At 39.0% G+C, this 72,089-nt stretch overlaps 4 protein-coding genes and 1 long non-coding RNA gene across 9 annotated transcripts in view; 3 read left to right on the top strand and 2 right to left on the bottom strand.

Moving 5' to 3' along the window:
- LOC121375602 (cholinesterase-like) overlaps positions 1 to 5,912 on the top strand; it is a 102,389-nt gene extending 96,477 nt beyond the window's left edge. For both annotated transcript variants that reach the window (XM_041503144.1, XM_041503142.1), the window contains 3 exons: positions 347 to 467; positions 1,072 to 1,207; positions 1,859 to 5,912. In XM_041503144.1, the coding sequence (XP_041359078.1) occupies positions 347 to 467; positions 1,072 to 1,207; positions 1,859 to 2,252 (651 nt within the window). In that variant the 3' untranslated portion in view covers positions 2,253 to 5,912. The remainder of the gene's footprint in view (positions 1 to 346; positions 468 to 1,071; positions 1,208 to 1,858) is intronic.
- Positions 5,913 to 14,021: 8,109 nt separating this feature from the next.
- LOC121375028 (putative RNA polymerase II subunit B1 CTD phosphatase RPAP2) lies at positions 14,022 to 39,060 on the bottom strand. Of its 3 annotated transcripts, XM_041502234.1 has the most exons (10): positions 38,993 to 39,060; positions 35,698 to 35,849; positions 34,990 to 35,088; positions 33,979 to 34,044; positions 31,609 to 31,736; positions 29,550 to 30,888; positions 28,274 to 28,392; positions 27,116 to 27,196; positions 23,160 to 23,228; positions 14,022 to 14,219 (listed from the first exon to the last, which is right to left on the bottom strand). In XM_041502234.1, exons 2-10 carry the CDS (start codon positions 35,821 to 35,823, stop codon positions 14,042 to 14,044), a joined length of 2,205 nt encoding a protein of 734 aa, XP_041358168.1. In that variant the 5' UTR covers positions 35,824 to 35,849; positions 38,993 to 39,060; the 3' UTR covers positions 14,022 to 14,041. The 3 variants fall into 3 exon arrangements, with proteins under 3 accessions (XP_041358168.1, XP_041358169.1, XP_041358171.1); XM_041502235.1 differs by lacking the exon at positions 38,993 to 39,060 and having other exon boundaries at positions 28,274 to 28,389; XM_041502237.1 differs by lacking the exon at positions 38,993 to 39,060 and having other exon boundaries at positions 34,992 to 35,088; positions 35,698 to 35,835.
- On the top strand, positions 18,448 to 23,130 carry LOC121375027. The gene is made up of 2 exons (XM_041502233.1): positions 18,448 to 20,421; positions 20,546 to 23,130. The coding sequence occupies exons 1-2, from the start codon at positions 20,246 to 20,248 to the stop codon at positions 22,689 to 22,691; spliced, it is 2,322 nt and encodes a 773-aa protein (XP_041358167.1). The 5' UTR covers positions 18,448 to 20,245; the 3' UTR covers positions 22,692 to 23,130.
- Positions 39,061 to 39,631: 571 nt separating the features above from the next.
- LOC121375837 lies at positions 39,632 to 56,574 on the top strand. Of its 2 annotated transcripts, XR_005958360.1 has the most exons (8): positions 39,632 to 39,711; positions 40,631 to 40,692; positions 43,675 to 43,765; positions 44,605 to 44,674; positions 46,894 to 49,389; positions 50,588 to 50,735; positions 53,066 to 53,162; positions 56,277 to 56,574. XR_005958360.1 is itself a non-coding variant. In XM_041503506.1 (4 exons), exons 2-4 carry the CDS (start codon positions 50,648 to 50,650, stop codon positions 56,449 to 56,451), a joined length of 360 nt encoding a protein of 119 aa, XP_041359440.1. In that variant the 5' UTR covers positions 48,758 to 49,389; positions 50,588 to 50,647; the 3' UTR covers positions 56,452 to 56,574. The 2 variants fall into 2 exon arrangements, 1 of the variants encoding a protein (XP_041359440.1); XM_041503506.1 differs by lacking the exons at positions 39,632 to 39,711; positions 40,631 to 40,692; positions 43,675 to 43,765; positions 44,605 to 44,674 and having other exon boundaries at positions 48,758 to 49,389.
- Positions 56,575 to 63,076: 6,502 nt separating this feature from the next.
- Positions 63,077 to 64,917, bottom strand: LOC121375177. Its single transcript, XR_005958281.1, has 3 exons — positions 64,730 to 64,917; positions 63,567 to 63,672; positions 63,077 to 63,167 (listed from the first exon to the last, which is right to left on the bottom strand). It is a non-coding gene; the product is annotated as an uncharacterized LOC121375177 (long non-coding RNA).
- Between the last annotated feature and the right edge of the window lie 7,172 nt (positions 64,918 to 72,089).

Below are 72,089 nucleotides of genomic sequence, written 5' to 3'. Positions count from 1 at the left end.
TGAATGGTGGTTGAAGAAAATAGGTGTGATTTGTGGGCGGGAGGAGGGGGTGGGTTTCAGAAAAAATGGGTATATGTGTTTGTTTTAATTCCTAACCTTTATGCTCATCCATTTCTATGTTATTATATTATGTCTGTTATTTTAACTGATTTCAGTAGTCGATGGTCCACCGTTATAAAATCATGGCTACGCCAAATGCATTCTTACAACAATCTCTGAGTAGATTTGTATTATTTAACTGATTAAAATGCTAGTAGATCATCCACGTCAGGTTTCTTCCAGTGACAAACACTGGTGTTTATTAATCCTATATAAAAGTGTGAACATTCCATTGACTGTATTGCAGATCGTGGGAGACTACTTCATAGTGGCGCCCATCCACAAGTCGGCCAACGTGCTGTCCCGACACAACCTGACGGTCTTCATCTACAACTACGAATACAAGTCAAAGTTCGATGAATGGCGAGGTTCGTACATAATGTTAATCAAACTGGGGAGAACAAAATACTTACATGACACGGTAACTCAGCAGTGTTTGGATGGAGATCCTGATTACATTTAAATGGAATGAATGAATGAATGAATGTTTTAACGACACCCCAGCACGAAAAAAATACATAGGCTATTGGGTGTCAAACTATGTTAAATGTAAAAGGTAAATGATGAACCACATCAATATAAAAATTGAACGTCTAAACATATACATACATGCATACAATGTAACTTTTAGCAGTGTATGGAAGTGTTGGCACACGTCAGAACCTGTGCCCAAGATAGGTTTCAAGCGTGTGCTATAACAGCTTCAGTTGGCTTGGACTAAGCAAGTTAAACCAATAATTCACTGACTGATTGACGACACACTGACACAGTGAAACGTTGTACATACTTGCACTGCATTATTATTCTTGTAATATTGTTAAGGAATACAATTCGGACAAAGCTAATAGTTCTGTCGTTTTTGTTTTGCAATGTACCCATATTCTATTGTTAAGAAATAGGAATATTTTGGCCTGCCTACATTATAAAAGGTGTACGTGATACCTATCATGTTTGTTATTCTGCGTTGTTCAGGTGTGATCCATGGAGCCGAGCTATCCTACCTGTCCGGCTTCCCGATCATTTCGCACCGGAACTTCCGCTACACCGAGGAAGATAAAAACATGGCCCGGATGTTGCTGATGTTATGGGCTAACTTCATCAAGAATGGGTAAACACACAATATAATCCATAAGCTATACAAATTATACATGTATTAAACCGCTCAGTCAAAGGATAATCAGTGGTTGTTTTGGTACAGGAATTGTGTTACTTTTTTCAAAAAGGAAACTTCTGTCCCAATATAGACTGTCCTGGTATGCAAGAAAGGCAGGGCCGTACTAAGGTAAACCAACCAGGGGTCTATAAACACGTCACCAAGACACAGTAATAACGTATTCTACAGCTACACAAAAGATAAGACTTTTTAACTAAAAAGGTTGGTTTTAATTTACCAATAGTTACGTCCCAGAAAGGATATTTTATGTGCACTCCCGAGACAATAGCACCTATGACAACTTTTGATACACTGGACAACGTTTAATAACCCAGTCGCTCGCCAAATTGGTTACGTTGCCTAAATTTAAATAAAAGACGATGGTAGGTCCTACCAGTCGCATTTGTTCGTGAATGCTCGGTCTTCTAAACACGTCAGTGGATTTCCGGTGTAACTTGCATGAAGTGTTAAAATAGATCCTTCTGAATTTCCCTAATGATTAACTTATAGTTTTGATTAGAGTATTGCTAATTGTTTATTGTATATTATATTTACGGTTTAATTTCGTTTCGTTTAATTCATTTTGAAATTGCATTATTTTTGCAGGTTGCCATCATTAGTACCACTGAAAGAGTTCCACATGGCTCGATTCACAGAGCAGAGACCTCTGTACACCAGACTCTTTTCTCACGACGACGACCCGGCTGTTGCTATAGCAACGCACTTCAAAGCGCAGAAGATGAATTTTTGGAACAAGAAGGTCCCCGAGATGTACAGAAAGCAATTTCGAGACAGTTATATGTACGGATTCGAAGAAAACGTGACCGCTAGAGGTCGCTACGTCATAACGTACAGCTCCAACAGTTGGATTCTGATAGCGGCGTGCATCGGTCTGTCCGTGTTGACGGTACTACTTTCTGTGTGTTATTGTCAGATGAGGAGACAAGTAAGCATATTAATACGCCAGAACAGCGTGTCCAGTGGAGAGAGTATGCTATGACGTAGTGGCGGATAAAACTAAAAAATAGTCTGCTGGGTTGTGATCGAGTTGTGATTGGGTAGTGATATATAACTAACGACTGTGATGTGTTACCATTATCATTCCTGGAGATATGGTGATGTGGACTCAGTGCTGCCAACAACAGTGTTACTGGAAATAACAAACAAGTTAACCTTTAAAGACGTATTGTTTTCTCATGTTTATGGATGTCAGAATGCCAAATGATGTCATATTGGGATGATTTTGCACTCATGTGTATCGATTTCTTTGTGTATGAACAATACCAAAACCTTGCTAGAATGCCAAAATGAGTCATATTGTGATGATTCAAGCACTCTTTTATGTGGAGTTGGTGTGGTATGACGGCTTCAAAACTGATGTTAAAAAGGCAGTATGGTCTTGTACTGGAGATGTGACTGATATGCATTTCTGTGGAAATGTTGAAATATGGCAACAACAAACAAATGGGCAATCTGCAGAGAATGAATGGGGCCTGAGGTACACTGTCGTTACAAGGTGTCTAAAACACGAAAAGTTACATATATTGATGGGCAGTCAGTTATGATGAGTTATTTTCTTGTATTTTCTTTGATCAGAAACACCGGTATCCAGATTTAAAATTAGAATACAGTATCTATACTTGAAGGAGAACAGAGGTGTGTGTTCCTCGAGTAATGCTTGTACTGATTGGGGGTGTTTGGGTGCAATACATGTGTGTTTTGGTTGAAAATAGTCCTGCATATATATTCCCTTGTCCTGGATAGCTCTTTTATCCCAATTTCCCTGGACATTCGTTTTACAGACACCTTTGATAAAATTGTCTCTGGATGAAAATCGTGGGTTTTTTCCCTTGCCTGTAGAATCGTAAACCGCCAGGTGGAGTAATAAGCGATGCAGATTAACTCAGACTGACATGGTTATACCCATATATTCTTGTACATTTTATACCTTTGCGTTTTTATTTACCGTAATTCTTCCAAAATATCGGCCGCACTTTTACTGAAGTAAAGTTTGGTTAAATTTTTAATCGAAAATGTGTCGTTCACCAAGTCACTAACTTTGACGAATAAGAACTGAAAAAGTTCTTAATCACTGACCCTGGTTTCCGGTACTATTTTTGGTCCGCATAAAATTAACAGCGGCGTATCCAATTTGTTCTCCAGAAATGAGCAAACTTTTAAAAACAAATATTCTTCTTACTCAGTTCCTTACTGTTTATGCTCTATTTTAACACGAACAAAACCAAAAAAAAATGATGTATTTTTGACCAACAAAAAAATCATAACGGTGTCAATTACAAAATATATTTCGAATCGGATATACGGATACGAAAATATTTAGTTTAACTCAACGCATCATTTCAATCGTGGGTCGGGGGGGGGCGGTGTTTTATTTTATTTTATTTTAAAATTCATTTCAAATATTGAAAACAGGTAGAAAAACAAACCAGATAGAAGAAATTAAACTGAAGAAAAAATTTAGTTTGGATGATTTGAATGTTTTTAAAGGAAATAATATTTTAAAAGGCGGCCCGGGAGATGCATTATGTTTGTACCATTCTTTGGCGGTTTCAAGGAAAATTTAAGGGCGATAGTGCTTATTATCGTGTTCCAAAATGTACACGAGACGCACAGATGTCGTTTATCTCCCTGGATCCGCCCCTGTTGTTGTACTACACTGCGACATTAAGAAATGGCATACCTATTTTTTTTAAATAATACTAAAAATGAGATTGGGGTATATTGTTTTGAAATATAAATTAATATGTGGTTTTATGGGAGAACGGAGGTACCAAAAATGTCAAAAGACGAAGACTGATTACTTTATGGGGAAAAAAATATATAATTGTGAAAATAGCTTCGGATTTTTGTATGTGTTAAAGTACAAGGCCCGTAGCTATTGTAGATTGTTGAGAGGAGGGGGTCAGTGATGAACAAAAAAGTACACTATTGATTGACCGCGGGCGCCGTAAACGCGAAATCTTAAGCGGAAGTTGTGGCCGACTTATTCCAGAACATTTTGCAAAATATTTTGCCTTCAGGAGCCAATCTTTTGTATTTTCTGGTCTTTGTTTGTGCTGAAATGTCCACAGCTAACACGATACTGGGTCAATAACAAACTTCTCACCAGAAGGTGTTTAATTTGCTCTGGTCATGTGAGACTTTATAAGATACCACAAACAATATTATTACAGAATAAAAATGTGATCCTAGCATTCGAATATTACAATAATTTAAAATTGTATATATTATTTCCGGTATTTTTAGGGCGATTTTCACCCCAAAAAATTATTTTAGAATGGGTGTGTCTAAAAGGGTGACTGCGGGCGTTTTTTCCCTTCCCACCACGCTAATTACGGCACTGCGTGATAAATATTTAAATCTCACCCGACTCTATTACAATTACTATAATGTGCCATTTTGTTCTGTCGTACAATACAGTAAATATACACTGAACAACAAAAGAAACGTGGATATATATATATATATATATATATATATATATATATATATCATAATACAATTAATTCGGTAAAAAGACTTTTAAAATGGGAATAATATGTTCCCAAGACATCGAACATTTCAAAAACTAAATGGATTCAAAGTGAATAATTTTAAATAAATTTAGTAAAAAAACCAACTAAATTAACATTTTGCGTTTCTTTTGTTATTCAGTATACATCATAATTTACCTCATCGTTTGACACGAGTGTATATACTTTGTTTTTTAATTTGACACGACTGTATATACTTTCTAAGGTGTGCATTCCATATCAGTGACTGGCTGGCTGACTGAATAATATATTTTTACATACAGAGATAGGTGGTGAGTGCATGTGTAAATATACTACCGACGGCATTCGTGAATTCTCGGGTGTGCTCGGAAACACTCGCGTCATTTCGGACGCGTTTTGGGGAGGTTTTTCTGATTTATTATATACACTGGCGTAGAATGTTTAGATATATTAAGCTGTAAAATTAATGTTTACAAATAACATGAAAAAGTCATATTTCACTCAAGAAAGGCGTGGAGTGTTAGAAACAGTTTTCAGATTACTGGGTTCAGGATTTACTTTAATTTTTTATTATTACAAACACCTTAGTAGCAGGTTGATCTACGTTTAATCGAAAATCATGTCTAGCCATTATCCACAGCAACTGTGCAAGAAACTTATTTAAAGGAAATGTAGGCCTATGTAAGATAATATTTCGTGTTATTTTCTCACATTTTACTTTTGGGTCAACTTTTAGGTGTTTGATAAATTCGAAAATCTTTTACCAATTTTTCAGATCAATACGCCGGATGAATACGATTATAAAAGTTAAAAAGCCTTACGGTGTTTGGGTGGGGATTTTTGTTTTTGTTTTTTTCAAACTGAAAGTGAAACAATAACTTTCCATTTAGGTTAATTGTCGGAAGTCAGTTTCACACATCGACTCCCAAATACTTCGATGATCATTTGACGATTGTTTACTTTATACGGAGCGGATACTTATATAGACTTCGTTTAAAAGTATAACAATTGCATTGTTAACTAGATACACATTTCATTTCAACTTATTTTCGTGCTTATACCCAATGAAGGTTCAAGTACGCTGTTTGTACACCTACCCATTGAGCCCTTAACAACTCGCTCTGGGTTGGAGCCGGTACCGGGCTGCGAACCCTGTACCTACCAGCCTGTAGTACGATGTTTGTACACCTACCCATTGAGCCCTTAACAACTCGCTCTGGGTTGGAGCCGGTACCGGGCTGCGAACCCTGTACCTACCAGCCTGTAGTCCGATGGCTTAACCACTGCGCCACCGAGGTATACAAACACATGTCGAAACGAGTCTGGATGTACCGAGCTTCATGGTGTTACCGACTGACATTCGACCGGGGTGATGATTTCAGAAATCGGTCAATAATTTTCAAAACGAGGTTCCAGACATACCCGAGTGTTCCTGAATATAACCCGTGTATACTGTTGACGATGCCGTTTTCTCGAGGTGTCCATAAAGAGGGCTTTCACGATTTATTTGATTGTCATGTCGTCTTGGAAACGAGATGTCATCGCATAATAGGGTTATACATTTTTTTTATCACAGTTCCGAGTGAGTCGTTGTAACATCATAAGATAATATTATTGTCCACAGTACTGTTTGCATAATTATTGTACATGTATTTATTCAAAGAGGTGTGCAAATAGACGGTCGCGACCCTCTCCCCCCCCCCCCCCCCCCCCCCAAGGGTGCCATTTCACTCGTAATTATCACTGAGGTACGATACGCCAAATTCCTTAACACTAACCATTAATCAACCCATTGTCCTGAACAGACAGACCAGATAGCTGAGATTTGTTCTCGGAATATTCGTCTGATATAACCAAGCAATTAAATTAATACTAGTGACTGATGCTGATCTTAGTAAAGTACCCAAAACATGTGCTCTTATTTCCCGGCTAGGAGTACTTTTAATTGAACTTCTTGGGAGTTGGAGGTGGATACGAGCGGCGTGGGGTCACAGGCACGTGTACAAGCATTTATACGGCAGGGCGTCTAGTCGTGCTCCGCCGGAGAATATATTGAAAAAAATGTTTGAGCATGGGGGGTCACCCGAAACACTTTCCCCCTCCCCCCGCACACGTGCCTGAATTAGCATATTAGAAAGGGGTCCCGACGTCAAAGATTTGCACTCCTCTGTTATTAGGACTCGACTGTACAGCTTGTACTATATTATGTAGTTTCTTTAAAAGTACTGTAATGTAACAATCGCTGTATTTGTTATAGTGTGTTCAGTGGCAAGTAATAATTTGTTGATATGTTTTTACCAAACTCTCTAATATACTAAGTGCAAATTAGTAGACGAAGCCTACCATCTCCCCTTCCGACAATGTAGCGAAACTCACACTTTCTTAAAAACTTATCAGCTGGATGTTCCTTATTCTTCTACTACTGAACTAATAAGATCTCTTTTTAACACAAATTATAATATACATGTAAATATATTTAATATGCTTCGATAGGGGAGATGAGGGTTTTCGTAAGGGGATATGTGTGGATAAGTGGTTATAAAATGTTTTTTTTATATGGGTACAGAACTGTTTGCAGATTGTACATTTTTGATGATGGTTTTGTTTTTGTTGTTGTTTACTTGTTATCATTGAATATCCCGCGCCTCTTTTATACCGTCATTTGTACTTTTATATCGGATTGGTGGTCATACAGTGTTTGTTGTGTTGTGTTAACATCACGTTATGCTTTCAGTGAAAAATCATTCATGTTCGGTTAGTATTGGTTTTTTGTTTTGCTTTTTTATCTTCTTTTTTATTTTTTTTGAGAGGGAGTTTTATTATTATTATTATTATTATTATTATTATTATTATTGTTTTATTATTATTATTATTATTATTATTGGGGGGGGGGTCTTGTTAAAACGGTAACCTCTATTTTGCAGGGTATAGCTGGTATCACATATCTTTCATTTAAATAAATTAATTATTACTTACAAAGTTCCTCTGTTGAATAGACAGTATTTTCGGTAGTCTATGGCTATGGCTACAGTTTCTTGCTTGGAATATATATTTCTAGACACCTGATGCGATTTCTGTCATTCTACTATTTGTAGGAGCACAAAAATGAGGTGTAGGTTTTTTTTCTTTTTTGTTTACATGAATATAATCGTATTAGTATTATATTTTGCTTCAAAAACATTGTTGTTTTTATTTAAAAGTGCACGCAAAAAATTGCACTTAGTTATAAATCATCTATATAGACATACAAATTGAACTAAATACAAAAGTTCAATCAATTCAGCCGTTTTCTACTTAAAATCGCATATCAGTTAGCTGACAACAAATTGATAACTTATTCAAAATGGCTGCAATGTGGGTTGCCGGATTCTTGAAACATGAAGTCCAAAACACACCGAAGCTGTGTCTGGGTTTGGCTAGTATGGTACCACTCACGAGCATACGAAGGTGCCAAAAATTAGGGGGGGGGGGGGCGGGGGGGGGGGTACACTTTTACACTATTATAAAGCAAATATAAAGCAAAATATCTGAAAAGAAACTCACTGACTGGAAACAGACGACATAAAACTTGCACTATTTTTTCACACTGGCAGCTGCACAATGTTTGAAACTTACTTTTTCGTTTTTCTTGAAAACCACAGGAAAGGTATACATTAATCAATGTGGAATTTTCATAATTATTGTTGATGTTTATATTTAAAAAAAATATAGCTAAAGATATAAAAGCTGTTAATATAATTATATTGATAACATGTTTACAGTTATTAAATACATCAGACATGACGACTTTACCACTCTCACTAGACCTAGACCAAGCTTTGGTGTGTTTGGGGCCCAATGTAGTGTTTAGGAGGCCGAGAGGTCGCAAACAATTGACTGGTACCATCGTCTAATTAACCTTTTCTGTCATATCACATCCATCTAACATTAGGCGACAAAACCAGTCTAGCAAGCGACCACGATCGCTCGCCATCCTTAACATTCCTCAGTTACGATATTTAATATTGTAATATGTGATACGATATGATATCACTTAATATGATATGTTCTTAATAATTTAGGGGATTACGTAAACGGTAACCGTTACTGTTACGAATGGTTCTATCTCCTCTGATCTGATGCATAGTAATGTTAGTGAATTATGTTGCGTTAGTGTGTAACAAATCAGCTCGTATCGATTACAATTATGCACCTTTATATTTATGCGTTTTAGTTTACTAATTGTGCGGTTTTGAGGGATTTCATTTCAGTTGTTTTTTATGTTTGCTAATTCTGTGTTAAAGCACACTGTCAATAAATGTTGAATGTGTCAAAAGTGTTTTTGTTAGCCTAATAATAGTATTTTTTTCCTTTAGGGAATTTTTTTATGAGATAATTTTTCTTTGGAAAAAAAATACATTTCTTCAACGATACCCCTAGCACACAAGTTAGGCTATGCCTATCGGATGGGGGGGGGGGGGGGGGGGCTGAATAATTAACATTGGAAACAGAATACTGCGGGTAACATGAGGACGAGAGTTCGTTTGAAATTAAATTTCTTTTTCTGTTCAGTCTTTGAATGGAAATTGAATGCATCCTGGACCATTCACAGCTTGCCTTTTTATATTCTAAAAAACAAAAAAAACTATGTGCAACTGACAGAGATATGACACCCACTTAAAAATAAAACCGTAAATGAAACCTCCATACCACACCTAAATAAAGTAGGTGCGTGGATAGAGGGAGTTGGGGGCTCAAAACCCACATCCAGATGAAGTATGACTCGACCCCCATAAACTAGACCCCCACCTTTAAAGGCCAGTTTTCAGCACCTCAAATCCAATTCAATCTACTTCGTGTAAATCATTTTACACACACACAAAAGCTGTAAGATCACATCCGTGAACTGAAGGTTCAGGCACGTCTATCCTGGGCACAACATCTGACTTCGCCAGTAACTATCTCGGACAAAAGGGTGGAGAAAGTGATTCGGAAATGGGCAGAATTTGTAATATCGGTCAGACCATGTAAGTTGCAACTGAAAACATGCCGAACAATATTGCTGAACAGGAATCCACGCTGGTAGTGCTGGCTGTCGTGACAAAAGCGTCTTGGCATTCAATCGGTACGAAAAGTGCCCGTTCTGTCCACCAGGCGATGACCGTAGGTCTCACTACACTGTTCACTTCCGGGCGAGATTTCATTCACTACAGTTGCTAATTGTGACACGCGTTGTGGATCACATATTCACTTCTAATAACTGGGGAAGAATTAAAATGATTTCCGGGGTTTCCTTTAATGCTAAGCCCGTAGGTTGGATTTTGCAATATTAACATTTTGGAAAGTGGGTTTAAGCAGAACGTGTGACCGGTGTGAATCGATTCCCGCACCCGCCCCCCCCCCCCCCCCCCCCACAAAAAAAGAAGAAAACACACCAAAAAAACAACAACAAACAAACAAACACTAAACATACAAAAACAAACAAAACAAATGATAAACCTGCTGAATAAGGATTTGTATTTTAACGAAAGTATTGGATCTGTAACTCTGTTCATTTTAGACCCAAATATTGTAAAGTAGCAACAGATTAAAAATTGTAAGTAAAAACCAATGCCAGCTCATTGCCCTCCTGTCTGGCGTCGCATTTTTCACTGAAGGTCGCAAATATCCATATAGTAATGAGTAACAAATATAAAAGTTAAGCCTTCATCCTGTTTAATAATTCCATATTCAGTAGAGTTATCTTTTATCTCGGGACACCCGATATATATGTAATTAATGTCATCGAGAACCATTTCTCTTAACAATTTTAATTTTAAGTCGGGTAAATTGACATGGATTTACATCTGTGTAATGAGACCTCATATCGCTTTGTTCGTAATCCTTTTCATCCCCTCTCCAAATAATTACTTTAGGCTTGGTACGGCCCTGTTCACTGAAATATATAGAATGAAGTATACCAACACAGAAGTGGAATAAACAAGAACATATGACAGAGTTAAATAAAACACTTTTAACGAAAATCAATAGGACGGCGTGGCATCAAATTCAAAGACACGTTCAGTACCACTTTGTTTCAATACGGAAGCATTGACTCGAGAGTTTTAATGGCCAGTGATATCAGAAGACACCAAGACACCGCTTACAGTTAGTGTCAGGTTGCCCCAAGTGCCAGTCAAGACTGGCTGGAAGGAACTTTCAAATATGTAACAGAAAATGGCAACAGAATGCTTACACAACACGCCTTGGTGTCATGTTCACTGTTTTATCAGATATATCGATAGCATTCATGATTCATTTGAGTGCAAACTGTAATGGGGCATATATGTTCAGAGAAACTTAAAGGGACATTCCTGAGTTTGCTGCAATTTTTAGGAAATTATCGACTGACAGAGACTTTTTAACGATTGTAATTACATATCAAATATATTTTTCTGCATAAAATATTAGTGGCTGTATATTAAACGTGTTTCTGATTGTTCTAATATTTGTACTAGATTAAATTTCATTTTATTTTTTAAAAAAAAAAAAAATTTGCACGAAATTATTTGAAGACAAAATCCAGTTTGGGCTTTTTACAAATATTAAGACGACCAGGAACACATTGAATATACAGACACTGATATTCTAAACAAGAAAATATATTTAATATGTTAGTTTAATCGCAGAAATATTGTATTAGTCGGAAACATATTACAATGCAGCAAACTCAGGAATGTTCCTTTAAAAGTTCCCCTATCATTTAAAAATGCTCTATTTCATTCTTTTATATATGACTAATACAAAAACACAAGATTATGTAACAATGGTTTTGGAAACTAGCATCAATTGGGATTCATTGAAACTAATGCGCAAAACAGTAAAAAATACTTTATGACCGTTAAGATAAGCATTTATGTTACAACGAGTTGTTTCAAAACGTATCCAATGAGGGCAAGTTTTTATATTCCTTAAATATCTTCAAAAACCAGGTTTAACAAAAAAATAAACGTCTTTTTTTCTTCTTTTTTATTTATGGCCTTTTCGTTTCCCGTTAACTTGTGCGTCACAGAGTAGCCAGTTTTAAGTAACTTATATGCAACAGAGTAATCAAATAAAGTTTGTTTTGTTTAACAACACCACTAGAGCACATTGATTTATTAATCACTGGCTATTGCAAGTCAAACATTTGGTAATTCTAACATAGAAAAAAAAACCTGCTACATTTTTCCCATTAGTAGCAAAGGATCTTTTATATGAACCATCCCATATACACGACAGCACATACCACGGCGTCTGATATACCAGTCGTGATGCAATGGCTGGAATGAAAAATAGCCCAATGGGTCAACAACTAGGATCGATCCTAGGCCGACCGCGCATCAAGCGAACGCTTTACCAGTGGGCTACGTCGCGCCCCAGAGTTATCAATTTTTATCGTGCTTTTTTCATTGAGGCGGCCAGGTCATTACCTAGGAGCAACCAATCGTATGTCTTTAAATGTCGATATCGCACGTATATGTATCATTGGTGTGTGTTATCATAAATAATTAATGATGGTCTCATTAACGGGTGTGTAAGAAATAGCAGGAGTTGTAGGACGCAAAGGTCGGTGGATATACACATGATCGCCGGTGGTAGTACGTATATGTTACAAGCCAAACCATCACAAGGGTGGACCTAGGATATTTTAAAGGGAGGTCACAAAATTCTAAAAATGCCAATTTGTGTTTGTCAAAGGCGAGATCTGTGAGGGGTTCGAGGGGCATGATCCCCAGAAATGTTCAAAATAAAGATGCTCAGAAACACATTTTCTGAGGAATTTAGTGTTGTATATTGTGGATGATGAATTTAAAACAAGCAAACAAACATGTCAATTAAAATGTCACTTAAAAAGGACGAAAGGGTTGTCATTAAATTTTGTCTTTTCAGTGATAGACTATCAAAATGAGGGTAGTATTCCTTATTCAAACTTGGTAAATACTAACGAACAGACATTTGGCATCAAGCAGAATATTAAAACAATATCTAGAAAACATGCACGTGACAAATGACATTAATTTTTCTAAAATGTCATCATTGTTAACCAATTTAATGCCTATTGTTTATCATTTGAAACAATAAGAAAATTCCTGTTGGTTTCAGTTTGTAAGTTACAGGAATAGACATTTGGTATCATGCAGAGTATCAACATTTGACGTATTGTAAATGGGGACATAACCAATATAAATGTGAATGACAAAACCGCAATACACGACCAGGGTCGTATCTCTTCATAATACAGAGTGGAATGGTTATTTGGCAAAATAGTGGTTTGATTCCATCAATCTCTATCTTGTGCCTCATCTATAGGACAGCCAATCCCGATGAGATCCTTTACTGGAGATTTCATCCCGCTTGCACTGCCACAAAGAGGACTGCCACTCCCAGACAAGTTTACTAAATCAAAACTAGCATTGGACAGAGCTTATTGGAATAAGAATTTTTTTTTTCCCCAGAATAAACACCACGAACACTTACAGCCATGAATTTAAGTGGGGTCTCAGGGATTAGATTTCAAGAATCCATCTAGTCCTAGAGATCGGATTTAAGACCCCTATCCGAGGCAACATATTACGATTAAAAAAAAGAAGATGGAATATGGCACATAGGCACTATATTACTACATATAATCAGACCGAAATAATTACTAAGTTAATCTATGAACTTACCATTAACATTGACGAGTTTTCCAAATCAATACAATAGTAAATGTCACAGCATTCTGTATAACATTTCTTAAATATGCAACTGCGACACCCTTGTCAACAGGCCTGGATTCACCACCTTGCTCATCACTGATCATATTCATTCATTCTTTCATTCATTCATTTAAGGATAGATACCAAACTGACAATACTATTGATTAACTATCATATCAAGTTGTAACATCCATCCACGCTTCCGTCCATCCATCCACCCTTCCGTCCATCCATTAAAGGAGGTACCAAACGGCCTGTCTTTGATATAACTACATGTCCAACTGTTGCTTCACTATCACATCAAGTGGTGACATTAAATAATCATTAGGTAGCGGGACACAGCCCAGTGGTAAAGTGCTCACCTGAAGAACAGTCGATCTGGGATCGATCCACATTGGTGGTGTTATTAAACAAAACAAACTTTAAATAATCATTATTTCATTCATCCACTGTTTCAACTGACTTCATTTATTTTTGAGGCAGGATGGAACTTGCTTTCTCCAGTCTTATAACAAACCATAAACAATGTTAGGTTGTAATTAAAACAACTATTTCTCTTCTTTTACTCATTTATTTCAGGTTGTCAGTGTGTGCAATGTATCCAAACTGTCATAGTCTTTGTCAACCAGCTGATCTACTATCGAATCAATATCCTCTTTAGTATGTCCAATTCCTTCCAACAAGACGCCACAAAAGTGCACAAAAGAAGGCCGTTTGAAAGCTTCTTCGACATGTCTCAGTTTTACAGATAACCTGAAAAAGAAGCAAATTATTTTTTAAATTAGTTTTTGTGCAACTCAGCTGTTATCTGAGCTGCCTGTTCAGAAAAAGGTTTATTAATAAAGCTTGTTTTGTTTAACAACACCACTAGAGCATATTGAGTTATTAATCATCAGCTATTGGATGTTAAGCATTTGGTAATTCTGACTTATAGTCTTAGAGAGGAAACCCGCTACATTTCTTCCATTAGTAGCAAGGGATCTTTTATATACATCATACCACAGACAGGATAGCTTATACCACAGCCTTTAATATACCAGTTGTGGGGCACTGGCTGTAATGAGAAATAACTCAATGGGCCCACCGATGGGTATCGAGCCTAGACCGACCACGCATAAGGCAGGTTTATTAATAATGATCAGTCATTAGTGAGTGACCTACCCACTAAGCCCTTAAAACCTCACTCTGGGTGGGAGCCAATGTTAAGTTTATGACGTAACCACTACGCCATAAAAAAACAAAGGCTTTAAATATGGAAAAGATGTAGCTTAAAGTAGAATGACACTTGTATATCTAAGTATTAATTTTAATAGTTTCTTGTCTTAATATGGTTCACAGCTGTCTGAAGTTAAAGCTTGTTTTCTTTAATGACATCACTATCTAGAGCATATGGATCAATTAACATCAGCTATTGGATGTCAAACTTTTGGTAAATCTTCAAAGAAAACCATTTTTCCATTAGTACGAAGGGATCTTTTACATGCACTTTCCTACAGACAGGACAGAATATACCACAGCCTTTGATATACTAGTCAAGAGATACTGGTTGGAACTCAAGGGGGGGGGGGGGGGAGAGATACTGGTTGGAACTCAGGGGGGGGGGGGGGGAGAATGGATCAGCCACCAAGGTTCGATCCTACGACCCAAGCACCTCAGCCAAGTGCTCTACCGACTGAGCTAGATTTCGATCCTTCATTATTTATTTTATTTCAACTTATTTCTGTGCTTATATCCAATTAAGGTTCAAACACACCTTGGCACACACCTCATCTATCTGGGCTGTCTATCCAGGACAGTGGGTTAGTTGTTAGTTGTTAGTGGTTAGTGAGAGAGAAGAGGGTGTAGTGGCCTTACACCTACCCATTGAACCCTTAGGAACTCACTCTGGGTTGGAGCCATTACCGGGCTGCAAACCCTGTACATACCAGCCTGTAGTCCGATGGCTTAACCACTACACCACCGAGGCCGGTCCCGCCCCTTCAGCTACCTGGTGTGTGTCCAGGACTGATGTTAAAGGTTAATGATTCATACGGTGAAAGTTAGTGTGGTGGTCTTACACCTCCCCCTATCTCAGTTGGTACAGCGCTCTTATGAGGTGCCTGTTAGTGTGGTGGTCTTACACCTCCCCCTACCTCAGTTGGTACATTATGAGGTGCTTGTTAGTGTGGTGGTCTTACACCTCCCCCTATCTCAGTTGGTACATTATGAGGTGCTTGTTAGTGTGGTGGTCTTACACCTCCCCCTATCTCAGTTGGTACATTATGAGGTGCTTGTTAGTGTGGTGGTCTTACACCTCCCCCTACCTCAGTTGGTACATTATGAGGTGCTTGTTAGTGTGGTGGTCTTACACCTCCCCCTACCTCAGTTGGTACATTATGAGGTGCCTGTTAGTGTGGTGGTCTTACACCTCCCCCTACCTCAGTTGGTACATTATGAGGTGCTTGTTAGTGTGGTGGTCTTACACCTCCCCCTACCTCAGTCGGTACAGCGCTCTTATGAGGTGCTTGTTAGTGTGGTGGTCTTACACCTCCCCCTACCTCAGTTGGTACATTATGAGGTGCTTGTTAGTGTGGTGGTCTTACACCTCCCCCTACCTCAGTTGGTACATTATGAGGTGCTTGTTAGTGTGGTGGTCTTACACCTCCCCCTATCTCAGTTGGTACAGCACTCTTATGAGGTGCCTGTTAGTGTGGTCATCTTACACCTCCCCCTACCTCAGTTGGTACATTATGAGGTGCTTGTTAGTGTGGTGGTCTTACACCTCCCCCTACCTCAGTTGGTACATTATGAGGTGCCTGTTAGTGTGGTGGTCTTACACCTCCTCCTACCTCAGTTGGTACAGCGCTCTTATGAGGTGCCTGTTAGTGTGGTGGTCTGACACCTCCCCCTACCTCAGTTGGTACATTATGAGGTGCCTGTTAGTGTGGTGGTCTTACACCTCCCCCTACCTCAGTTGGTACATTATGAGGTGCCTGTTAGTGTGGTGGTCTTACACCTCCCCCTACCTCAGTTGGTACAGCGCTCTTATGAGGTGCTTGTTAGTGTGGTGGTCTTACACCTCCCCCTACCTCAGTTGGTACATTATGAGGTGCCTGTTAGTGTGGTGGTCTTACACCTCCCCCTACCTCAGTTGGTACATTATGAGGTGCCTGTTAGTGTGGTGGTCTTACACCTCCCCCTACCTCAGTTGGTACATTATGAGGTGCCTGTTAGTGTGGTGGTCTTACACCTCCCCCTACCTCAGTTGGTACATTATGAGGTGCCTGTTAGTGTGGTGGTCTTACACCTCCCCCTACCTCAGTTGGTACATTATGAGGTGCTTGTTAGTGTGGTGGTCTTACACCTCCCCCTACCTCAGTTGGTACAGCGCTCTTATGAGGTGCTTGTTAGTGTGGTGGTCTTACACCTCCCCCTACCTCAGTTGGTACATTATGAGGTGCTTGTTAGTGTGGTGGTCTTACACCTCCCCCTACCTCAGTTGGTACATTATGAGGTGCCTGTTAGTGTGGTGGTCTTACACCTCCCCCTACCTCAGTTGGTACATTATGAGGTGCCTGTTAGTGTGGTGGTCTTACACCTCCCCCTACCTCAGTTGGTACATTATGAGGTGCCTGTTAGTGTGGTGGTCTTACACCTCCCCCTACCTCAGTTGGTACATTATGAGGTGCCTGTTAGTGTGGTGGTCTTACACCTCCCCCTACCTCAGTTGGTACATTATGAGGTGCTTGTTAGTGTGGTGGTCTTACACCTCCCCCTACCTCAGTCGGTACAGCGCTCTTATGAGGTCCTTGTTAGTGTGGTGGTCTTACACCTCCCCCTACCTCAGTTGGTACATTATGAGGTGCCTGTTAGTGTGGTGGTCTTACACCTCCCCCTACCTCAGTTGGTACATTATGAGGTGCCTGTTAGTGTGGTGGTCTTACACCTCCCCCTACCTCAGTTGGTACATTATGAGGTGCCTGTTAGTGTGGTGTGGTCTTACACCTCCCCCTACCTCAGTTGGTACAGCGCTCTTATGAGGTGCTTGTTAGTGTGGTGGTCTTACACCTCCCCCTACCTCAGTTGGTACATTATGAGGTGCTTGTTAGTGTGGTGGTCTTACACCTCCCCCTACCTCAGTTGGTACATTATGAGGTGCTTGTTAGTGTGGTGGTCTTACACCTCCCCCTACCTCAGTTGGTACAGCGCTCTTATGAGGTGCTTGTTAGTGTGGTGGTCTTACACCTCCCCCTACCTCAGTTGGTACATTATGAGGTGCTTGTTAGTGTGGTGGTCTTACACCTCCCCCTACCTCAGTTGGTACATTATGAGGTGCTTGTTAGTGTGGTGGTCTTACACCTCCCCCTACCTCAGTTGGTACATTATGAGGTGCTTGTTAGTGTGGTGGTCTTACACCTCCCCCTACCTCAGTTGGTACATTATGAGGTGCTTGTTAGTGTGGTGGTCTTACACCTCCCCCTACCTCAGTTGGTACATTATGAGGTGCTTGTTAGTGTGGTGGTCTTACACCTCCCCCTACCTCAGTTGGTACAGCTCTCTTATGAGGTGCTTGTTAGTGTGGTGGTCTTACACCTCCCCCTACCTCAGTTGGTACAGCGCTCTTATGAGGTGCTTGTTAGTGTGGTGGTCTTACACCTCCCCCTACCTCAGTCGGTACAGAGCTCTTATGAGGTGCTTGTTAGTGTGGTGGTCTTACACCTCCCCCTACCTCAGTTGGTACAGCGCTCTTATGGGGTGCTTGTTAGTGTGGTGGTCTTACACCTCCCCCTACCTCAGTTGGTACATTATGAGGTGCTTGTTAGTGTGGTGGTCTTACACCTCCCCCTACCTCAGTTGGTACAGCGCTCTTATGAGGTGCTTGTTAGTGTGGTGGTCTTACACCTCCCCCTACCTCAGTTGGTACATTATGAGGTGCCTGTTAGTGTGGTGGTCTTACACCTCCCCCTACCTCAGTTGGTACATTATGATGGGTGCCTGTTAGTGTGGTGGTCTTACACCTCCCCCTACCTCAGTTGGTACATTATGAGGTGCCTGTTAGTGTGGTGGTCTTACACCTCCCCCTACCTCAGTTGGTACATTATGAGGTGCCTGTTAGTGTGGTGGTCTTACACCTCCCCCTACCTCAGTTGGTACATTATGAGGTGCCTGTTAGTGTGGTGGTCTTACACCTCCCCCTACCTCAGTTGGTACATTATGAGGTGCTTGTTAGTGTGGTGGTCTTACACCTCCCCCTACCTCAGTCGGTACAGCGCTCTTATGAGGTGCTTGTTAGTGTGGTGGTCTTACACCTCCCCCTACCTCAGTTGGTACATTATGAGGTGCCTGTTAGTGTGGTGGTCTTACACCTCCCCCTACCTCAGTTGGTACATTATGAGGTGCCTGTTAGTGTGGTGGTCTTACACCTCCCCCTACCTCAGTTGGTACATTATGAGGTGCCTGTTAGTGTGGTGGTCTTACACCTCCCCCTACCTCAGTTGGTACATTATGAGGTGCCTGTTAGTGTGGTGGTCTTACACCTCCCCCTACCTCAGTTGGTACATTATGAGGTGCCTGTTAGTGTGGTGGTCTTACACCTCCCCCTACCTCAGTTGGTACATTATGAGGTGCTTGTTAGTGTGGTGGTCTTACACCTCCCCCTACCTCAGTCGGTACAGCGCTCTTATGAGGTCCTTGTTAGTGTGGTGGTCTTACACCTCCCCCTACCTCAGTTGGTACATTATGAGGTGCCTGTTAGTGTGGTGGTCTTACACCTCCCCCTACCTCAGTTGGTACATTATGAGGTGCCTGTTAGTGTGGTGGTCTTACACCTCCCCCTACCTCAGTTGGTACATTATGAGGTGCCTGTTAGTGTGGTGGTCTTACACCTCCCCCTACCTCAGTTGGTACAGCGCTCTTATGAGGTCCTTGTTAGTGTGGTGGTCTGACACCTCCCCCTACCTCAGTTGGTACATTATGAGGTGCTTGTTAGTGTGGTGGTCTTACACCTCCCCCTACCTCAGTTGGTACATTATGAGGTGCTTGTTAGTGTGGTGGTCTTACACCTCCCCCTACCTCAGTTGGTACATTATGAGGTGCTTGTTAGTGTGGTGGTCTTACACCTCCCCCTACCTCAGTTGGTACATTATGAGGTGCTCGTTAGTGTGGTGGTCTTACACCTCCCCCTACCTCAGTTGGTACATTATGAGGTGCTTGTTAGTGTGGTGGTCTTACACCTCCCCCTACCTCAGTTGGTACAGCTCTCTTATGAGGTGCTTGTTAGTGTGGTGGTCTTACACCTCCCCCTACCTCAGTCGGTACAGAGCTCTTATGAGGTGCTTGTTAGTGTGGTGGTCTTACACCTCCCCCTACCTCAGTCGGTACAGCGCTCTTATGGGGTGCTTGTTAGTGTGGTGGTCTTACACCTCCCCCTACCTCAGTTGGTATATTATGAGGTGCTTGTTAGTGTGGTGGTCTTACACCTCCCCCTACCTCAGTTGGTACATTATGAGGTGCTTGTTAGTGTGGTGGTCTTACACCTCCCCCTACCTCAGTTGGTACATTATGAGGTGCTTGTTAGTGTGGTGGTCTTACACCTCCCCCTACCTCAGTTGGTACATTATGAGGTGCTTGTTAGTGTGGTGGTCTTACACCTCCCCCTACCTCAGTTGGTACATTATGAGGTGCTTGTTAGTGTGGTGGTCTTACACCTCCCCCTACCTCAGTTGGTACAGCGCTCTTTGAGGTGCTTGTTAGTGTGGTGGTCTTACACCTCCCCCTACCTCAGTTGGTACAGCACTCTTATGAGGTGCTTGTTAGTGTGGTGGTCTTACACCTCCCCCTACCTCAGTTGGTACATTATGAGGTGCTTGTTAGTGTGGTGGTCTTACACCTCCCCCTACCTCAGTTGGTACATTATGAGGTGCTTGTTAGTGTGGTGGTCTTACACCTCCCCCTACCTCAGTTGGTACATTATGAGGTGCCTGTTAGTGCCTGTTAGTGTGGTGGCCTTACACCTCCCCCTACCTCAGTTGGTACATTATGAGATGCCTGTTAGTGTGGTGGTCTGACACCTCCCCCTACCTCAGTTGGTACATTATGAGGTGCTTGTTAGTGTGGTGGTCTTACACCTCCCCCTACCTCAGTTGGTACATTATGAGGTGCTTGTTAGTGTGGTGGTCTTACACCTCCCCCTACCTCAGTTGGTACATTATGAGGTGCTTGTTAGTGTGGTGGTCTTACACCTCCCCCTACCTCAGTTGGTACAGCACTCTTATGAGGTGCTTGTTAGTGTGGTGGTCTTACACCTCCCCCTACCTCAGTTGGTACATTATGAGGTGCTTGTTAGTGTGGTGGTCTTACACCTCCCCCTACCTCAGTTGGTACATTATGAGGTGCTTGTTAGTGTGGTGGTCTTACACCTCCCCCTACCTCAGTTGGTACATTATGAGGTGCCTGTTAGTGTGGTGGCCTTACACCTCCCCCTACCTCAGTTGGTACATTATGAGGTGCCTGTTAGTGTGGTGGTCTGACACCTCCCCCTACCTCAGTTGGTACATTATGAGGTGCTTGTTAGTGTGGTGGTCTTACACCTCCCCCTACCTCAGTTGGTACATTATGAGGTGCTTGCTAGTGTGGTGGTCTTACACCTCCCCCTACCTCAGTCGGTACAGCGCTCTTATGAGGTGCTTGTTAGTGTGGTGGTCTTACACCTCCCCCTACCTCAGTCGGTACAGCGCTCTTATGAGGTGCTTGTTAGTGTGGTGGTCTTACACCTCCCCCTACCTCAGTCGGTACAGCACTCTTATGAGGTGCTTGTTAGTGTGGTGGTCTTACACCTCCCCCTACCTCAGTTGGTACAGCGCTCTTATGGGGTGCTTGTTAGTGTGGTGGTCTGACACCTCCCCCTACCTCAGTTGGTACATTATGAGGTGCTTGTTAGTGTGGTGGTCTTACACCTCCCCCTACCTCAGTTGGTACATTATGAGGTGCTTGTTAGTGTGGTGGTCTTACACCTTCCCCTACCTCAGTTGGTACATTATGAGGTGCTTGTTAGTGTGGTGGTCTTACACCTCCCCCTACCTCAGTTGGTACATTATGAGGTGCTTGTTAGTGTGGTGGTCTTACACCTCCCCCTACCTCAGTTGGTACATTATGAGGTGCTTGTTAGTGTGGTGGTCTTACACCTCCCCCTACCTCAGTTGGTACATTATGAGGTGCTTGTTAGTGTGGTGGTCTTACACCTCCCCCTACCTCAGTTGGTACATTATGAGGTGCTTGTTAGTGTGGTGGTCTTACACCTCCCCCTACCTCAGTTGGTACAGCGCTCTTATGAGGTGCTTGTTAGTGTGGTGGTCTTACACCTCCCCCTACCTCAGTTGGTACATTATGAGGTGCTTGTTAGTGTGGTGGTCTTACACCTCCCCCTACCTCAGTCGGTACAGCGCTCTTATGAGGTCCTTGTTAGTGTGGTGGTCTTACACCTCCCCCTACCTCAGTTGGTACAGCGCTCTTATGAGGTGCTTGTTAGTGTGGTGGTCTTACACCTCCCCCTACCTCAGTTGGTACATTATGAGGTGCTTGTTAGTGTGGTGGTCTTACACCTCCCCCTACCTCAGTCGGTACAGCGCTCTTATGAGGTGCTTGTTAGTGTGGTGGTCTTACACCTCCCCCTACCTCAGTTGGTACATTATGAGGTGCTTGTTAATGTGGTGGTCTTACACCTCCCCCTACCTCAGTCGGTACAGCGCTCTTATGAGGTCCTTGTTAGTGTGGTGGTCTTACACCTCCCCCTACCTCAGTTGGTACAGCGCTCTTATGAGGTGCTTGTTAGTGTGGTGGTCTTACACCTCCCCCTACCTCAGTTGGTACATTATGAGGTGCTTGTTAGTGTGGTGGTCTTACACCTCCCCCTACCTCAGTCGGTACAGCGCTCTTATGAGGTGCTTGTTAGTGTGGTGGTCTTACACCTCCCCCTACCTCAGTTGGTACATTATGAGGTGCTTGTTAGTGTGGTGGTCTTACACCTCCCCCTACCTCAGTTGGTACATTATGAGGTGCTTGTTAGTGTGGTGGTCTTACACCTCCCCCTACCTCAGTTGGTACATTATGAGGTGCTTGTTAGTGTGGTGGTCTTACACCTCCCCCTACCTCAGTTGGTACATTATGAGGTGCTTGTTAGTGTGGTGGTCTTACACCTCCCCCTACCTCAAGTCGGTACAGTGCTCTTATGAGGTGCTTGCATCATAGGATCACACACCAACTCAGTGGACCCATTATCCCCATCCCATTAAGTGCCCCTCGGCTGGTATATCAAAGATCATGGTATGTGCTGTCCTGTCTGTTAAAGTGCATACAAATGAGCCCTTGCTGCTAATGGAAAAATGGAAGCAGATTTCCTCGTAAGACTATATTTCAGAATTTCCAAATGTTTGACATCAAATTAAGCAATGTGCTCTAGTATGTCTAATATTAAACAAAACAAATTTTATCTAGGCCAGGGTTAATCTAAAGAATTAATTAGCTTGAGTTCTAAGGTGGCTGATGATAAAATGGTTTGTGGATTTCATAAAAGTGAGTCTGCACCAAGTCCATCATAGGCTCTAATAATTATAAAGTAGTCGCTAACATTTTCTTTATATTAAAATGTGACATGCTTTCACTTATTCTAAACATAAAACTGTGAGGTATTTTCACTTTTAAACTCAATGTACTCACAGTCTAAACAATATCAAGGTCACCAGAGTCCACTCTGCAGGCTTGAACAGAATGTTTTTGTTGTCAAATCTGAAAATAAACTGATGTCTTAGATCGTTTTTTCTTTCTCTTTCTTTTCAAACAAACTTAAGCAGTTTCACATTTCATAATCTGATATCAAATGCACCAGTAAGATGATCTGGTGATTATTAAAAAAGACAACTTTTTTCCCCCATACAACTTTTATCTATCAAGAAATTTCATAAAGTTGAATAAAAAAACAATTCAGTAAAATTTAAGCTTCCATTTTTTTTTAATCCCATATTGAAATGTGGCTTTGGTAATTAAATATGAAACATAAATAGTTGTAGTTTATTGGAAAGTCTTATTTTTATAAACTTTACTTTAAACATTTAAAAAATACATGTAGTTTATATCTTACAGTTTAAAGCCACTGATGACAGTTTTAGGTAAAGCTTTTTACCATACATTACTTACAACTTTTTCCTTAACTTTCTGAGTAATGAAATAATTTTTTTACAAAAACTATGTTATGGGGTACACATTTAGAATTTTTACTCAAATAATTTCATTTAAAGTTTTATAAATACATAAAATAATGTTCATATGTGAATCAGTAAGTATTTATTAAGACATTTTAGTATAATCAGATAATGTTGATTAAAATTAGGCAAAACTGATAAAGTCACGTTTACAGATGTCCAGAATTTATGGCTATTATTCCTAATAACTGTGTTTTTCTGACCAAAATTCATCTCCCAATAGTTCATGATTTTTGTTGAGGTAAAATGGTCAAATTTATTACTACAAAACTAGTCACAATCAGCTATTAATTCATTAAAATGACCATTGTTGTCATACGAAAATACTCACCGAACACTACATTTTCAAATTGAAATTTCCAGGTATTTCTCACGTAAAAACAAAAACCTCAAGTGGACATTATCATGATTAGTCTGTGTGTCTGGGGAATGTACTGTCTGCGGTATAGTGTGTGTTTGGGTAATGCACTGCTTGCAGTATACAGTGTGTCTGGGGAATGTACTATCTGCGGTATAGAGTGTGTCTGTGGAATGTACTGTCTGCGGTATAGAGTGTGTTTGGGTAATGTACTGTCTGCGGTATAGAGTGTGTCTGTGGAATGTACTGTCTGCAGTATAGAGTGTGTCTGGGTAATGTACTGCTTGCAGTATACAGTGTGTCTGGGGAATGTACTGCTTGCAGTATACAGTGTGTCTGGGGAATGTACTGTCTGCAGTATACAGTGTGTCTGGGGAATGTACTGTCTGCAGTATACAGTGTGTCTGGGGAATGTACGGTTTGTGGTATACAGTGTGTCTGTGAAATGTACTCTTTGTGGTATACAGTGTGTCAGGGGAATGTACTGTTGGTGGTATACAGTGTGGCTGTGGAATGTACTGTTTGTGGTATACAGTGTGTCAGGGGAATGTACTGTTTGCATTATACAGTGTGTCTGGGGAATGTACTGTCTGTGGTATACAGTGTGTCTGAGGAATGTACAGCCTGTGGTATACAGTGTGTCTGAGGAATGTACGGTCTGTGGTATACAGTGTGTCAGGGGAATGTACTGTTGGTGGTATACAGTGTGTCTGGGGAATGTACTGTTTGCAGTATACAGTGTCTGGGGAATGTACTTTTTGTGGTATACAGTGTGTCAGGGGAATGTACTGTTGGTGGTATACAGTGTCTGGGGAATGTACTGTTTGTAGTATACAGTGTCTGGGGAATGTACTGTTTGCAGTATACAGTGTGTCTGGGGAATGCACTGTTTGCAGTATACAGTGTGTCTGGGGAATGTACTGTCTGCGATATACAGTGTGTCTGGGCAATGTACTGTTTGCATTATACAGTGTGTCTAGTGAATGTACTGTTTGCATTATACAGTGTGTCTGGGGAATGTACTGTCTGTGGTATACAGTGTGTCTGAGGAATGTACAGCCTGTGGTATACAGTGTGTCTGAGGAATGTACTGTCTGTGGTATACAGTGTGTCTGAGGAATGTACAGCGTGTGGTATACAGTGTGTCTGAGGAATGTACAGTTTGCGGTATACAGTGTGTCTAGTGAAGGTACTGTTTGCGGTATACAGTGTGTCTAGTGAATGTACTGTTTGCGGTATACAGTGTGTCAGGGGAATGTACTGTTTGTGGTATACAGTGTCTGGGGAATGTACTGTTTGTAGTATACAGTGTCTGGGGAATGTACTGTTAGCAGTATACAGTGTGTCTGAGGAATGTACTGTTTGCAGTATACAGTGTGTCTGGGGAATGTACTGTCTGCGATATACAGTGTGTCTGGGCAATGTACTGTTTGCATTATACAGTGTGTCTAGTGAATGTACTGTTTGCATTATACAGTGTGTCTGGGGAATGTACTGTCTGTGGTATACAGTGTGTCTGAGGAATGTACAGCCTGTGGTATACAGTGTGTCTGAGGAATGTACTGTCTGTGGTATACAGTGTGTCTGGGCAATGTACAGTTTGCGGTATACAGTGTGTCTAATGAATGTACTGTTTGCATTATACAGTGTGTCTGGGGAATGTACTGTCTGTGGTATACAGTGTGTCTGGGGAATGTACTGTTTGCAGTATACAGTGTGTCTTGGGAATGTACTGTTTGTGGTATACAGTGTGTCTGGTGAATGTACTGTTTGCAGTATACAGTGTGTCTGGGGAATGTACTGTTTGCAGTATACAGTGTGTCTGGGGAATGTACTGTTTGCAGTATACAGTGTGTCTGCGGAATGTACTGTTTGCAGTATACAGTGTGTCTGCGGAATGTACTGTTTGCGGTATACAGTGTGGGGAATGTACTGTTGGTGGTATACAGTGTGTCTGGGGAATGTACTGGTTGTGGTATACAGTGTGTCTGGGGAATGTACTGTTTGCAGTATACAGTGTGTCTGGTGAATGTACTGTTTGTGGTATACAGTGTGTCTGGGGAATGTACTGTTTGCAGTATACAGTGTGTCTGGGGAATGTACTATTTGCGGTATACAGTGTGTCTGGGGAATGTACTTGTTGCGGTATACAGTGTGTCTGGGGAATGTACTGGTTGCGGTATACAGTGTGTCTTGGGAATGTACTGTTTGCGGTATACAGTGTGTCTGGGGAATGTACTGTTTGCGGTATACAGTGTGTCTGGGGAATGTACTGGTTGCGGTATACAGTGTGTCTGGGGAATGTACGGTTTGCGGTATACAGTGTGTCTGGGGAATGTACTGGTTGCGGTATACAGTGTGTCTGGGGAATGTACGGTTTGCGGTATACAGTGTGTCTGGGGAATGTACTGGTTGCGGTATACAGTGTGTCTGGGGAATGTACTGGTTGCGGTATACAGTGTGTCTGGGGAATGTACTGTTTGCAGTATACAGTGTGTCTGGGGAATGTACTGTTTGCAGTATACAATGTGTTGACTTACATGATGTTGGGCCAGATATCTGGTCTGTAGCAGCTCAATATATAAAACAGAATAGAAATATTTCTACAAACCTAAGGTCAGCACTTTTAAACACTAACTGTTAAATATAAAAAACTTAATTATGTTTGTGAACACTACAAGGTAGTGTCTTTTTACAATTTACACACAGTAAAATACTTCTGAAACTCCCACCCAAATAACTAGTACTAACCTAAAGGTGTAGACTATTTCTGACACACCCACTGAAATAAAAGTTATAATCTAAAGGTGTAGACTATTTCCGATACACCCACTCAAATAACCAGTACTAACATAAAAGTGTAGACTATTTCTGACACAACCACTCAAATAACCAGTATTAACCTAAAGGTGTAGACTATTTCTGACACAATCACTCAAATAACCAGTATTAACCTAAAGGTGTAGACTATTTCCGACACACCCACTCAAATAACCAGTATTAACCTAAAGGTGTAGACTATTTCCGATACACCCACTCAAATAACCAGTATTAACCTAAAAGTGTAGACTATTTCACGCAACTCCTTCGTGATGTCTTGCATAGTTAGTTTTAATGGCGTCAACAAATCAGGAACCCTGAATAAAAAAACAAAAAACATCAAATATTTATTAAGTAAAAACAGCTGCATTTCTGAGTGGTGGACACATGACATAAACCTCTTAAATGCCATGTAACAGTCAATTCATCACAACTTTTAAATGTGTACTGTGTGGTTATATAAAAATCATTTTTTAAGTTTTATCATAGCAGCAACGTTGCAGTGATTTAATCTCATGGAACCAAATGAAAGCCAAAGGAGATATGCAGGGCTGCTACTCCATACCTACAATGCATGCCTTATTTCAAGAGTATAATTTATTTATACTTTTAAAAATCTTTGTTTTAATAATTTATTTAAGTTTCAATAATATTTCCCTGTGCACCCATTCAAACATCTAGTCTGTCTAATACAAATGTTAACACACTAATGTCAAAGAGCAGAAACACACCGCCACCACCACACAAGTTACACTTAATGATTAACAGCAAGAGATCTTTTACATGCATTTCTCTGCAAACAGGACAGTTAATGTTAAAGTCAGCTATTGGATGTCAAACATTTGGTAATTTTGACATATACTCTTAAAGAGGAAACCCGCTACATTTTTCCATTAGTGGCAAGAGATCTTTTATATGTACCATCTCACAGACAGGATAGCACATACCACAACCTTCGATATACCAGTCGTGGTGCACTGAGAAATAGCCGAATGGGCCCACCGACAGGGATGAATCCCACACAGACAGTGCAAACCGGACAGCACATGCCTGTTGTGGAACACTGGACAGTGCATGTAGCTTATACCTCCCCAATGAGCCGGGGCTGGGATATGAACTCAGTATCTACCAGCATTAAACCAGATGCTTTAACGTTAGAGGCCAGGTTTGTAGCGTAGTCTGGACCGGAGAGGTTTGAATATGAACCTAGCAGACACTTTTGTCTACATTTTCCCTGGACACCTATGTCAATAGACATGATTGGGCTAATACTGCACTGTAAAACAATATTTTAGCCTCAGCCTAGGCCCCTGAGAAATATTTATAGTTCTAAAAATGACGCAAGAATTTTGTCAAAAGTGGCAGCTCAATTTGTATAGACTTTTTCTACTTACACTTTGCTCAGTCTGTCTAGTACTATTTTCCTCCGGATCTGTAACTGATCCTGGGAGTCCACAGTTGGCAGGTAAACTATTCTATTACTTTCTGAAGATTCTTGTTTTCCTTCTGCCTGCTTGAAGTAAAAATAGTGATGTTGAGGTTTTTAATGTTAGGACAACATACACAGCAAAAATGTGTGATACATATAGTTTTTAAAACCTTAATGGCAGTAGAAACAACCAGTTCTAATTACAAGTGTCACAATACATCTACTTCACGATACGACACGTATCACAATACATAACTTGCAATATGATATGCATCACAATACATCATATATCATGATACATAACCTGCAATATAATACATATCACGTATACTGTACATAATATTGTGATACATCAATGCAACCCTTCTCTTTTTTATAATTTAAGAGTTCTTTAACAGCATTTTTAATCAATTACAACTTAAAAGTGTAAACAACTGAAAATTATTGGAATTAATTTAATATATAAAATATAGACATTATGTAGCTTAGGGTTTTCAATAACAGTATATAATTACTACATTTACTGATAAAATATTGCAAATTTGTTTGCTATTTAAAAAAAATGTTTTTACCAAAAATAAAACTACAAAAAAAACCTTTAAGCATGAAATTCATGTCTTATGAAAGAAAAATCATAAGTCTGGTAAATTCCCATTAATGTGGATAAATAACAACAACAATAAGCATTCTGAGAGTACTGATAAAGCAATACATGTCCCTTATACTACAGAGCCCAACACATTTTCGTATCTCCTAAGTTCAAGGACCATAACTGTGAAAATGGGTATACTGCCATGAAAGTTAAACTTGATCTGTAATAGTACATGATAAATATATATACAAAACTGTATCTCATCATTTTCACCCATTGCAAATTTTAAAAAGTCTGGGAAACAAGGGCCATAACTCTGTGAAAAACGTGTAAATTACCATGAAAATCAAACATGATCTGTAACAGAACATGAAAAACCTAAAGACAAAATTTCTGCTCAATATCTCCAAAAAAGCCAAATCTGGGGAAAAAAATTCATATCTCTTAAGTTCAAGGGCCATAACACTCTCAAAAATTGGTAAATCACCATTAAAGTCAAACTAGATCTGTAACAATATATAATAAAGCTATACACACAATTTCAGAGACATAAAATACGTGGGACAGACGGACAGAGATGAAACCTGTAGTCCCCGTCAGTTGGACCAGCAGAGGACTAATAAAATTGTAATAAAACTAAATTATTCACCTTTGTTATTTGTGAACCTTTGAAAAAGGATGCCACTTTGTTTTGAAACTGTTCGGTCTCCTCTTTAAGCTTCTTGAAGTCGGGAACTGGCTTCATCGGACTGGGGACCTCTTCGTCATCATCATCATCAGAATCCATAAGTTTCTCTGTGGCCTCAGCTCTCTTCATTAACCTCAAATAATGTTGCTGAACTTCAGGATCACTCGACTTCAACTCTGTCTTAGCAACTCTGTGCTTGTCTAAATATTCCAAACTCTCCCTCGTCATCCACTGTTCAACCATTTTGCCAATGTAATTCAAGAGAGATAACTGTTTTTGTTTTGACTTCTTGACCTTACTTTTTGCTGCTGATTTGACATGGCATTGTCTCACAGCATCCGCATTTGAAAGAACATTACCCCAAGAAGATTTATTTGACGAAATATTCTCCAAAACATCAGGTTTTTTCGTTTGGGGTTTGTTTTCATTAACAGGCACCATTTGTTGAATGTCGGCCATTTTACTCAGCAGATGTTTTCTTTTGTCCAACAACCTCAACACAAAGTCTGAATTAGATTCTCCTGGCAGAGGTTTATCCAAGAAGTCTTCAGTTTGTTGGCTACTTTCTTTCACACTGAAATTTTCTTCTGTTGCCCTCAGTTCAATCGTCTGGATATTTGAGTTTTTAAAACCTTTGTCTTTATCAGAATCTTTATTTTGGTGACTTTTTTCTTTCAATCCAGAAAGTTTCCTTCTTACAGATTTATCAGCCATCTGAGTGTTTGAACATTCTACATTTTTACCAACATCCTTATAACTAGTCTCTGCTACTTCAACAGGGTGTGACATTTCATCATCAACAGGGTTTGGCGTTTCACTATCAACAGGGTGTGACATTTCACTATCAACAGGGTGTGACATTTCACCATCAACAGGGTGTGGCGTTTCACCATCAACAGGGTGTGGCGTTTCACCATCAACAGGGTGTGGCGTTTCACCATCAACAGGGTGTGATGTTTCACCATCAACAGGGTGTGACATTTCACCATCTTGTTTTAAAGGAACATTTGGCTCTGACATCTGTGAGAGATCACTCTGTGTTTGTTTAGCCTGCAGCGTCAGTAATGCCATGTTTCCGACTATGCTGGCTGCTGTCAAACACTTGTTGGTTTTATCTGTGTCCGAATTCTCCTCCCGGCCTTCACCTTCAGTGTCTTCCTCCTTGTGGTGTTTCCTGTCCTTTTTGTCAAGTCCATCCTCATTGGTTCTCTCTGAAAGTTCATCAAGTGCTTTCAGTCTTTCTATCTCTCTTGCTAGAACTTCTTTCGGAGACCGAAATACCTCTTCCCCAATAAGACCACTGAAACGGATAATATGAGAAGACATTAATTAAATCTACTTGATTAATTTAGAAAGAAAATAGTAAGCAACACAGTCATCTGAATCCCTGTATGATACTCAGGAAAGATGTGATTCCACATACAACAGTTACACCATAATACTATGTGATTACCGGTAGTTATTATAAATACAAAAGTAATTTTTTTACTAAAACACAAAACTTGTAAGGTTTCTGCTGTTAAAAATTAGATACATATTTATATACGTAATTGATGTAAATTCTTAGGGGTTGAGTTTGGAAGCAGTTTGTGTGGGTGTTTCTGCCATGTTAAAAATTTAACTTTATATTACAGTACAATTACTATAAACTGTTTTTTTATGCTTGGTTAAAATTGCAAATGTGTAATACAGTTACTCCAAACTTAGTGTTTTTAGCTGGGTTAAAAATGTAAATGTTTAATACAGTTACTGTAAATTCAAAGAGAGTAGGGTTGTTAGTATCAGTTACTGAATCATCACAGTGTTTTCAGTTGTTTTGTAACAGTAAATTTAGTATCAGTTACTGAATCATCACAGTGTTTTCAGTTGTTTTGTAACAGTAAATTTAGTATCAGTTACTGAATCATCACAGTGTTTTCAGTTGTTTTATAACAGTAAATTTATACTAAACTAGTGTAAAATCACTGAGGTTTCTACTGTATACATAAATTTACATAGAATACAATCAGTCTAAACTCACATTGTTTTCTGCTGTGCTAAAAACGTAAACTGAATCCTCGGGATGTTTTCACGAGCCCACACAGGAGATTTTGAAATCTGCTGTGCAAAGTGCTTAGAAGCTTGGTAGCAGCGACTACTACAAAAATTCTGAAAAATACAAACACGCTTAAGATATTTCTAAAACTAGCCAACAACGATCTCAAGTATAATTATGATCAGTGTTCGAAATAAGCACCTGTCTGTTTGTCATTACAGGGTGTACTATACCAAATAAAATCCCACGGGCAACCATGTTAGTGTATGTGTTTTCAACCAAACTATGACCCATAAATATAAGTACTACAACCCTACCTCAAAGTATTAACTGAAAAAAGTGTTACCTTATACCTTTCATGACTCATGTTCGGTATAACCAGATGTCTTTACAACACCCCTAGTTTCACACAAACTTTTAGTACTTTTTTTTCACAGATACCCCAAACCAATTTCAAGCACAAGACTACTTAATACAATGATACTAGATGACAAAATTGCACCCATTTTTTGCCCAGATAAAACTTTTTTTTTTTTTTTTTTTTACAACAAATACTTTCATATTTATCACCAATGGCAGGACTGGTGGTATTAACTGCTCTGTCAAAAGTTCTATAAACCTTAAAGTTTGACACAACTAGATGTTATTTGGTTTAGTACTACCAACAAGTGAAAATCTGCTCTGACAAGCAAACTGTGCCTCAATGGTTGTCCAGTAGACAAGTAAACATATAAAATGATATTTCGCTTTCAGCAAAAAAAAACCCACTGATATATGTTTAAATACAAATCTGAAATGAATCCATTGGATTATTCTAGTTATTATGTAGAGATCAAATACAATATCTAGACTAACATACCCAGGCACACACTTCAATAAATAGTTTAGTTATTATGCAGAGATCAAATACAATATCTAGAATAACATGCCCAGGCACATACCTCGATGAATAGTTTAGTTATTATGCAGAGATCAAATACAATATCTAGACTAACATACCCAGGCACATACCTCGATGAATAGTTTAGTTATTATGCAGAGTAAGAATCTAGTGACATACAAACCCATGAATCTCTGGTTTCAATCTGTCCCAGATCAGTAACTGGCCATGCCAGAGATCAGACCTGACACAGACGTGCCTTAAACCTTTCAGTTTTAGGGTCCACACCAGGGGTGGGGAAAAGCCCTTTTCTCCTGGTCTGGGACCGATTCTCGATCTCTGAGACCGAAATTATTTTTTTTAAACGTGTGTTTGCCGGTCCCACTTTTGTCATTCTTGTCGGTCCAAAGCACCTGTCCATTTCTATTATTGGAACAAATTCTTATCCAGCAAGTGGACCGGCCTGCCCAGACATCGGTATCTCATGCATGATTTAAAATAATAAATAAATAGTGGTCAATGTGGCTAGTGGCAAGACGTCTGTGATTTTGAAGTCTGCCTAAGCATATATCGTCAGTCACTGAAGTCAGACCTACAGTAGTGTCAATCCACAGCCACTAGACTAGACATTAATTTTGTCAAAGTTGCTGAGCCGGTCAAGAGATTAAACAGACGTTAACAATAACACCATTCTTGGTGAGAGAGCCATCAAGGTATTACACTCCAATTAAAACAAAGGACCCAGAGTTTGCAACTGGTTACAATCAACACCTGTCAACACCTATGTACAGAGCTTTGTCGGGTCGAGTGTCCCAGTCCAAAGAAAGAGACTTTTGTGCAATACAAACTGCTTGAAATAGCATAAAATATACTGAAATAATCTATAAAAGTATTTATTGTTGACTGTTCAATGCAGTCTATCCAATAATTATAAAGGATTTTTAAATTAACAAAAGGGTTTCCATTTTTCTGTTAACAAGTGGGAGTAAGCAGAACAGCTACATGTACTGGTTATCTCAAGAGCCAGTAGAGGTCAAATTTCGTCCAATCAGTGATGACGTTATTAATCTCTTTGTCTAAACATGTGCTAGCTCAGGCCATCACACACTTCAACGGTGCGATCTTTTATTAATTTTCAGGACACAGTACTGAATATTCGTACTTATTATACATATATGGGATTTAAATTCATAACTTTTATTCCTTTTTTATATTATTTATTCCATTATGTAAAATATATACAATTTGTGGGGTTTTGTTTTTCCACTGATGTGATACAAAAAAAAAAAAAATATTCCTTCCTTTCCCCCCCCCCCCCCCCTTTCCCCCCTCCGTTAATGATGACATCAAGTGGGACCGATTGACAATTTTATTTTCCCCCACCCCTGGTCCAACATGTTAATAAGAGTTCCAAATTCTGGTTACAACAAAAATGATTTATTGAAATGAACTTAATTAACAAAAAAATAACTCACTTTTCTGTCAGAAATTTCATACACTTTGTTCGATCGGGTTGAAATGTGATACTTCTGCTTAGGAATCTGTGAAAACAAATAAAATTTTAACAATATAAAATAAAATAATTCTTACTATGATAATTAGCTGTGATAAATAATTTTGTAGTCTTCAAAGTTCTTTGAAATCATTTATGCATTTGAAAATTTAAAACGTGTGCCATTCAAGTTATGTCAATTTTTAATGGTAAACTGGTTAATTGTTAACGTAAAATATTACATATACAAATAAAAATTACAAAAGAGTACACTAAATGAAACTGGTATCAACAATTTTATTAAAGATACGTTACAAATAGAAAAATACATATATTATAAAAACTTTTTACATACAGAATTCGACAACAATTGGGGACCATGGTTAAAAGTTCTAGAAGGCCACAACTGAGACACTTAATACTTTTGTTATGTGTATAATTTTAAGTATGACGCCAGTTTGGAAGTATATCAATAAGTTCATTTTAAGTTTTCTCTTTTCAATCTTCTTTTTATTTCCACTTTTGTTACTGCTCCTTTCTTATATATTAGTATATTGTTTGCTATGTACTTTGTAAGGTAGTGAAATCAGGGCCCCAACCCTGACACTATCATAACATATTTCTGGGGCAATAAACTATTTTAAAGAAAAAAGAAAAAAAGAAAAAGAAAAAAGTGTGCCATTCAAGTTATGGCAATTTTTAATGGAACAGTCAGTTTATTTTTAAAAATTATTTCTGTTATTTAGTAGATTTAAATATCTTAACAATCAAATTGATTTTTAAAAATTATAACATTATTTTGTATTTTCATATTTGGAAAGATATTTTTAATTTTTTGTGTTATAAAACATCATATCAAAAGAAATACATGTATTGGAGCAAATTTTGTATATTACAAAAAATACTTAATTTTTTTTTTTAATGAGAAATCCATTTCTTAATAATGTTTGTGAGAGATGAAAATATTCCTAAAATATGTTTTTAAAAGTCTCACACTTTCCAGAATTGTGCCACAAAGAGGATAACCACAGAGCTTTGTAATGGCTCTCTCTTCAGTGACATCAGAGTAGTTGTCTGGACTGATCATCTGACCCTAGAATTGAAAAGTTGCATGCATGTGACATCGTTACAGATTTCAATCTAGACTCTAAACATTTTATAAGTATGGACCATGAACCAGTAACCTGTATTTAACAATGTTCATCACGTTAACCATTCGCACAATTTGTCTGCTTGATATCTAGTTATGGTTCAAGTATGTTGTCCTGGGCAAACACCTCACTATATGTACCAGGGCTAGCATTGGGCATGAAGAAAATGTTGCTAAATTATCTACTGAACTTAAAACATTGCAGAATCCCAGTTATTTTCTAATAAAATATCAGGAAATTATTTTGCCAAATTAAAATAAAATTAGCTATTTGGTTTTGAAATTCACAGCTGGTGCATTTGGTGAGTGTCTGAGGTAGGTACAGAACCTGTCTAACCTGGAATAGAACAGAGAACAGTAATAGTAATTAATGAGACAGAAGTCGATCTAGTGACCTTACAGCTTCCCACTAAGCTTTCAATGTAGATATGTACCGTGTATGATAAGTCAGTATTTTGACACAAATTCAGCACCTTCAAAACAAATTAATTACTCAATGCACCACCAAGGCCAGTCTAATAATGTTTAAAGTGTAAGGTTTACAGTTCTTACTGCATCAGCCAGATAATTCTCAGTCACAGCTGGCTCGTCTATCAGTCTCAGAATGACATTGAATGCACGCTCTTCTGCCGCAACTCGTTTCCTTACCGACTCCTCAACTTTCTTTTTCTGCTCCATCTTGTAATACAGATGATGACGTCAGTCTTCAATAATAACAAACATGTATCTTCAATAATACCAAACACATAATACAGACGATGAAGTCAGTCTTTAAAGGGACATTCTTGAGTTTGCTGCAATTTTTAAGATGTTATCATATACTGTATTAGAAATTAAAGGGACATTCCTGAGTTTGCTGCAATTTTAAAGATGTTATCGACTAACAGACTTTTTAACGATTGTAATTACATATCAAATATATTTTTCTGCATAATATATTAGTGGCTGCAGGGCATAAAATTTGATTTTTTTTCAGACAAACGATATGTCGTTCGTGTGGTTTTAGTGTTTGCACGAACAATTTTCTCCAGTGGTTCAGATACAAATGAAAAGGTTAACCGGCAACGGTAATCAAATGAATACAATAGTCTGAACGAAAGGGGGATTTCAAGCTTCCGGGTCTGAACGGATAGACCCGAAGTTCTGCGAATCCTCAATCGATCCAATCAATACTGCAACTCAGTTTTTCATCATATTCTAATTTTAAAGTCCCTTATTAAATGTACGTCATATTTTAATAAATTGATTTAGCAAGGGTTGTACTTGTTTTCATTACAATACATGTTTCAGAATGAATGCATATATTTCAACGTAACCACACAGGTGTCAAAAAGTAAATAAATATACAGAACTTCACATACGTTTTATTCACTTCCTATTTATTGCACGAGTTTATTGTGCACAAGAATATTTACCACGAGACCACGTAGCGGTCGAGTGGTATGTTCTTGCTCACAATAAATGTGTGCAATAAGTAGGAAGCGAAAATAACTATGTGAAATAACCATTCTCGTTTGTATTAACTGCGAAATCGTCGGAAAACCACCTTCTTCTTCTTTTTTTTAATTTCACCAACGGTCTCCTTTTTGTGTTTTTTTGCATTAGGTTCTGACATTTTACAACTCTATAACTAAATGCCGGGCTACGGTGATGTCACGTTTAATAAATACTCATAAACTGCTTTAATTTTCAAACCACGTATTGTTTTTCGCACGTAGCGAAATGATCAAATGGAACGTGCAACTATGTTACTAAATGTTATTGACACTTCTAATGACAGTGCTGACTTTGTCATTGCCCGCGATGTCGAGTTCAAATGGATACATTGTTTTTTTTCTCACACCTGCAATGCTAGGCCCGTTCTCTTATTATTTGATTCCAAAAATAGTTATATTAGCCAAAGCACGTCAGTTTACATTTTCTGACGAGCGATTATAATTTTTGCACAAACGATCCGTCGTTTGTGTCGATATTGGTTTTGCATAACTGACAGACGAATGACAAAATCGTTCGTGCCAAATTTTATGCCCTGGGCTGTATATTAAACTTGTTTCTGATTGTTCTAATATTTGTACTACTACTAGGTTAAATTTAATTTTATTTCCTAACATATTTTTTCGTACGTACGAAATTATTTGAAGAGAAAATCCAGTTTAGGCTTCTTACAAATATTAAGACGACCAGAAACACATTGAATATACAGACATTGATATTCTAAACAAAAACAATATATTTAATATGTAAGTTTAATCGTAGAAATATTTTATTAGTCGGAAACATCTTGCAATGTAGCAAACTCAGGAATGTCCCTTTAAGGCATGAGTTCGACCCATAGCCCCCTTTCAATGCTTAAGGTTAGTTTTAGGGTTAGAGTTAGTCTTTAGAGCCTTGATGTAGAGGGGTACAGGTCGAACTCTTTCCATGATTAATATGTGCATATGTGCAAGTGAGCTTGAAAATGATTGATGTAAAGGTATTTAATGTCAAACATAGCATTGTCGTTGTATTAGAGCGGGAATCTTTGACTACTGCCCGGCCTCAGTGGTGTCGTGGTTAGGCCATCGGTCTACAGGCTGTTAGGTACTGGGTTCGGATCCCAGTTGAGGCATGGGATTTTTAATTCAGATACCGACTCCAAACCCTGAGTGAGTGCTCCGCAAGGCTCAATGGGTAGGTGTAAACCACTTGCACCGTCCAGTGATCCATAACTGGTTCAACAAAGGCCATGGTTTGTGCTATCCTGCCTGTGGGAAGCGCAAATAAAAGATCCCTTACTGCCGGTCATAAAAGAGTAGCCTATGTGGCGACAGCAGGTTTCCTCTAAAAAAAACTGTCAGAGTGACCATATGTTTGACGTCCAATAGCCGATGATAAGATGAAAAATCAATGTGCTCAAGTGGCGTCGTTAAATAATATAAACTTTACTTTTTTTACTTTGACTACTGTTTGGTAGGCAGCAATTGTGCAGAATTTATATAGATTGGTCTCTGATGGGAAGAGAGTGATAACTGTCCAAATGTCCCTCTAGCTCTCTTACTGTCAGAGTACTCGGGCTAGACTAAGAATAAAGAAGTTTTACCTACCTGTCATCAAGTATCTTGAATTTATTTATTGTAAATGTGATAGTGCCATGTTGTATTCAAGACTGACTTCATCATCTGTATTATATATTATTGAAGATTGTCATCATTTGTATTAATTATCTGTTTGGTATTATTAAAGGGACATTCGTGAGTTTGCTGTACTGTAAGATGTTTCCGAAAAATAAAATATTTCTACGAATAAACTTACATATTAAATATATTTTCTCGTTTAGAATATCAGTGTCTGTATATTCAATGTGTTTCTGGTCGTCTTAATATTTGTAAGAAGCTCAAATTGGATTTTTTCTTCAAATAATTTCGTTCGTAGGAAAAAAATATATTTTAGGAAATAAAATGAAATTTAACCTAGTATAAATAGTAGAACGATCAGAAACATGTTTAATATACAGCCACTAATATTTAATGCAGAAAAATATATTTGGTATGTAATTACAATTGTTAAAGTCTGTTGGTTGATATAAATACACAAACTACAGGAAGAAACCCAGGTAGGACTTTCCTTTGGCACTGTCACGTATCCTTCTGAAACCCGTCAGCAAATACGTATTTAACTGGAACATTATTGAAAAGTGCTATTATGTCAGCATGTACGGAAATAGGTGATGCACGGACATACAGAACATTGGTATAAAAAACGGATCAGAACTTTTAGCAATAAAGCAGAAATTACTGTAAATAGTATTGACAATTAGTATTAATGCAAATATACTTCATATAAAAAAATTGAATATATTAAACATTACTTGGCAAAATTGTTGATAATATATAATTGATACTGCTATTTCACAAACAACGACGCTGCCATTTTGTTTTGTCTTTATTTATAACCATACCATAAGGATTTGGCGCACCAATTGGAACCTTTTTCTTTCTTTTCTTTAACTTTCTGTGCTTTGTACATTAAATGAGTATCGTAGCAACTTTACCTTATACCGAGTTAAAGCTCAATCACGTTTTCATGGGCATATAACGTAATTGTCAGTGCAGTTGTGTTGGAATGAGACAAAATCGATTTCCAGCACACGGTATTTATAAAAACTTATAAGGCCTACCTCTACACGCCTTCATTAAAAGTGTCGATTTTACTTATTTTTTATCAATAATTTTAAGTTTTAATTTCTATTAGCACCTATACAGTAGCAAATTCTGCCCACTCGCAATAAATGTGGCTTAAAATTAACTGTTCGCAAAAATGGACGATATCAAGTTGGACACCACGCAACATCTAAAAATAAAGAAAATTTGTGAATTCTGTATGAAGGATCCCACCCGTTGGAACAGACGGTGAATACCATATGCGAAAAAAACGGGGGGTGCAGCTTGATGAGACGGGGAGGGTGGAGGCGAGGGAAAGGCCATGAATATATTAGTATTTATATTGGCGAATAGATACGAAGCTCTTCGATTAAAAACATGACGTCATCACATTGTCATAATGTTGCGTTCGCTAAATACTCTGCAGGTTTGTAATATCAAATGTAATAATTACTATATGATTATTTCGAATAACCCAAATGATCCAAAAATATATTATTGACTAAAATACCCAATGTATAGAACATGTAGATCGTAATTAACAGAACCTTGTAAGTTCTGTAATTATTGCTAATATTAACTTAAATTTGGAACTGCATAGTTACAACTAAAATGACTATTTATTGACACAATATATTGGTATTGCATATCAGTACATATAAAATAAATAAATCTATTATACATTATCGTCTGAAGATAGTTCATTGTTATTCTGAAAAATCGTCAAATGTTCACGTCACCGTGTAATTATTTCTAGCATTACCTCTGTGCAGATAGAACTACATGTATGTAACTTTGTAGCTGCAAAAAAAGAAAAAAAGTGTGGGTTCTTCCTGTTTATATCATAACGAATGTAAAGAACATTTTCTGTCAGGGTAGATAACTAACTACCGGTTGTAATGTTTGCCCAATTAATTCACTATTATCATATAGCCATTCCCCACACCTTAATTACAATTTTGGCAATTGTACATTCTTATTAGAGTTCCCCTACTTATTTTGAAGAGTATAGTATGTATAATATTCGAGATTCTCCAAAACGCGTACACTTTTATTTGTTTTCTTATTTGTTATTGTATTTTCTATAAAATAAATGTGAAAAGTGATTGAAGACAGAAGTTTGCTTTTGTGTTGTTATTGGGTTGTTGTTGGGAGGAGGGTGGAGGGTGGGTTTGGGTGTTGCGGGGGGTATTTGGGGTTTTGGGTTTATTTGGGGTGGATACTGTTGCTATTGCTGTTGCTGTTGTTGTTGTTGTTATTATTATTATTGTTATTTTTGTTGTTTTAACTGTTGTTGTTTTTAACCATTTCATAAAAGAATACATTTATTTTAATTTAATTTATAGAATGACCATGAACACCGTTGTACAGGGGATAAAAAACAAAATCAAAGATGCTACTGAATCTGGTAGGTAGATTATATACATAGTGTACTGTACGAGGCGCGGATCCAGAGGTGGGTGTTGGACGGTGCGCAAAAATCATCCCGTTTAGCAAATGAATGCAATGGCTTTATTTGCATTTAAGGTGTGTGTGTGTGGGGGGGGGGGGGGGGGGGGGTGAAATGAGTACCTAAGTCGGCTTGGTATTTGGTGGTGGTGGTGGTGTGTGTGTGTGTGTGTGTGTGTGTATTGCCATATATATAATATATTTTAATGTATTTTTGAATAATTATAGATGACCTTTTTATACTTTGCAACCTTCCACGAATCCTGCAGACGCCCTTTATAAACGAATGACCCTCCTCCACCGCCACCTCCCCCCCCCCCCACACACACACCCGTGAAAAATCCTGAATCCGCCCGTATGCTCAAATCGCTTTCTCATTTACAATTACAGATCATTCGACAATTACGTAATGCAAAATCAACGTCGTGTGCATTTGTTTTGTTGCGTACGCGCAGATGAACCAACATTTTATCACAACAAACACTGTCACATTGATCATCTATGGCAGGACTTGTGATATTAACTGTACCTCGAACTTCTGACCCAGCCGGATGTTATTTGGTTTAGTACTACCAGGAGGCATATGACCAAATGTACTGAAGATACACTAGCTTATAAACGTTGTAGTTGTGTTTGTATGCAGTAATACTCCATATAATTACACTGAACTCCATTGAAAACGCACCAGTTAGACTTGTAGTTGTAAAAAGGGTCTGGATAGAAATAATTAAACACTTAATTGATTTAACATAACTAGATGATAGGCAAACAATAACCCTCCAAAATGTATAAAAGAGTTAGCGTTATTGTGTGTTACGTTCATTCATTTCAACTTATTTTCGTGCTTATATCCAATTAAGATTCAAGCACGCTGTCCTGGGTACACACCTCAGCTATCTGGGCTGTCTGTCCAGGACAGTGGGTTAGTTGTTAGTTGGTTAATAGTAAGACAGAAAAGGGTGTAGTGACCTTACACCTACCCACTGAACCCGTAAGAACTCGCTCTGGGTTGGAGCCGGTACCGGACTGCGAACCCTGTACCTATCAGCCTGTAGTCCGATGGCTTAACCACTGCGCCACCCATGCCGGTTGTGTTTTACAGCATATTTCACACATGTGATAGCAATAACAACTGGAGATTTGGTCATGCGTTTTCACTGGAGTTCAGAATACACACACACACACACACACACACACACATACACACACACATACATACATACATATATACATACATATATATATATATATATATATATATATATATATATATATATATATATATATTACATGACGGCAAGGCGAGGTTGGACTTAGTCACTATAAAACAAGTATATATGTAACCAGGGATAGTTTGGTATGATTTATCACAATTATCATGTATTATAGTACGATTACACTATTATCAATGCACCATATCAATATCTGTATATTAATAAACATATATTTTACCTTTATTACAGGCTTTACATTTTAATTATTTAAACGTAACAGATAAAAACCAACCTCCACTGAAGAGATTCGAATCACGGACACTCAGTATGTTTATTGGACTTAGTATGAGAGTCCTAGCTTTCAACCAACTAAGCCAATAGGGAAACTTCCACTAGCTACTGTCAGTAGGAGCACTTTATACCGACACTACTACATACCCCCCCCCCCCCCCCCCCCCCCCCCCCCCACACACACACACTGGCAGTTGAACTGTTACGGGTCCTGACGGGTTATAATTGTATTCTTGTGTTAAGATCAAACCCAGTCACTACATCGGCTACAAATGAAATTGATAAAAAATCAATATCCACTGAGTTAATTCGAACCAAGGATTCTCAGTATGAAAGTCCAGCGCTCTACTGAGGAAGGAAAAAAGAAATGGTTTATTTAACGACGCACTCAACACATATTATTTATGGTTATGGCGTCGAACATATGGTTAATGACCACACAGATATTGAGGGACGAAGCCCGCTGTCGCCACTTCATGAGTTACTCGTTTCAATTAGCAGCAAGGGATCTTTTATATGCACCATCCCATAGACAGGATAGCACATACCACGGCCTTTGATATACCAGTCGTGGTGCACTGGCTGAAGCGAGACTAGCAACTCGGGTAATAGGGAAATTCCCACTAGTTAGATACTAGGAGGCTCTTTATTCCATCACTACATATGTTTAAACGTTTAAAGGGACATACCCTAGTTTTTTAACACTAAGGCATATTGTTTACTATTAGAGCCGTTTTTTTTATAACTGAAAACATACTTTACTTAGATTTTATTGTTTAGATTATTAATTTCCGCACATTCGAAGTGTTTTTGGTCATCCTGGTGACAAAATGCATTTATCATATTTTTGAAAACGCACGTGCGTCTGAGAAGTAACAGTTATGGAGTCGAGTTTTAGTTTGTTTTTCGAGGGTATTTCACCATGTCAAATGAAATGAAATGAAATGTTTTATTTAACGACGCACTCAACACATTTTATTTACGGTTATATGGCGTCGGACATATGGCATAGGACCACACATATATTGAGAGAGGAAACCCGCTGTCGCCACTTCAGGGGCTACTCTTTTCGATTAGCAGCCAGGGATCTTTTATATGTACCATCCTACAGACAGGATAACACATACCACGGCCTTTGATATATCAGTCGTTGTGCACTGGCTGGAACGAGAAATAGCTCAATGGGCCCACCGACGGGGATCGATCCTAGATTGACCGGGCATCAAGCGAGCGCTTTACCACTGGGCTACATCCCGCCCTTTCACCATGTTAAAGCCACAGTTGTAACCGTATCCAAATATGTTACAGGTTTGTAGATTAACTAAACTTAGTGTTAAGTTTCACGGGTTGAAACTAGGGTATGTCTCTTTAATGTACATATAACGCCTGGTGGCAAGACTGTTTTCATTGCTTTGCTCTTTTTTTTAAACGTACAGGCTGGGCACATCACAGCTATCTGCTATTATTCATTATAGCATTATCTGGACTGTCAATTGTGTTTATCCAGCAAGTGGTCTTTTGTTGTATGTAAGTAACCAGTGTGATCTATCGTTCTCAAAATATATTTCTTTATTATTTGCTTAGTGTGAATAAGAAATGTATAATTATGTCATACAAGTATTTGTTTTTTGGGTTTTTTTCGGGGTTTTTTTTTTTCTTTTTAATTAAGCTTTTTTTTTTTAAATATACGTGTTCGTGAACCCGACCTAACCTTGAAACTTTAGTGTGGGCACTTTTGAGGGTCCCGTCTGAATTTGAAGTAGATTTGTGTTTACCCATATTTAAGATCAGTTAGTTTATCAAACTGGACCCCCATCCTCCACCAAGTTCAAAAACATAAAGCTGTGGATAGTTAGCAGACAATCGTGCCAGGGATAAATGGTTAAATGAATATTTTAAGTAAGAAACTGTAGCATACAATCAGAGGTAACATACAGATTTTTTAGAGAACTGAGTACCTTTTTAATTTGAAAAGAAAATGCAACGGTATGATGCAGGTACTTTGTTCTCCGTTTGTTGTTGTTGTTGTTGCTTTTGTTGTTTTGTTATGTGTGTGGGTTTGGTTGATTTTGTTGGGTTTTTTGTTGTTGTTGTGTGGGTTTGGGTTTTTTTTGGTGGGGGGTTGTGAGGCTGTTTGGGGTGTTAGGGGTTTTTTTGGGGGGTGGAGGGTATTTTTTTTTATATAATTTTTTTAACATATGAAGCATGTCAACATCTGTTTTAAAACAGTACACCTTGAAGCACATACTGTACTGTTTGGGGTGTGTGTGGAGAGACATTAATGGCGAAGTTGCGTCAACGATTTGCATAATATAATATTTACTACGTCTATTGACTATGTATTTATTTGTGCGTGTTATTTACAGCCTCTGGCGAAACAAAAGGAAGTACAAAAAGGCGAAGAAGCGATATCTCACGACACAAACGAACGAAAAGGTAACTCCGTGAGGAATAAAGTTTGTTTTGTTTAACGACACCACTAGAGCACATTGATTTATTTATCCTCGGCTATTGGATGTCAAACATTTGGTAATTTTGACAATAGTCTGAGCTGGAGGAAATCCGCTACATTTTTTCTATTAGTAACAAGGGATCTTTTATATGCATCATCCCACGGACAGGATAGCACATACCACGGTCTTTGATATGTCAGTCGTGGTGCACTGGCTGGAACGAGAAATAGCTCAATGGGTCCACCAAACCGATTGCACATCAAGAGAATGCTTTACCACTGGGTTACGTCCCGCCCCTTGACTTACAGAGACATTCACTCTAACCCATTCACTATCTAGGGACTGGTGTTTTTTTCTTTGTTTGTCTGGGATTTTTTTGTGTGTGTTTTTTGTTGTGGTTTTTTGTTTGTTTTTTCGTATGCCAGTCGTGGTGTAATAGCTGGAACGAGAAATAGCACCGGGGATCGATGCCAGACCGTCCGTGCATCAAGCCCCTACTCAGTTGAAAGTGTTCTCCGGGCCAGCACTGTTTACAGTTACACTCTCCTCTTTTCATCTTGTAATATTCTTTACTAATGCAAAATGTGAACCTAACTAACTACACATCTAAATGGTCATAGGAGCCGGGGAGAGAAAGCCCCCCCCCCCCCCCCCCCCCCCCCCCCCCCCCCCCCCCGACACACACACACTCGAGAACGAAAATGCCCAGGGTTTGTTTTTGGTTAGGTTCTTTGTTCTATTCGATATAAATAAAGGTAAAAATATATCTTGTGCCCCCCCCCCCCACACACACACACACATACGCACACGACACAATGACCCCCTCACTAGAGATATTATTTGCATGGAAGTGTCATAATACAATTTTCAAGACATCTAATAATTTTACAAATGTGGATTATAATGATGCTGATAATGTTACACTCCTAACATGACAATATATGGGATCTATGAAATCACGAAGCAAGAATATGTTTTTGTAATTACTTATTTAATTAAGATGAAATACGTCCCTCGTACACTGAAATAGTAATAAATACCATTAAAGGGACAAACCCTAGTTTATAAACACTAAGGCATATTTTTCGCCTAGATCCTAGTTTCAACCCGTAAAAATTAACACTAAGTTTGGTTAATTTACAAACCTGTAACAAATTTGGATATAACAGAGTGAAACAAGAGTCTGTGAGGTTGAAATACCCTTTAAAATAGACTAAAACGCGACTCCGTAATCATTACTTTTCAGACGTACATGCGTTTTTAATAATATGAAAAATGCATTTTGTGGTATTAGAAACACCAGGATGACCAGAAACACTTCGGTTGTACGGAAATGGATAATCTAAACAATAAAATATAAGTAATGTTTGACTTCAGTGATCATAAACGGCTCTAATAGTAAAAAATATGCCTTAGTGTTTAAAAACTAGTGTCTGTTCTTTTAATGCTAAGGTGTCAGATGTTTTAATCACCAAAATTCCATGACCGTTTGACCCCGTGATGTAATTATTAAAGGTATATTGTCACAGACCACTGACCTATTTAATGGTCTAACAAAGTATTACCTGAACAAATATAATTTGATTTGTCCCAAAATGTATTTTATTCAATCATCTTCATAACCACCATACTCCATTTATTAATGATATTTAAAAAAAAAAAAATTGAATTAAGGCAATGGTCCATAATTCAAAAACTAAAATTGCCGAGAGGGATGACATGGATTTCACTCCATCATGGTTCAGTTAAGGTGATGCGATAGCTAGATTTGGTTTCCAACAATTAATGTGATTTTTATTTATTATCCATTTTTAGAGAAATAAGGTCCTTAAATCTGTGACAGTATGCCTTTAAGCCAATTTGTAAATATCATATGCATCAGTTTGTAGAGGGGGCATAAGATCAACCTTTTGAGTGGTAATTTACGAGACTATTTTGATTGGTTGCAAAGTTATGCGACATATTGTTTTCCCTACCCAACAATATTTGAAAAACAAAATTGTCCTCGTCTCATTATGTTTATGGAGTGGTATACACACACAAAAACCCCACTCTTTACAAAAGTTTATCACATTAATTTATTAACTACAGGGCTATTTGTTTTTTGGGGAGGTTTTGGGGGGGTTTTGGTGTGGGGGTTATGGGGGTTTTTTTTAATGAGTTTTTGTTAGCCCAGGTGATACCAGTTCCGTTACATTTCAGGGTCAGGCCACAAGAGATGAAAAGCGGCCAGGAAAGTCCAAAAGGAAATCAAGCTCAGACGACGCTTTTGTGGGATCATCAGCACAAGCACCGTCCCCACCCCCTCCTGCTGCATCGTCGCCGGCCCCAGTGTCTGCGCCGCCGTCAGTCCCAGTGTCTGCGCCGTCTCCAGTCCCAATCTCTGCACCACCACCGGTGGCAGTGTCTGCACCAGCATCAATGATGGGTGTTCCTTCTTTCCCTGTTCAGCCAGAACCAGCAGTTACCAGATCAGCTCCAGGACCTCAGCCTATTTCTCCCGACGATGCCATAAAAGCCGCTGTCATGAAGAGACGGCAAATGATAGACTCGAATAATTCACGCAAATTCATACATTCATGGCCGGATTGTAATTATTCATGCACGGATTGCAGTAATTCGCATCCGGATTGTAATTATTCACGGCCGGATTGTAATAATTCGCGTCCGCAGTGCAATTATTCAAAGCCGGATTGTAATAATTCGCGTCCGGATTGCAATTATTCACGGCCGGATTGTAATAATTCGCGTCCGGAGTGTAATTATTTACGGCCGGGTTGTAATAATTCGTGTCCGGGGTGCAATTATTCACGGCCGGATTGTAATAATTCACGTCCGCAGTGCAGTTATTCACTTCCGGATTGTAAAAATTCGCGTCCGCAGTGCAATTATTCACTGCCGGATTGTAAAAATTCGCGTCCGGAGTGTAATTATTCACGGCCGGATTGTAATAATTTTCGCCCAAAATGTACCAATTCATTTCCGGATTTTAAAAGGTCACGCCCGGAATATAATATTTCACGGCCCGGTTGTACTAACTCATGCCCGGAGTTTAATCACTCATGTTCGGATTGTAATTGTTCACGTTCAGACTGTGATAGTTCACGCCTGGACTGTAACCGTCCCTGTCCTAACTGCGACTGTTCAAATCCAGATGTCAGTGATTCACCTAAGAACTATCACAATTCATGTTCACAGTGTAATGACTCGCGTTCACACAGTAATTATTTACGTTCGGGCTATCGTAATGTACGCTCAAGTTGTAATCGTTCGTATCCCGGTTGTAATAACTCGCGTGTGGACCGTGATAATTCATGTCCGGTCTGTAACCATACTCAGCCGGACTGTAACCAGTCTCGTCAGAACTATAACCATTGTCGTCAAGATAGTAATCATTCTCAAAAGGATTACAATCATTCTCCTCAGGACTGTAACCATTCTCGTCAGGATTATAACCATTCTCGTCAGGATTATAACTGTTCTTGGCAGGAAAACAACCATGCACCTCAGGATAGAAACCATCCACGTCATGACAATAATCATTATAATCAGGATTGTAACCATTATCATCAGGATTGTAACCATTCTCGTAAGGACTGTAACCATCATCGTAAGGATTGTAACTATCCTCATCAGGATTGTAACCATACTCGCCAGGATGGTAATTATTCTTATCAGGATTGTAACCATACTCGTCAGGCTTGTAACCATCCTCATCAGGATTATAACCTTTCACGTCAGGATTGTAACCACTGTCGTCAGGAGAGTAACCATCCTCGTCAGGAGAGTAACCATCTTCGTCAGGAGAGTAACCATCCTCGTCAGGAGAGTAACCATTGTCGTCAGGAGAGTAACCATTGTCGTCAGGAGAGTAACCATCCTCGTCAGGAGATTAACCATCTTCGTCAGGATAGTAACCATCCTCGTCAGGAGAGTAATCATCTTCGTCAGGACAGTAACCATCCTCGTCAGCAGAGTAATCATTGTCGTCAGGACAATAACCATTGTCGTCAGGAGAGTAACCATCCTCGTCAGGAGATTAACAGTTCGTCAGGATAGTAACCATCCTCGTCAGGAGAGTAATCATCTTCGTCAGGACAGTAACCATCCTCGTCAGCAGAGTAATCATTGTCGTCAGGACAATAACCATTGTCGTCAGGACAGTAACCACCCTCATCAGGACCGTAACCATTCACGACATGGCAGTAACCAATCTCGTCCAGTCTCGTATGGCCTCCCCCACTCTATCTGCAGTTCAATGTACCTTCATAACAGTTGAACTTGCAGGAAAATAACCATAGAAACTGAATGAATCGTGTAAACACAAAAAGCCATAGACGCAGATTTGATGCAGGTGTGGAGGTGGATGCCCACCCCACATCACTTTCAAAGAAGGGAATTCCCGCGAGCTTTCAGTCTGATATACTAGCATATGTAATTCCTAAGCAAGGGTATTACCTGTTTTGTGGTTGCGTCATTCACATTCAGATCACTTCTTCTGTTAAACGTTTCCAAGAGTGGAACTAAACAGTGCACATTTAGCATCTCTACGAAGGGCCACAATGACAGGTCAACCACATGCATTGCAAGTTAGTGTCAGGATTGGCAGCTGCGCTAGATGTGCAGTAGCAAGCAGACATAGGTCCAGATGACAACCAGGTTCTTATAACTCCCTTAAGACAAGCTAAGGAACCATGCGTAAGTGGGAACTATTTGTTTATTCTTAAGAGGTAGCCACCTTGGTATTTAACTTCCCTAACAATTATATATGAATACACACACACACACACACACACACACACACACACACATACACATACACACGCATATATACACACACAGACACACACACACATACACACAAACGCACACACAAACACACACACACAGACACACAAAACACACACACAAACACACACACACACATAGACATACACACATACATACACACCCACAGAGACACACACAGACATACACACACACACATTCACACACAGAGATACATACACACAGACACACACAGAGAGACACACACACACACACACACATACATACACACACGCATACACACACACACACACACACACACACACACACACACACACATACACACACACATACATACACACATAAATATATATATATTGGCTTACATGATCTAATACTGGTTGTCGGTAATCCTGTAACTACTTCCATTGATTTTGAGGTCAGCATGTTTGTACCCTTTATCACCTTCAATTTTGGTACAATCTAAATCCCTCAGGGGTACACGTGTTACTGAGAAGATACAGCCGTGCATATCTAGAAATCATGTAGTAATGCCTGTAACTTCATCGATCTTTTATTTTATGAAATGTCATTACCATCTATCATTAGAAGGATTTTTATAGACGGTATTTTAATAAATCAGTACTTTACGCTAGAGAGGGCATATCCTTTATACTTCCCTTCCAACCCACGCAAGGAAACGAGATCTCGACATCCTATACAGATATACATCTGTGGACCAATTTTTATGAAATATAATTTTATTAAAACATTCATATTAACAAAAGGAAAAATATAACACACATAAACATACAAACAAAACCACACATAAACTCTCTCTCTCTCTCTCTCTCTCTCTCTCTCTCTCTCTCTCTCTCTCTCTCTCTCTCTCTCTCTCTCTCTCTCTCTCTCTCTCTCTCTCTCTCTCTCTCTCTCTCTCTGAAACGGGGAAGTGAAAACATTGTATATGCGTGTAATGTGAATTTGAAGGACTAAACAGTTCGATATTAATTGATTTCTGTGGAGGACTGTTGACAAAGCGAGTAGGATCGAGTAACGGCTGTCGTCATCCAATCAATATGCGATGTGTATGGACAAAATGAGCGACATATGTTTATATGTATTTCAGAACTAAATGTCAAGATGTATCGATGTCAATAAGTGTTTCATGATTTCACTCGAGTGATACATGTATCAAGGGATGAAGTCTATTTTAATCGTCTTGGTGCTGACAATTTTTAGCGTTTCAATTACTGCCAGATTTACTTACATCGTAGGTAAGAAATCTTCATTAATTCCTAGACAGAGATTCTAAGTACGCTCGCACGTGGCCCTTCCCCTTTCCTTAATTTAATGCTCTCAAAAGGCATACAACATTTCCATCCTCACAATCTCTCTCTCTCTCTCTCTCTCTCTCTCTCTCTCTCTCTCTCTCTCTCTCTCTCTCTCTCTCTCTCTGTGTGTGTATCTCTAGTTTCTATTGCTCTCTCTCTCTCTCTCTCTCTCTCTCTCTCTCTCTCTCTCTCTCTCTCTCTCTCTCTCTCTCTCTCTCTCTCTCTCTCTCTTTGTGTGTCTGTATCTCTATATGTATCCCTATTTCATTATCTCTCTCTCTCTCTCTCTCTCTCTCTCGCTCTCTCTCTCTCTCTCTCTGTGTGTGTGTCTGTATCTCTATATGTATCCCTATTTCATTATCTCTCTCTCTCTCTCTCTCTCTCTCTCTCTCTCTCTCTCTCTCTCTCTCTCTCTCTCTCTCTCTCTCTCTCTCTCTCTCTCTCTCTCTCTCTCTCTCTCTCTCTCTCTCTCTCTCTCTCTCTCTCTCTCTCTATCTGTGTATGTCTCTCATTCACATACCAAATGGTCGGATCCAATAAGAATTGAATTTTCATTACGTCAATACAGGTTCATTTGTAAACATTACGTATTAATGTCTTTGCCTGGTTTCAAACACAAATGTATATTTTAAGTCTTAAATCATTGATTGGACTTTGTTCATACAGGATTGTACCAAAATTGTCGATTACCCTATGGAAAGAAATATAAATACAAGAGGGAATAAAACGAAAATAGTCTATTACTACTTTGCAATTCCGCTTGTTTTTCATCTTCATAAATCAAGGCTAATATTCGTTCCTCGTATTCAGCCTTGATACATGTAGTCAAGATTACTGATATCCACTACTAGCGCCCTCTATTGGAAGAAAATTTGTAACACCGATTATGTCCCTTACACGATGACATCGCTGACCAATCACAGCATCGGTAACATGTGACAATCTTGAAAGCAATATCAAAAATTGGCCTCAGATTACAGTTATCTTCCCATTTGGTTGTCGAAAATCCGGAAGTTTCACCGCGCAAGTAGTCTGCTGTTTGACTGTGATTATTTCATGGCAGACAGCTATGAAGTGGCAACTGTTTGACTGAAGTGACAGGGGATAGCATGTAGTTTGTAAACATGTGTAACTTGCTGACATTGAAGACTTGTTTGTGGTAATTCCGGCCCATGCAAAAGTAGTGCTTTTTGTGTAAAATGGGTGTACTCCGGCCTGGTTTAGAGGGTGTGTCTGTTTAAACCAATATGCTGGGAGAAAGAGCTGGACAACAGGGGTTGTCCTTTTCAGGGTATGTGTCCCCCATGCAGGCAAAGGTACATACAAAAATTCACGGGCCTGCTGATATTAATAAAAATGTTATAGCCACTAAGGCTATATAGAAACATATAGCGAAATTAATTGTGGTCTGAGGCCAATTAACTGCCGGACGCTGACGCTGCCATCTTTGTTTACAATAACAAGGGAATCTATAAGGAGCGTTGCGATTCGTTGCAATCAGATCTCATCGCATCCAATGCAATTTAAGCATTTTGTGGCACGATTTCTTGACGACATGTATCAAGGCTGAATACGAGGAACGAATATTAGCCTTGATTTATAAAGATGCTTGTTTTTGTAACTGTAACGAACTATTTGCTTGGATCTTTTTGTTGTTTATTATAAGGAATAAGTTTATTATATCTAGTTTATACTTATAAAACAGCGCGCACTATCACATCCCCATACACTCAATGTGCACAAATTAATATTGATATATTCAAAAGTGCAGTAGTTTACGTCATGGCCTTAGCATATAGTCGGCTGGATCGGGGGTGGGGTGTTGGTCGAATATGAACCTAGCGGACCTTTTTGTCTGTATCTTCTATGGACACCTATGTGAATTACCCGTATTGTTAAACATATTTTGGTACAGTCATCGATTGGCGCACTACAACCTTACAGGAACGTCAACCAAATGAGTTGAGTGACATAAATTAAGATTGATTATAGGTAATAAATTAAGATATTAAACTCGCTACCATTTCCTATTATATATATAATTATGTTTATGTCCCGGGACATAAACATAATATGAAATGGAGCGGGGGTCGAAATCTGAATGACCACACAAAAACACACACACACACACACTACCCCCACCCCACCCCCACCCCCAGCCTACGCCCTTGTCCATTTCAAAACTATCCTTTCCTCTGGGTCTGAATCAAGCTGTTATTTCATATAAAAGTTTTTCGTTTTCGTTGAACACGTTGTTGGTGTCTTTGATTCAGGTGAATGCCCAGGCGGCGTGGAGCCGGGGTCGGAGTGGTTTGAGCAGACGCCGTGTCGCAGATGTCGCTGTGTGGAAAACGCCTATGAGTGCGACGAGTAAGGCGCAACGTCCGTTAGGTTGTACTATACCAAATAAAATATCACAGGCAAAAATGTTAACGTTTGGGGTTATATGCAATATATCAACCAACCTATGACCCATAAATATCAGTGCTACAACCTCAAAGTATTAATTGAAGAAATCGTACCTTTTATGGCTCATTTTTGATATAGCCGGATATTTTTTTAACATTCCTAGTTTCGTAAAAAATTGTAGTACTTCTTTTTACAGATACTCCATAAATGTTTCAAGCACAAGGCTATTTGACACAGTGGTACTAGATGAAATAAAATTGCATACCTTTTTTGCCCAAATGAAATTAAATGTTTTGACAACACTCTCACATTTATCACTAATGGCAGGGCTTGTGGTATTAACTGTTGTTTCAAAAGTCAGGTGCACCTCGAACTTTGACTCAGCCGGATGTTATTTGGTTTAGTACTACCATTATCAACTGTCCATAATCCGTACACATGCCTATACGTATACGTAATCTGTAACAATATATGCAAATAGGTGGAGTAGATTCCGTGCGTACTCTATGTATACATATTAAAGGCATACTGTCACGGATTTAAGGACCTTATTTCTGTAAAAATGGATAATAATAAAATATTACATTAATTGTTGGAAACCAAATCTAGCTATTGCATAACCTTAACTGAACCATGATGGAGTGAAATCCATGTCAACCCTCTCGGCAATTTATTTTTTAGAAAATATCATTAATAAATGGAGTATGGTGATTATGAAGATGGTTGAATAAAGTACATTTAGGTACAAATCAAATTATATTTGTTCAGGTAATACTTTGTTAGACCATTAAATAGGTCAGTGTTCTGTGACAATATGCTTTTAATTATTATTACTATTATTAGCAGCAGCTGTAGTAGTAGTAGTAGTGGTAGTGGTGGTAGTGGTAGTGGTAGTAGTAGTAGGAGTAGTAATAGTAGTAGTAGCTATTGATATAGTTTTTCTAAAAATAAGAAATTAGTGATGAAACACAGAATCCAAGTTGTACTGATTCCGTATAATAAATGTAATCGGTGTTTTGGACAAAGACCTACTTACCTAGTGCTGGATGCGAGCTTCTTTAGATCCTGGGGGGTAATGATGCAGCCTCTCTAGACCCTGGGGGTAGTGATGTGAGCCTCTCTAGATCCTGGGGGTAGTGATGTAGCCTCTCTAGATCCTGGGGGTAGTGATGTGAGCCTCTCTAGATCCTGGGGTAGTGATGTGAGCCTCTCTAGATCCTGGGGTAGTGATGTGAGCCTCTCTAGATCCTGGGGTAGTGATGTGAGCCTCTCTAGATCCTGGGGTAGTGATGTGAGCCTCTCTAGATCCTGGGGGTAGTGATGTGAGCCTCTCTAGATTCTGGGGTAATGATGTGAGCCTCTCTAGATCCTGGGGGTAGTGATGTGAGCCTCTTTAGATCCTGGAGGTAGTGATGTAGCCTCTCTAGATCCTGGAAGTAGTGATGTAGCCTCTCTAGACCCTTGGGGTAGTGATGTAAGCCTCTCTAGATCCTGGGGTAGTGATGTGAGCCTCTCTAGACCCTGGGGGTAGTGATGTGAGCCTCTTTAGATCCTGGAGGTAGTGATGTAGCCTCTTTAGATCCTGGAGGTAATGATGTAGCCTCTCTAGATCCTGGAGGTAGTGATGTAGCCTCTCTAGATCCTGGGGAGGGGTAGTGATGTAGCCTCTCTAGATCCTGGGGAGGGGTAGTGATGTAACCTCTCTAGATCCTGTGGGTAGTGATGTAGCCTCTTTAGATCCAGGGTGTAGTGATGTAGCCTCTTTAGATTCTGGGGGTAGTGATGTAGCCTCTCTAGATCCTGGGGGTTGTGATGTAGCCTCTTTAGATCCTGGGGTTAGTGATGTAGCCTCTCTAGATACTGGGGGTAGTGATGTAGCCTCTCTAGATACTGGGGTAGTGATGTAGCCTCTCTAGATACTGGGGGTAGTGATGTAGCCTCTTTAGATCCTGGGTGTAGTGATGTAGCCTCTTTAGATTCTGGGGGTAGTGATGTAGCCTCTCTAGATCCTGGGGGTTGTGATGTGAGCCTCTTTAGATTCTGGGGGGTAGTGATATAGCCTCTTTAGATCCTGGGGGGTCGTGATGTAACCTCTCTAGATACTGGGGGTTGTGATGTGAGCCTCTCTAGATTCTGGGGGTAGTGATGTAGTCTCTCTAGATCCTGGGGGTTGTGATGTGAGCCTCTTTAGATTCTGGGGGTAGTAATATAGCCTCTGTAGATCCTGGGGGTAGTGATGTAACCTCTTTAGATTCTGGAGGTAGTGATGTAGCCTCTCTAGACCCTCTGTGTAGTGATGTGAGCTTCTTTAGATTCTGGGGGTAGTGGTGTAGCCTCTCTGTAGAGCATGGGGGTAGTGGTGTAGCCTCTCTAGATCCGGGGGTAGCGATGTACGTGCTTCTGAACCCGATTATCCGCAGGCTGTATGTTAATTAACCACATCAATTCGGACGTGACTCACGCACGACAATTAACCTACACTGGGAGCATGAAAGGTTCAAGAAAGAGTTTTCCTTATTAATTACTGGGTGTACTACATGTAGTTATTATGGTAATAGTAATAGTAGTAGTAGTATTTATTATTATTTTTATATATGTATTTACATTTGTTTTAGACTTCATATACCAATAGATATGTTTGTCGTACGTGTGTGTCTGTTTGGGTGCGTGCATAATATTTTGTCAATAACTTTATTTCAGAACAGTCTGAAATTTTACATACACGTTGTTTAATTAACTACTAATGCTGTCTAACAGTGGTAATTACAACACTTGCGTTAAACACTGTTAACCTACATAATAACTTGTCGAAAAATAATATCAACAAACAATGAAACATAAACACAGATAGTATGTCTCTGGTGCCATCTTTTATGCATACCGCTCTTTTGAGCCCATGATATTTAGATCAGAAAATATTTCATCTGCTTGAAAAACATTCTACCATATAATTATGAAAGAATAAAATAATAATAATAATAATAACAATTTTTATTACAAAATAATTTATTATATCAATAATTTTATAATATATAAATAGCTAAAAATACTAATATATAATTTTTTTAATTTCAGCTGTGAAAACGATACTCCATTGTTTCTACAGGACAACTGCTACCTCGTGAAAAAGAAGGCCGATAACTCTGCAAAATATCCAAAGTGTTGCCAAACCCATACCTCCATTTGCAAAGGTGACAGCAACTTTGACCAGATTGCCTTTGAAACCTTTATTGGTACCTTACAACTGTGAAAATATCTTAAACTGGATGAAGTTTGATTAATTTGTTGACCGCCAGGGTATATATATATATATTCTGGAGAATTGTGTCACATTTGTTGAAGCAATGAATTAAACTCCCACATATTTGTTAAACAAAACTTGACTGTTTTCTTGAATCTTCAAATACCATATAGTATTACACTGACTTGTATTACGCAGCAGGCACCTGTCATATACGAGCCCACTGTTTGTTTCTCTATTGTTCATTGTATATGCAAATCACATACACAGCAATGTGATTTAACCGTCCAAGACATTTTGAGGATTTTTCACGTCTTGGTTTCTCAAAAACTGACGTCTCACAGTCTCTCTGTACACACACACACAGAGAGAGAGAGAGAGAGAGAGAGAGAGAGAGAGAGAGAGAGAGAGAGAGAGAGAGAGAGAGAGAGAGAGAGAGAGAGAGAGAGAGAGAGAGAGAGAGAGAGAGAGAGACACACACACAGACAGACAGAGGCAGACAGAAAGAGACAGACAGACACAGAGAGAGAGAGAGAGAGAGAGAGACGAATACATTCAAACATGTACACATGCACATACTTTTTCACATATTATGTATGCACTATCGCACTTATTATACCCCAAATAGTTATTGCAGAGTTCGACAAATCCGCTAGCCCGACGCCCGTGGCTAGTGGTTTTTAAGTTCGGGCTAGTGAGAAACGCCCCCTCTCCTTATCGCTCGATCGTGTTTTTTTTGTCTGTTTTTTTTCTCGGCTGAAATTTCGTTTAATAAATTTGATTGTGACGTTTGTCATAGAATAATATCAACAACACCATCAGTATATAATAATAATCCACTTCAGTTTCAATTCAATTCATTTATTAACCTTGAACATTTACAATTCATCAGTTATACATACAAATACATACACAACAATGACACAATGGAAGGTGTTGACATGAAAAGGACATGAAGAATATAAATGCTTTTGTATAGAACTCTGTATATAGACTATTTAACTATTGATTCTTGTCTTTTAAACATTTTGAACAGATATTTCCCTAATTTACATAAATCATTTACATTGTTAGTTGTTAGTAATTCTATCAATTTAAACATAGATGGGTGGATTCTATAATATTTCTTGATATATAAAATTCTATAATCACTGAAAAAGGGACTAATAGAATCTATCACCGTTGTAAGGTATAGATAAGGCAATTCCAACCCGAGGGACAAAAACATTTTGTCCCGAGGGTTGGAATTGCCTTATCTATACCTCACAACGGTGATTGATTCTTTTTCTTGCCTGACACGGGGATTCTATAATACCCGTAACTGAATAAAACACGATTGTCCAAATATCTCTCCTAACTGTATATCTATTAGATCTCTCTGTAACAGGCGGTATATACCCGCTTTGGCTCATCTAGGTATGATCAGAGATACGATCTTATATAAAGTATATATTATTATAGCACGTTTAGTTCACTAGAAAACACAACAAAAACACAATACACTTTGGAATCTGTATTAACCTACGCTGACAAATGTACAGCCGCAGTAGTTAATTAATAACAACAATAATAACAACCCAAAACTGATCACTTAATTAGTTAATCTCTAGGTGTCTAGTTTACACAATATGCTAAACACTTCACCGTGACACAACACCCACACGTGTGGTAATTGAGAACCGCTTTCAGGGGAACTTAATTAATAAAGGAATTACAGCTCTATTCCTAACTGGTTAATTTTTAATTAACCCTAACTATTCATTCAGTAACCCTGTAACACAGAATTAATACTGGTACCTATCACGATAAAGACAATAACCTACAGTTTACCTAGGTCTTCTAGGATGACTGGCTAAGCTTTATATTACCAAATACTCGTATAATTGTAGAACAAAAAGTCTACGATTTACTTCGTCAGATGACCGAAGACACTGTCTAAAGAATATTGGTATAATACAGTATTAAAATATTTAAAAGTCACATCAATCACATCAAGGTTATACAACAGAGCAGAAATAAAATATTTACCAAAGTCCAACCGGACTAACGTTCCCCCTGGACGCCTTCCTATTTCGTTCTCCCCGATATCTAAAAAAAAAACTAGCTATTTATTATAAAATCAGAAATCGCCTGGGGGTACAAGGCGGTCCTCCCCCTATCAAGTGATATATCCCCAACTCCCAGAGACGCATATTTCTCTTTGATCGCCAGACTTACTGACGCCATCGTCGCCAAATCACGGTTGTAAAAACCGCACTCGCAGTGGTATTACGTAACTACTGGCCACATGGCTCCGCACCTGGGGCCCTATTTTCGAAGCCATCTTAGCGCTACGAAATCGTAAAACCGTCGTAGGTTGTGACGTCACTACAGCGCACGCCATAGTGACGTCATAGCTTACGATGATTTCACGATTTCGTAGGCTAAGATAGCTTCGAAAATATGGGCCCTGGGCTGGGTGTGTATTAGACGACCATCGCGCAGAAGTATTACGTAACAAGTTGCCCACCTAGCTAAGTGCATTTGGAACTGCACACGGCCTTCTAAAACAATTAATATCGCCACAGGCGAAAAGAGATTAAGAGCATGTACCGTCACATTGCCCATTTAATTACAGTAAAAAAAAAAAAACATTAATTGTTTAAGCTACGTACGGTTTGTTTATTGTTGAACGATTCGTAAACATTTCACCTACGAACAATGACTCATTTAATCATACGCTGAAAAATATAGTCCAACTTATGCAACGACATAAAAATGCAACAATTTAACAATAAATATAAAGTTGAAAATATTAATTTGTTTAAATATTTTTAAACCAATGATACAACGTGAAATGGCAAACAGAATTTTTAAAACCATGAGTTATGACGTCACGCGTATGTAGAAATCGTCTAGCCCTCGGGTCAGACAGATTTATCTAGCCCTAGGGTCAGACAGATTTTTCTAGCACCGTGCAAAAGCTGGATAACCCTGTCCAGTGGGCAAGAAAACATAATATCACATGAAACTCGTCCTCAATTTCACCTATTTTACACAAGACACACAATCGTTTAGATCTACTTATGTTATAATAGCGACCAACTTCGATAGCTAAACTATGTGATGATAATCTTATCTTTGTAATGCATTTTTTATATAGACTTGGAATAGGTTTCATCAGGTAATTTTGTAAAATAAGCTCTTTTACTAAATATTTATACAAATATGAACATTTGATAGACGTGTCCAGGAGCCCATTAAGATCTTGATTACACTGGTCCATAATTCTCTCTTTTATTAATGACAAATTAAAATTATAGTTTAATGCTTCTTGGTTACACCACAGTTCATAAAAACCTAATGAACACAGTATTTGCCTTATTTGTCTTGCCCAGTTATTACCTGTATTACATTTTGACCTAAGTTCCACATATGCAGAGTATAAGATACAATTCTTTGTGTTCATTTTATCATACGGTACTCACCATCGACGTCCCAAACTGCATTCACCTAACGACAAAACACGAATACGATATTTACGGAAATACTATTCTACATTTTTCAACTACAAATAACGTGAAACAAAATAAATTGCAATCAAGTAACGTAAAAACTCAACAATGTGGACGTAAAACAAATCCATTCTAATAAATAAAAGTGAAACACCCTCTGGTAAAGAGGAAAGGGTTCGACGTTTCTAACTGCGTTCAGGCGCATGCGTTTGCAAAAAGTATCGTACTGCGCATGTGCGGTTCGTCATTTTCAATTTTTAAGGCAACTACATGAAAAAATATATGTTTCTTAATTATGTACAGTTGCCGAACACTTAATTTATAAAAAAAATTAAAGGAAAAATTCAATTTATCAAGCGTTCAAGCCCGGTCCGCGTTTTATCAACACACATCGCTCACACTTGATGTCAATACTGATAGGCATTACGTTCATACCTGCGAATAGTTTGTAAAATATAATTGTTTTAATGAATTGATTCTAAATTAACACAGTTTATATACTCAAAATTATTTACAACTGTTATGAATGGATTATGAATACTATTCACTACAACAGAGGCACAAAAATGTAGCATATCTTTTGGAGATCGAATATAATAATTGAAAACAAATTCTAACAACAGGGGTCTTAAAAATCGTAAAAATTCAATTCTTTGGCCTTGTTGATCTGGTACGTGTGAGGTCATGTGACACGCACCGAAAGTTAATTCATCTTTCTCCATTTTAAGTCAATTTCTACGAGTCATGTGGTCCCGATATCGGTAAATTTAAGGAATAAATAAAAACGACTTAGTAAAATTAATGGTTTTAGGGGTTTGTAAAGTTTTGTATTTAGATACTGACTTATCTCAACTTTATTGTTTATAAAAATGTTCCTGAACTGTGAAGAAAAACCTCATAAATGAACGACATGCCGATGACAACAAATCGGATGTTGATTGCGCGAACCGTGCACGAGAAAACTAAGTGGACGGAATTTGAAGTATAACGCAGTTAGGGACGTTGACGATACTTGAACTAGGTCTGCAAAGTGCTGTAACATGCTATCTCTACATCGTCACAGTTACAGCATGCATTGTTTACCTTTCCCTTTCAAGTTTCTGGCACAGGAAATAAAGTCTAATGACATACGTGTTTTGATTGGTTGGACACATCACGTGGTAGTTAATCGCGCACATAATTATGTTTGCCGCCCTCTGTTCTGTTCTGTTCTGTTCCTGGCGACATGAATAGTAGGCTCTAAATGTATAACCCACTACCAAATACACTGAACCATCTATTACCGTGTGTCACACTGTCGTAACCTCATTTAAATTTAATTATTTTGATAGTGTGTTTAGATACCAACCATGAGTTTAATCAATTATTTTTCCCTGGGGGAGGGCAAAAGCGAAAACGGGACAATGACGATGGATGACACTTGACAAAAGACCAAACGTACAACACGACAAAACTGAAAGTTACAACATAATTTAAGTGTTTGTTTTATTTTACTGTTATACTTGTAAATGTGTAATCTTACAAAAATTAGATAAAAATCCAGTTATAATTGATCTAGAATTTGGGCTAGTGCTTTACCTTTGTGGGCTAATTGTTTTCACAAACCCGATTCAGTACGGACTTTTCAAAATATTTGTCATACTCTGTAAGTTATTGAGAATATGGAGTGTGCTTATTTGGAAGTCAACCGATTAATTAATGAACTGAGCACGTATATCGCAAAGTCGACGTTTACGAATTCCTCAGCAGGTGCGTGGTTTCGTCCGGGGATTCCTGAATGTGCTTCTTTCTGAACTTGCAGCACAGACATATGTAGAGCGCGTTCGTCTTGTTATACAGGAAACAGTTGAACAGGCCCTGCATTGGATTCAGTACCGCCTAAACAGAAAAATAATCTTCAATCACAAATCTCGATTATATATACTTTGCAGGGTTGTACCGTGTCTTTAAATAACGTGGAAGGGATAGGGGGACCTTAATCTTACCATATTACTCTCTGAGACAATAATACACACACACACACACACACACACACACACACACACACACACACACACACACATACAGATGAATCCTGTTGGCTCGAAATCCGTCTGTGCTCCAGAAAGTGTTTGATCCATCTGGTAGTTCGACCTAACCATGTAAGTGTAACTCGGGACTTTTTTGGTTCGATCGTTGCAGTGTATTCGACCCTTCTTAGTTCGACCCAACAAGATTCTACTGTGTGTGTGCGTGTGTGTGTGTGTGTACTCGATCCATCCCCCGACGTGTGTGTGTGTATATATATATATATATATATATATATATATATATATATATATATATATATATATATATTAAAGAACGTCGGGTGATGGATCGAAAATACACAAGTCATGGTACACAAAAAGGGATCTTTACCAAAGTAAAATAGGCAGTTGTTAATAAATAGTATTTCTCAAGGGGAGCTGGCTAACTCCACCTCTTATTACGGCCATGGTTTGTACATTATTACTGATTATTACTGTTGAGAATTTGCGTTTTAAAGGTACGTTATAAATGTACCCTTGAGTGTGGGGATGGAAGTAATAGATAAGGGGATAGACAGCTCCCATAATCAACTTTAGTGAGGTTAGTTGGGTTTATAGAATGTATTGCCTTCCAGGATGGGCTATAGGTTGCACACCAATATTCACTTTTGCACACATTTCAATTCAACTCCTGTTAGAATAAAGTCTGTGAAAATACTACAATACAGAGAAAATCAAATGATTGCTATATGTTTAGAAAGTACAGTCACTTGGTAACTACCATGCACAAATCAATATTTATGTTTATGACTATGTATATGACGTATATAATCCCACTATGTTACTGTCTGATGACCCTGGGTGAAATAAAGATCTGGGCCCCCTTCCACGAAGCAATCTTAGCGCTAAGATCACCTTAAGTGCATAAGGTAGTTAAGCAGTCAATATGATCTTAGCGCTAAGATCACCTTAAGTGCATAAGGTAGTTAAGCAGTCAATATGATCTTAGCGCTAAGATCACCTTAAGTGCATAAGGTAGTTAAGCAGTCAATATGATCTTAGCGCTAAGATCGGTTCATGGCACGGCGCCCTGGTCTATTCTGGTGTATCACTAACCTCAATGACCCAGAGCGGAAAGAAGAGTTTGTACTTGTTGTTAGAATTCCTACACTTCACCAGTGTGATCAGATCCATGATGCTGTCAACAATGTTTGGTGTCCATCTGAAACACAACCAAATGATGAATTCGACGAGTTTTACACACATGTACGCACGCACACACAAGCACGTATAAACGCGCGTGTGTCTGTATGTGTTGGAGGCAAGTTTCTTAAGGTTTTTTTTTTAATTAATGTATTTTTTAGGCCTTTTTGTGTTTGTTCTGGGGGTTTTTTGTTGTTATTTTGTGTGTGTCTGTGCGTGTGTACCATCTCGTGTTTGTGCGTGTCTGCATGAAGGTTTGTATGTTTTGTGTCGTGATTTTTGGTTATTGTTGTTGTTGCACGTTTTAAGATTGTAGGTAGTGTCTTTTTGTGCTAATTGGCAGGATGCATCAATTCGTATAGCATTATGCTACCTGTTTTGATTGTTGTTTTTGTAACAATATTTGTGTTTTACTTACATAATGGCAAAAACGACAACGATTATGGAGAACTTGAACGTGATCGTTTTAACTATGTCTCTCTCTATGCGAGTAACCGAACCCGTCAGTTGCAGTGTCTTCTTTACTGCAATGCAAATATACGGAAGAGAAACAAAATAACGACCAAAACAAACAAATGTTACAAACAAAGAAGAAAGGAAAGAAGTAAGGGAGGGAAGAAATAATAAAAACAAAATAACGACCAAAACAAACAAATGTTACAAACAAAGAAGAAAGGAAAGAAGTAAGGGAGGGAAGAAATAATAAAAACAAAATAACGACCAAAACAAACAAATGTTACAAACAAAGAAGAAAGGAAAGAAGTAAGGGAGGGAAGAAATAATAAAAACAAAATAACGACCAAAACAAACAAATGTTACAAACAAAGAAGAAAGGAAAGAAGTAAGGGAGGGAAGAAATAATAAAAACAAAATAACGACCAAAACAAACAAATGTTACAAACAAAGAAGAAAGGAAAGAAGTAAGGGAGGGAAGAAATAATAAAAACAAAATAACGACCAAAACAAACAAATGTTACAAACAAAGAAGGAAGGAAAGAAGTAAGGGAGGGAAGAATTAATAAAAAGAACCACTGACTAGTTGTTTTCGTATGTCAGGCATGAAATTGCGTTTACAGACAGGACAGCACATACCACGGCTTTTAATAAATCAGTCGTGGTACACTAGTTGGGACGGGAGAAAACCCAATCAGAGAATGGGTCTACTGAGGTGGTTCTAAGTCAAGTCGTTTTCGCAACATGACAGTCATTCGCACGTGCGTGAAATTGTGCAAGTGTGTGTGGGGGGGGGGGGGGGGGGGGGGGGGGTGCTGGATCTGTCCTGTGCCGAGCGAAGCATTCAGGGGAGGATTTCGAGTCATTAAACCACGGAAAATATATAGACCCAAAAAATAAAAAATAAAATTGCTTGGATGCTTGGAACGGGGGTTTTGAACACTACTCCAATCCCAGTATACGCGCCAGGACAGTTGATAGAGTACAAGGCGCTGTCTCCTCTAGCGATTATCACTGTTACTTGACTGATATTATCAAATATTTCACTGTTGTATAAGAGCTATACCTAGCGGGGGTGGGTGGGGTGCAAGAGGGTATCGTTTGTTGGCTAACTTTAGGCCTACTAACCGAGTTTGCGTGCTCTCCAGTAAATGATGGGATTTACCAACAAAACAAAAATGATTGGACAGTAATTAAAACTATATCTCCAAATCAGCCTTTTTTCACCAGCACACCTGTAACAAAACAAAACAGATATTTGTAACTACACAACACGTTGTTTTATACATATAGAAAATGAAATACCTAGTTTAGTTACTTTTTTTATGAAATTTCCTACATAGATAAGAAAGTACATGCTGTGAATCATGCATTACAACCTGTCCATCAACTGGAGAAATTGAAACCTTTATGGCTCATTTGTTAGTCCCCTTCCGGAGGGGAGTATAGGTTTCATCTCCGTCCTTCTGTCTGTCCGTCCGTTTGTCCCACATGTAGTTTTCCGGATGCTTTATTTACAATGCCTTCAGATATTGAGATGACATTTTGTGTATAGCTTTATCATGTACTGTTACAGATCAAGTTTGACTTTCATGGCAATTGAACCATTTTTGACGGAGTTATGACCCTTGAACTTAGGAGAAAGAAAGAAATGTTTTATTTAACGACGCACTCAACACATTTTACTTTCTGTTATATGGTGTCAGACATATGGTTAAGGACCACACAAATATTGAGAGAGAAACCCGCTGTCACAACTTCATGGGCTACTCTTTTCAATTAGCAGCAAGGGATCTTTTATATGCACCATCCCATAGACGGGATAGTACATACCACGGCCTTTGATACACCAGTCGTTGTGTACTGGCTGGAGCGAGAAATAGCCCAATGGGCCTACCGACAGGGATCGATCCCACACCGATCGAGCATCAAGCGAGCGCTGTACCACTGGGCTACGTCCCGACCCCTTGAACTTAGGAGATACAACACATTCTTAGGTTTGGTAGGGGATATGTATTGCTTTAGCAGTACTCTCAGAATGCTTTTTATACATGTATATGGGAATATTTTTACAACACTCCTAGTTTCGAGCACAATTGCAGTACTGTTTTATAGATACCTCATATAAACGTTTCAAATACAAGGTTGCTTAACATAGTGGTAGCTTTTTTTTTTTTTTTTTTTTTTTTTTTAAAGCAAACACATTTATTACCAACGGTAGGACTTGTAGTATTAACTGTTCTATTAAAAATTGCATTTCGGACTTCCAAATATTATTTAGTAGGCCTATAGTGCTCGTAATGTGTTAGCTACCAGTTATATTTTACACTACCTAATAATTAGGGTCAGCGGCTTTAAGATACAAATATGCCCCCATAGACATAAGCGTACGAGACACGGGGCCAGGGGCTGGAGCAAAACCTCAAATTCTGGCAAACATTACACAGATATTCGAGGAAAATGTGCTAACCTGAGACCTTTTTACTATGTATTTCCATCATTCTAGCCTCAAAATTAGTTGTAATCTATGTAAAAATGCGTAGTGATTCGTTTGCTACCCTATATAACTGTTTGTTATCCAGATTCGGGCATTTTCAGTTACTTCGGGCAAAAGCCAGCCTGCCCCCCTTTAAAATAGAAGCTCGTACACCTATGTCCATAGACACATACCTCAGTTAAAGGCACAGTCCTGAGTTTGCTGCCATTAACATGCTGCCGGTTAACAGACTTTATAATGACTATAAAGTATAATTACGTATTAAATATATTTTTCTGAACAACATACCAGTGGCTGTATATTAGAAGTGTTTGTATTATTTCAAAATATTTTGTATTATTTCAAACAATTATTAGGTCTCAATATACATATTTTTGTTGTTGTTGTTGTGTGTGTATGTGTTTGTGTGTGTGTGGGGGGGGGTGCGTGTTTTATGTACGTACGAAATTATTATGAGACTAAATCCAATTTGGGATACATACAAACATTATGATGACCAGAAACACATTGAATATATATAGACACTGACATTTAAACAAAAATCTCTATATTTAGTACGTAATTTTAGTCGGTATAAAAATAGTTGAAACCTCTTACAATGGCATCAATTTCACGACAGTCCATTTAATATCTTAGACAAACGTCAGGTCAAGGTCAGGGTGTTTAACGTGCACGTTAGCGCAAACTGTTGCAGCGCATTCCTGTCATGGGCGCAAACTTGTACTGACTTTCGCCAGTTCTTCCGTTTAGCACAGGAAAAGACAAAGGTTCCTGACTGGTAACAGCTATAAAGCTGTTGATGCTTTACACACCTGATGAAGGTTGATGTATCTAATATTAATTATAGATTTAATCACTTACTGCCCTGGAAAACTGGAATCCAGAAATATGGCGAGAGTCCCTGCAGTGGTAGTGATGGCAGAAATCCCCCAACACATCAACGAATAGAATATACCTGACCTACAGGAATAAATCATATATAATTCTACCTGCCTATGTCAAAATGTTCCATTTGTGCTTATCGAAGCGTGAAAATGGACACTAAGTTTAATTAATCTACAAACCTGCAACACACATTTGGATAACAGAGAGAAGCTAAATTCCGTCATGTTTAAACAGGGAAATACGGTCTAAACATAACTAGAGCTTTTCTTGATAACCATTACTTCTCAGACGAACAAGTATTTTAAGAATTATAATTATTATTGGGGTATTGCAAAAACCTGGATAACCAGAACGACTTCGGATGTACAAAAAATAATCTAAATAATAAAATGTAAAAACGGCTTTAATAGTGAAAATTACGACGTAGTGTTTAAAAACTAGGGTCTGTCACTTTAACTCGTAATAAATAAATAAATATATATATATAAGGATATAACTTTGTGAAATGTGTGGATTGGTTTGTTGGATTTGGTTTATATACATACGCGCGCGCAAACACAATTACACCACAAACACACACACACACACACACACACACACACACACACTAATTAATTAATTAATTTATCCATTCGTCCATCCATATATCCATCCATCCATCCATCCATTCATACATACATACACATAACACATACAAATTCATATACACGTACCTGTACGTATAGGATTGTATTCCCTGTGCGAATGCGTTAATATCTAAGTGTGTACTAGACAAACCCAGCATACATACAATATATAGATATCTATACATACATGCAAGGTTTGCACACTTCATTATGGGCCAACCACGTGGTTTGTAGGCCCCACGTATATTATCAGTTAAACGAGCATCGGTTATTGTGGTGGTCTGGGAACTGCGGGCGAGTCGGAGCCAAATGTTCGAGTCCCAGCAACGACAAATTGTGAGGTCAAGAAGGATTTTTAAACCACGAAAGGCCGATTCACTGTCAATCGTCAGTCCGATAAACATACGGTAGATATTCATACACACACATACACGCACGCACGCACGCACATACACACATACAGACACACATACAAACGCGCCCATACACATAACGCACACGCGCACATACACATACATACACACACATATACACAAACACACACACGCACACATCACATGCACACACACAAGCACTGATATACACTCAATAAAGTAATCTATATAGCCAGTTATAGGTCAAGACTCATGTGACCTTTCTACTCACGGCGGCGACGTGGTTGTCGACTTGCTGGCCATTATCTTGAGTTTTGCGACAACGTCGATGGCGAACGCCAACGTCCACATCACGGATGCCGCATAGCTGAAGTTAGTGAACATCTGAAACATATATCACATCGATATTCGTATCTAACGATCTAACGAGCTACTCTGTTTCCGTAAATATTGTCTTTGGTTTTCGTCACTCTGCGTCTGTTTGTGTCACTCTACGTCTGTTTGCCTCAATCTGCGTCTGTTTGCGTCACCCTGCGTCTGTTTGCGTCAATCTGCGTCCGTTTGCGTCACTCTGCGTCAATCTGCGTCTGTTTGCGTCACCATGCGTCTGTTTGCGTCAATCTGCGTCTGTTTGCGTCACTTTGCGTCTGTTTGTGTCAATCTGCATCTGTTTGCCTCAATCTGCGTCTGTTTGCGTCACCCTGCGTCTGTTTGCGTCACCCTGCGTCTGTTTGCGTCAATCTGCGTCTGTCTGCGTCACTTTGCGTCTGTTTGCGTCACTCTGCGTCTGTTTGCGTCATGTTACAGATGTTATAGAAACCAGGATTAAACGATTATTTGTGTGAAACATGGTAACGGTAAACTAAATATTTCGTCTGGATAAATATGTCTTCAGAGGAAATCGCAGCTCTTATCCACCAAACTTAATAGATTATCCAAAATGGCCCATTTATTTAAAATAAGCATTAAAAAAAATCCTATTACAACTATTATAGGCCTATATGTGTATTATATTATCATTATGACTGACTGACTGACTGACACATTCATTCACTGACAAAGTTAAAGCTAAAGTTAGTTTTGTTTAATGACACCACTAGATCACATTGATTTATTAATCTTCGACTATTGGATGTCAAACATTTGGTAATTTTCACAGTCTTATGAAACCCGCTAGATTTTTCCATTAGTAGCAAGACATTTGTTATATGCACCACCCCAGAGACAGAATAGCACATACCACGGCCTTTGATATACCAGTCGTGGTGCACGCTGAAACGAGAAGTAGCTCAATGGGCCCACCGACGGGGATCGATCCCAAACCGATCGCACATCAAGCGAGTGCTTTACTTACCACCGGGTTACGTCCCGCCCCTTGACTTTCCGAGACATTCACTCTCACCCACTCTAGGGACTGGTGTTTAGTTTTTGTTCTTTATTTGTTTATTGTTGGTTGTTGTTGTTGTTGTTTCGTTTTGTTTTGTTTTGTTTTTATGTTTTGTTGTGGGTGTTGCTTGTTTTTTGGGGGGGTTCTTGGGGAGGGGTTGATAATGTGGTTGTTGTAGTTTTACTTCGATGGCAGTTCCAGAGATCACTATGAGTGTATCTACAGTCGGAATAACAGACTGGTTGGTTATATTTGTAGACTGGGTGCAGGTCAGACCGAAAACGTTGCCGTTGTCAGGTGTGGTTAATGAGTTCCATGCGGTTATTGTCGTCGGTGGGGTCGTCACAATCAGTGCCGCAGTCCTTGCGATTACGCCTAAAACACGAGCAATACTAATTATCACAACACACAAATAGTTAATAATTAGAAGGTATAATTACTTTATTAAGGTATGTAAAGGACCTTGCTCTCTCTCCCTCCCTCCCTCCCTTCCCCCCTCTCTCTCTCTCCCTCCCTCCCTCCCCCTCTCTCTCTCTCTCTCTCTCTCTCTCTCTCTCTCTCTCTCTCTCTCTCTCTGCGTGGTTGCCCCTAATAAATATTTACAGTGTTATTAGCTGCTTTACATTATTAATTATAACTGTATTAATTTAAAAGAGGATGGTCTGATGTAATAATATGAGTTATGTACCTGCATCTGATAGTATTGTAGTAACAGATGAAATCGTAATTTTTGTCTTGTCACAACTGGCTACTCTCGTACGAGACACTCGTATCGTGTGACATCGCCTTTAGAGTTGATGTAAAATTTGTAGCGTAAAACTTGTTGTAGGCTAAAATACACTCGAGCTTATATTTTCACATAGTGTACCTAATGCTAGCATCAGACTACCAACTGCCAGCACAAAGTTGGCCAACTTCCTGCTGTCCCGACTTTTACGACTGTTCAATTACTAGTCTGATCGCTCTTACAACTCAGTTTTCGTCGCATAACCCATTAGATGTTAATCTGAGCGCGCCTGTCGCAAGTCGGGAGTTGGGAAAATTACAGACATAAGCGTACGAAACAGGGGGCAAAACCTCAAATTCGGGCGAAAATTATAGAGATGTTCCGGCAAAATGTGCTAACCTGAGACTTTTTTTTACCATGTATTTCCATCATTCTGCCCTCAGAATTAGTCCTAATCCATGTAAAAATGCGTAGTGATTCGTTTGCAACCCTTTATAGCTGTTTGGTAGTAATACTAATATGAACAAATATTGTTATCCAGATTCGGGCATTTTTGTTTAATTCGGGCGAAAATCAGCCTCTCCCCCCCCCCCCACCCCCACCCCCGACAAAAATGGGAGCCTGTACGCCTATGATTACAAACAGATAGACAGACAGATATTTTGTTAAAATCTCACCCAAGATATTTACACAGTAAAATACACGAGAAACATTCTTAATAAACAATATTTAAGGCCACTTCTTACAGAGTTATGAGAATAAAACTAAACAAATTACATTGTCAAAAGTATAATATACAGGTATATTATACGTAATATGCATGTATATACAACAAAACCGTCGAGTTGGCCAACTTCGTCGTGACAGTTGGCAGTCTGATCCGAGCATAAGAGTTAAGAATCGTGTACCTACCAACACATGACATCAAATTGGCCAGCGCCAACCCGACGATGACGACCGGGTTAATGGTATACCCCGTTCCTCTTCTCGTTTCCGATTCCTCCGACCGCTGCGAACTCACCCGCCACATTGCCAGTTGCCAGATCGCGCCACAAAACCCAACACAAGCAGACGTGATGCTGATTTTCGAGTAAGTGTCCCGATACCAAGAATCGGGCCCGTTGTTCGGAAGTTCCGATTCGGTAATGCAGTAAAAAGAAGCATCGTGTAAAGACGCCATTAGAACGGTTACTGGAGTATGCTTCGAAGAAAGAACCCGGGCTTTGTGTTTGTGTTAAACTTGTCTAAATATCTGGTTTAGAAAATAGAGTAGGTCCTATTCTTACTACAGATATATTATTCACTTTAAAGCTGTTATCATATCGAGTTAACTGAAGGAGGAAATCACGCCGATATTATCAGTTACGGTATTCTGATTTTTATGTCACGTTTTTATCCCGTGTTATTATCTCGTGATGACATGGCGAATCTAAGAGAAGCAATGGGGGGGGGGGGGGGGAGGGGAGTTTGATCCGTCGATCTCGAGGAAGTTCGGAACTTCTGCAGTCTGACAGGTGAATTTGTCAAATTCATTTGATGGAAGATGTATCGGACTACCCTCACCCTCTTCATTTTTAAAAAAAAATTCATTCACATTTAAAAATTATATGGAGATCAAATCCACACAAATAAATATCCTGTTGTCCTGTATTTCATTATTTCTGTATTTATATGGAGATCAAATCCACACAAATAAATATCCTGTTGTCCTGCATTTCATTATTTCTGTATTTGTATGTACCCTAGTGCTGGAGTATGTGCTCAAATTCGGGCAAAAAATATCTTCGGGGAAAATGTGCTAAATTGAGACCTTTAAAAAAACCCCAATAACATGTATTTTCAAGCGGTCAGGCCCTTTATAAGGGCCCGATGGGCAACCTAGGGAGACACCACAGCACCGTAAAGGTCTAAAATTAACGAGCTACTCTCGATTCACTAATACCAAAACCTATATTAGCTCGGCCATTTACCTTTCGACCGACCGTTCAAAAT

Source organism: Gigantopelta aegis, chromosome 6 (assembly GCF_016097555.1).
Source record: "Gigantopelta aegis isolate Gae_Host chromosome 6, Gae_host_genome, whole genome shotgun sequence".
Taxonomy (NCBI): Eukaryota; Metazoa; Mollusca; class Gastropoda; order Neomphalida; family Peltospiridae; genus Gigantopelta; species Gigantopelta aegis.
This window is presented reverse-complemented; position numbering and strand designations above follow the sequence as displayed.

What these genes read in the sequence shown, in the direction of transcription:
- LOC121375028 (XM_041502234.1), bottom strand. Translation starts at nt 35,823, where the DNA reads ATGGAGCAGAAAAAGAAAGTTGAGGAGTCGGTAAGGAAACGAGTTGCG. An exon ending in GTGGCACAATTCTGGAAAGT is followed by an intron (nt 34,045 to 34,989) that starts GTGAGACTTTTA and finishes TTGTTTTCACAG; the next exon opens with ATTCCTAAGCAGAAGTATCA. An exon ending in GAAATAGTCTACACTTTTAG is followed by an intron (nt 23,229 to 27,115) that starts GTTAATACTGGT and finishes GTTTATTTTCAG; the next exon opens with ATTTGACAACAAAAACATTC.
- LOC121375027 (XM_041502233.1), top strand. Translation starts at nt 20,246, where the DNA reads ATGAGGTGCTTGTTAGTGTGGTGGTCTTACACCTCCCCCTACCTCAGT. An exon ending in CTCAGTTGGTACATTATGAG is followed by an intron (nt 20,422 to 20,545) that starts GTGCCTGTTAGT and finishes GTACATTATGAG; the next exon opens with GTGCTTGTTAGTGTGGTGGT.
- LOC121375837 (XM_041503506.1), top strand. Translation starts at nt 50,648, where the DNA reads ATGTATCAAGGGATGAAGTCTATTTTAATCGTCTTGGTGCTGACAATT. An exon ending in CAGATTTACTTACATCGTAG is followed by an intron (nt 50,736 to 53,065) that starts GTAAGAAATCTT and finishes TCTTTGATTCAG; the next exon opens with GTGAATGCCCAGGCGGCGTG. An exon ending in AACGCCTATGAGTGCGACGA is followed by an intron (nt 53,163 to 56,276) that starts GTAAGGCGCAAC and finishes TTTTAATTTCAG; the next exon opens with CTGTGAAAACGATACTCCAT.